A 69,305-nucleotide genomic window follows, 5' to 3' on the forward strand; every position below is an offset into this window, starting at 1 on the left:
TCTGCTCTTTATTGCTTGTCACCAGGACTGAGTGACTGCTGAAGATGAGAGGGGATGAGGAGTGTGAAGAGGGAAGCTTCTGCCTTTGGTCTGAGCCTGACGGGGAATGATGAAAAACACATGGGCTATGAAAAAGTCCAGTCCAACTTTCTGTTTACTGAGCTCCCTAGAAACGTCAACATCTGTCACCAAGTTACCCCTAAAAGGGGCACCCCCTTGCTACAGGACCCCGATGGCAGGTCCCATCCCTCTTCCTCCAGCACGGACTGGAGCGGAGGGGTGTTGACAGAGGGAAAGGGAGGTTATCCGGGATTTGGTGATGGCTGTATTAATAGACAAAGGACATCACAAGCGATATCCCCGGCTCAGCGCTGCGGTGCCACCTCAGGCTCGGCCAGCCGGCCCGCAGAGATGGGGTGGGCGCCGGGGCACCCCTCGGGTGAGCCTGACTTTTGCCGTCCCCGCAGGCGGAGGGACCCGCTCCCGAGGGAGGGACCCGCTGAGCTGGGTGCGGAGGAGCGTGGCCGCCGCGTACCGCGCCCCCGCCTCCCCCGCGCCGGGCACCCAGCGGAGCGGCCCGGCGGTCGCAGCCCCACTCCGTTGTTATTCCAATCCACACAACGAATTTTCATCGTATTAGTAAATTCACGAAGATCAAATACAAAGACAGCTGCGAATGAAATCGATCCCTACAAAATGCGTTAGCGAAGTGTTCAGTCTAAGCAGATATATCCTTGTTCCTTTTTTTTTTTCTTTAATTTATAATAATCGATAGCATATTGCTATTTTATTTCTTTTATTTTATTTCTCTTTTTTTCTTTCCTGGCGGAGAGTTACAACCGTGCATGGAATAGAATTAGAACATGCATAAGTACCTTGGCAAAGCCAAGCTTATCGGATGCAAACAGGAACCGCTGCGCAGCGCCGAGATGCCGGGCGGGGCATCCAGACAGGCACCGGGGCAGGGTGCGCTCGTCCCCTGCCTCTCCACCTCTCGGACACTATCTACAACTCTAGCGAGCAAAACGCACCATGAGTCACTGTATATTCCTAATCCCTCCGCCTGCCGCTGGCTGCACCACATCTGAGACCCGATGTGAACACAGGCACGAGAGTTCGTGATTGAGATTGGCTTCGCTGTCCCCCTTGTATTTGGGGTTATTTGATTTTTTTTTTTTCTTTTTGCTATTTTTACTTTCTTGATAGGAGAAGTTTTGAAATATGCTGATTTTGTGTTTATAAAATGGGCACTCGGAGAAGTCATCAGCTGGCTACCGGTTTTGTCATAGTCCAGGCTGATCATTATTCGACCACATTTTTATCAGAATCAGTAGTTCTGATTTAACTGAGATATACACTTTCAAGGAAAATATATTGGAAAGCCAAAATAACGGTAAATGTAATAGTTGAAACATTCTCCGTGTGGAACAAACACGGTGTCACTGCCCTATAAAAAGTAGCACAGAAGCATTCTCCAGATCCATTCCTGCTCGTATTAGTGAAATGTGTAATCCTGTCGAAGTTGCATGGCAAATAGGACTCCTTGCATGAGCACAATCAACAGTTTGCTCCCAAATGCCCAGGCACAAAAGACTTTTCTTTTCCCCTAGAACGCCCATTGATTTCATTGGTCTTTCCGCGCTTGAAACAGAGTAAACTGTGACCTTAATATTTTATGACACATAAACCATAAAAGAATAATGTTAACAATGAGAGTCGGCCAAGCAGTGTGCCTGAGGGAGAAAAGGAAATGTTTGTCTTGGAAAAGGAGAAAGGAAAAAGGGGAAAGAGAAAGAGGGAGAGAAAGAGGAAAAAGAGGTTGGACACTGCTGGGAAATTGCTGCTGACAGTGGGGGTTTTAGGAAATACTGGTTTGTATAAGGGCTGGAAAGGGAGAATTGCAGATGGATTTGTCATTAATCAGTGGAAGTAGCTTCTGAAATGGAAGGAAGGAAGGAAGGAAGGAAGGAAGGAAGGGAAAGGAAGGAAGGAAGGAAGGAAGGAAGGAAGGAAGGAAGGAAGGAAGGAAGGAAGGAAGGAAGGAAGGAAGAAGGAAGGAAGGAAGGAAGGAAGGAAGGAAGGAAGGAAGGAAGGAAGGAAGGAAGGAGGAAGGAAGGAAGAAGGAAGGAAGGAAGGAAGGAAGGAAGGAAGGAAGGAAGGAAGGAAGGAAGGAAGGAAGGAAGGAAGGAAGGAAGGAAGGAAGGAAGGAAGGAAGGAAGGAAGGAAGGAAGGAAGGAAGGAAGGAAGGAAGGAAGGAAGGAAGGAAAGGAAGGAAGGAAGGAAGGAAGGAAGGAAGGAAGGAAGGAAGGAAGGAAGGAAAGGAAGGAAGGAAGGAAGGAAGGAAGGAAGGAAGGAAGGAAGGAAGGAAGGAAGGAAGGAAGGAAGGAAGGAAGGAAGGAAGGAAGGAGGAAGGAAGGAAGGAAGGAAGGAAGGAAGGAAGGAAGGAAGGAAGGAAGGAAGGAAGGAAGGAAGGAAGGAAGGAAGGAAGGAAGGAAGGAAGGAAGGAAGGAAGGAAGGAAGGAAGGAAGGAAGGAAGGAGGAAGGAAGGAAGGAAGGAAGGAAGGAAGAAGGAAGGAAGAAGAAAGAAGAAAGAAAAGAAAGAAAGAAAGAAAGAAGAAAGAAAGAAAGAAAGAAAGAAAGAAAGAAAGAAAGAAAGAAAAGAAAGAAAGAAAGATTCCTCAAAATACATTACATATCTGTTTATTCATATATTATTAATTTCATTATTTATGTAATGGGTTTTTGTGGTTACAAATTTACTGTGATCTCACATAGCTAATTACTGAAGAAAAACAAACAGGAGATCTTGCTCCTAAGCTGACACGCAAAACATTCCTAAACTACTCTTCCCCCCCCTTCAAAAAAATTGCCAGCCCCGTGTTCCGGCCGGGTCCAGGGCCCGGCCGTGCCGCGGGCGGGAACAGTTTCCCCCGGGGCCGTCCCCAGCGCGGCGCTGCCGCCCGGGCTCTCCGCGGGCGGCCCCGGGCTCCGGCCTCGTTCGGAGCATCCCCGGGGCCTGGCCGGGAAGCCCATCGTCCTTACGTGCCCAGGGTTCCCCCGACAATTCCGGGGTGGGAGGGGCATCGCTCCGGAAAAGCAGTTTGCCGGTAAAAAGCCGCTCGAGTCTATAGCCGAACGTGAGCTGCCATTAGAGAGTTACTAATAAATCCCTATTAAGCATGCATTTATGCAGTGATTGTGTGAACTTTGGCCTTTGCAGAGTCCCAGCAATTAACGGCGACGTCCATCGCGTTTTGCTCAGATTTCTACTCTTTTTTCCATACAGGATGAAGAGGGGAGCGCGGCTCCACCAGCGCCTCCAGCTGCCGGGTGCCTCTCCAGCCATCCCTTTCCTCATCACTGCTGAGGAAAAAAAACCCAAGCACCCCTCCCTTTGTCCCCGGACCCCCGCTTGAAAATGCTGGGTCCTTTGCGAGATTTTTTTTTTTTTTTCCTCACTCCGGTACCTCTCGCCGAGGATACCCGCCTGAGTGTCGGGTGCAGCGCGGGGAAGATGCCGAGTTTTTGCTGCCTCCGCAAAACAGCGGAAAGATGTTAAAATTTAGTAAAAATTGCTGGGCAAAAGTGAGAGGAAAGTTGCCGCTGCTGGGGAGACGTAGAGAGAGAGAGAGGGAGAGGGATGACTCTGTAATTGTTGCCTTTATCAAGGCTGTGAGATTAACTACTGGGATTTATTCTAAAGTGACCCATCACCGAATTCATTTCTGCTTGAACTTCGGTGAACCTGAGAATTAAAGAGGGGAGAGCAGCTAAGCAGTTTGTTGTTAGCTGCCTTTTCAACAGCCCTTTCAGACTGAGTAAATATTGATCGGTTTCAATCTGATTGCCCCAGAGGAAAACACCAAAGCATCTCAATAGCCTCCAAAAGTAAACTTTAAAGGTGAACAGCAGAAATGGCCTTAAGTGTGATAGGAAGATGCTAAACTCCGTTTGACATTTGAATGCGACTTGTGTTGACGGTGTTTTGATGAGATGCGGGCTTTTTTCTTCATTTTTCACTCTGAGATTTCTAGAGAGAATTTTTTTTTTATTTTAAAACCTGTAAAAAATCTCTACAACCTGAAGAGTGAATTAGTGTCTTCATTAAAAGCACTTGGGGGGGGGGCGGGGAAGGGGGGGTTTAGCGACATTTTTGTGGTAGAAACTATAAGCTAGACATTTTCATTTCTCTTCGCCGCACCCCTGAACCCGAAGGTTGATGGTATCGAAATAGTATTAACGCTAACAAAATGAGGCAGGATCGGGAGGTTTGGAGCGTCTTTGCTTGAAAAATATTATGACCGGGGCGGGGGGAGGGGGGCAGGGGGGTGGGAATATATATATATATAGGGTTTGGGCTTGGAAGTAGATGGGATTCTTTGCCCGCGAATCGCAGATTGACGCACTGACAAGTGTCTTTTCTCTCGAATTTAGGCTGTAATTTATGGCCGCTCTTTCTAACACATTAAGTCAACACCGGTGGAATCGAGTTGTAGATCGGATTCCAGCAATGTTTAGATCCAGATTTCGATATTGAAATGCCCTTATTGGCATGTAAATGCCACTTTAACACATCCAAGACTCTGGAAGAAGGCCATCTGTTTTGCTTTGTGGCTTTACACTAATAAACAAAAGGTAAAGTATATGGCAGGCGGGAAAATGAAAGAAATAGAGGCATCGGCGGGAGCCTTTGGAGACAGCCCTGCTCCCTTGCAGATAGCTCGGCTCTTGATATGGCCGCCGCGCCTTGCAAATCAGGGCTTGTCTCTTTTGACACCGAAGTGAAGAAAATTTCGTTGACTCTCTGTGGACCCCGCAAAGCGAAGCCTGCGTGGCAGACCAGCTCCAGGAGAAGCCCGGGTAGCACTTCCCGCAGCTGGGCCCGGGTGAAGGAGATGTTAGGCGTGTTTGCGTTGTAATTCAAGAGGCATCAGTGACTTGAGACATCCCCCGTCCAGCTGAGCATGCCTCTGCTGTGGTCCTGCCCACCCAGGATCTCCCCACAGAGGCTCTTCTCCTTACCCACCTGCTGTTCACTTGACATTTCTTGGAATAGTTATTATATTTACCTGCAAGAGCTTTCTCTTGTACACGGGGGGGGGGGGGGGGGGGGGGGAGCGCGGTGCGTCGTGGCGCGGAGGAAAGAGGGGAAGGGACGGTGGAACGGACTGGGGTTAACGCCAAAAACACACTGGGAGCCATCCCCTACTTTGGCCACCCATCAAGCGCTGGGAATAGCAGCTTGGGATGGGAGAGAGAAGCCGGACAAGCTTAGTGCCCAGGCTAATTAAATGTGCAGTCCTTGGAGAGGGTCCTGCAGTGTGAGGAAAGACTGGCTGAAGAGAGTTTTTGCTTTTGAAGGGTGCTCTGTTTATTTAAGTGTCAGCATCCATCTTGAGGTGAAAAGGTTAGCACTTGACCCAGGAAGTTCTCCTGTTTGTGCTTCAGAACTAGATTGGGATCATAAATTCCTCCCAGTTACAAAGAATGGAGAGAAAGGCCTTATATTTCTAAAAATAATATTATATGAGCATAGGAGAAGGAAGTTTTGTGTAGGAAGTCAGATTGAGCAGCCAGAGCTCTGACTCTGACAAAACAACACAGGAGGGGTTGTGAGACTCTTCCTCCCTTTCCCCTTTGGAAAGACCCCAGTAGAAGAAAGAAGAGAAACAAAAGCGCTGAGCCCAGCCTGTGACTCAGCGCTGACGTCACACAGAGTAGGCAGACAAGGGCTACCTGAAAGTGGAATATATTTATTACAGACATTATAAGGACCCGTAAATCCTGCCCTGGATTCCACTGCTGGTGGAATCACAGAGCCTTTCATGATTGTACAGAAAAATCAGGAGGACATTTTGCTCACACACGACAACTGATAGAACTCAGTGTACCCGCAGTACAGCAAAGCACGGTGCGTCATGCAAAGGTCTGGACACCAACCACAGAAATTATACATTCATTTGGCCATTTGTCACATTCACGAGTAGTTTGAAAAGACATCGAGTTTAAAGGAAGGTTAATATGAAAATAGGAAGAGGCAAGGTCTTTTGGATGGTTGTGCCCTTCAGCTGCACATAATCCAACACAGCATTTGGGGCAGGGGGAGGAAAGGAGAGGGAGCAAGCACACTGGGCAAGGTTTAAAAAACCTAGTGCAATTGAAGCCTTGTTTGTCACATTTAAGGAAATAGCGCTACTTTTTTGAGGTATCTGCTTGAGCTTAAGACGTTTGCTTGATACGGTCGTCTACTTTACCAATATAAAAATGGATCCAGTTTGGCGAATGCACTCATCCTGCTTAACCTGATAATCGAAACATCATTCTAGAAAAATCTGTAAAAAGATAAATCTCTCGGACAAAGTATTTACAAGCAACAAACTAATTGACACGAACAAAGAATACATTAAATTAAGGGGATGAAAGTCCTATAAGTCGTGTAAACACTTGCAATAGTGCATCTCTTTGTGAGGTTATGTACCCTAAATAACCTGTCTTTCACTCAAGGAAACTCGGTGGAGCGTCCTTGCAGTGGAGGAGGGAGACCCTTACGCGGATGCCAACACAGCTCCACCGTTAACAGAAAAGGAAGGGGGGGCCAGGAAGAAAATTCCCCTGGCACCAAGGCGCCGGGACCCGGCGGAGCCGGCACCCCCGGGGCCGGACAGCGGCGGAGGCAGCGGGGGAGGGAGCGGCAGCTCGCCGGGACCTCTCGGGGATACCGACCGACCGAGGGACCGACGTAACAGCGGCGGACGGACGCGTGCCGCTCTGGCGGGCGCGTCGCGCCGGGCGGCCGTCGGGCGCAGCCGGTCTCAGTTAGAGGCAGCGAGCGTGTCCGAGGCGGAGGAGGCGGGCGAGGCGCTGCAGGGCGAGGAGCAGGACTTCTCCGACGAGTCCTCCGCCTTCTCCTCGCAGCCCGTGGGGGTGGTGGGGGAGATGGGCAGCAGCCCCTCTTTCTCCCGTTTTTTTTGCTTCATCCGCCGGTTCTGGAACCAGATCTTCACCTGCGTCTCGTTGAGCTGAAGAGAGGCGGCGATCTCCACCCGCCTGGCCCTGGTCAGGTATTTGTTGAAATGAAACTCCTTCTCCAGCTCGGTGAGTTGCTTGGTAGTGAAGTTAGTTCTGACGGTGTTGGGCTGCCCCACGAAGCCGTACTCGCCAGCCTTGCCTGTGAGGGGACATACAGCGGTAAGTAAGTGAGCGCAAATGATTTATAGGCGATGTAATCAATATGTCCACACCGGCTAAGCGATAGGGAGCAAGAACTTCTTAGGATAAGAGGGAAACCCCGGCAGAGTGAGTGATGGAGTGCGAGGTGCTAAACCGGAGTCAGCCTCTAGTGTCAGAGCAAACTTGATAAGTGGTTTATGAATTACCAGAAATATGACCACGGGAGAAGAGGAGAAGGGGGAGTCAGGAATAAGTGAGGAATAAGTGGCGCTGGCTTTCAGCTGCGCGGGCAGGCAGCCGCGACTGCTCCCAGAGGTGCGGGCCGACCTACCTGCCCAGAGCCCCGCGGGATACCGCGCCTCTTTCCCCGCTCCCGCGGCGGAGAGAGAGAGGAGCGGCCCCCGCCCCCGCCCTCCCGCCGGCCACTGACCTGTTTTGGGTGGGTTTCTTTTCACTTTCATCCAGTCGAAGGTTTGCGCCGGCGGCGAGGTCTCGGTGGAGGGGGAGCGGGCGTTTTCCCGGTGGCCAGCGTGGAGGGGAGACAGGGCATGGTTGTAGGTGCCCAGGGGCAGGCTCTGCTGCTCCTGCCCGTAAGGGGGAGGCACGTACTGAGCGGAGGCCCCCGCGTAGCCCTGGTGCGGGAGCGGGTGCTGCGCAGCGGCAGAGGAGGAGATGCTCCCCGAGTACACGGCGGGGGCACAGGGAGGGAAGCCGCCGCCCAGCTCCGCGTCCTGCCCCAGGGGGTAGGGGCCGTACGCCGGTCCGAAGCCCGGCGCGCTGTAGGTCGGGCCGCAGCCGGGGTGCGCGTAGGACACCCCCAGCCCGCCGTGGTGCTGGTAGGCGGCGGGCTGGGCCGGGGTGTGGTGATGGTGGCGGTGGGGGCTGATGGGCACCCCGCGGCCCGCCAGGAAGCGGTCCTCTCCGCTGCAGCTGCCGGCGCTGACGGCGCAGGGCTGGAAAGTTGTAATCCCGTGGTCGGGGGTGGTAGGCGCGGGCGGCGCAGCCTCCCGCCTCGCCGCCGAGGACGGGGTACTCGAGGAAGGAGCTCATCCTCACCGCGTCCCTCTGTCACGCCGCCACCGGGTCTTCAGCGTCCGGCGGGGCCGCGCCAACTTTCCCACTTCCTCCATGGGGCCGGCAGGAAAATGACACGAAGGCGCCGGCAGCGGGCAGGCACGTGGGGGACGGCAGCCAATGGCTGCGGCGCCCGCGGGGCTTCCCCGGCTCCTGTCGCTGATACAGCGCCGCATCGGGGGCATTTAAACGCCGAGCGCTCCGACCGAGCGGCACCGCGGGGCAGGGAGGCGGTGGCCGTGGCCCCCAGGGGGTGGGGGGCGGGCCGGGCCGGGCAGGGCTGTACACACACACTCCCGCCGCGGCAGCCCCCTGGGTCTCGTCCGCCAGCTGAGAGAAGAAGGCAGGAGAGACCTGGAGGCTGCGCCCGGCCCGCGGAACCCACCGGCCGTCCCCTCCAGGGTGAGTGCTGCTGCCAGTGTGCCCCAGCATCACCCTGCTGTCGGCGCTGTCAAGCTTGCACCGGGCACCTCTGCTGCCCACCAACCCCCGGCCAGGGCAGCGGCGGGGGTGGGGGGAGGGGGGTGGCTAGGGGAGGCGATTGGATCCACGGCACGGGCGAGGGATGGGGCGGAGAGAGGCAGAGACAGTGCTGAGAGCATCAGCCCTTGGAACGGGAATGAGAATGGGACCGTCGATGCGGTTGGGGACTTCTACCGGGATGGGAATTGAGATAAGGACAGGAATGAAGGTAAGGATAAGGTACAGAATAGGCATGGGACCGAGGATACGAATGTGGATGGGATGCGGGTGGAGGTGGAGACGGTAACAGTGCCGGTGCCGAGGGGTCTCGCTGGTCCAGCCCCGCCGCAGTCCCAACGCGACGCCACGCCAAGAGTTAAAGGGGCTTGTCCAGTCACATCACCAGGCGGCCGCGGACATTAGCATGGAAATTAGGCGCTTTTGGGACTGACGGCCATTGTGCTCTCCCAGGCTCACCGGCCACCCTCTGGCCCTCATCCCTGCTCCCCCCGCGCCTCCGCCGGGCTCACCCTTGCCAGCTTACGGAAGGAGGAGCCGGGGCAGGAGGACGAATGATTGGACGGGGGCCCGGGGGCTCCGCAGCCCATCTGCTGTGCTCCCGCAGCGCCGCTGCCGCCCGTCCGCCCTGGGACAGGGTGAGGGGACGGCTGTCCGGGGTGTCGCGGGTCGCAGTCCGAGAAGACGACCCGGGACAGGGGCAGAGGAGCGGAGGGAGGCGCAGAGCCCGCCGCCCCGGCCCCTTTGTCCCTGCGTTCCGCCACCGGGGTCGGCGGTAGGGAGAGATGGCAGATGGCCAGTGGCAGAGGCGGCCCCAGGACCCTCGGGAACCGCTCTGAGCATCGACTCCACCCAACACCGTGGGGAGGTGGGTCAAAAAATGGGTCCGTGGCCAGAGAAGGAGGGATGGCGGTGAGATGTAGGTTACGGCCTCATATGCGTTTTACGTATGCGGAAAGGGAAAGGGGAGGTAAAGGCCGGGCATTCGTCTGTCCCAGCGCACCCAACCGTCTGCAGGCAGAAAGGACGAGACCAAAAGTCTTCAAAAGAAGTTCTGCGAAACGTCAGCCTCGGAGAAAGATGGATGGAAAGTCATGTCCCCTGACACTAGCCCCAGGAGGGGCTACCTCCTCTATTTCTGCAGGTGCCAGTCTTACGTCCCTCTGTTCTCACGCTCGATCCTTGCTTGTTTTGAAATCCAAAAGGCTCTTCCACCCCGCCACCACTTCCCGCTCACGAATACACACGCACACACCCACATACACACCCTCAAGCTCCTCCCTCCCACACAAACTACAACACAACAACACTAGGTGCAAAGCTCTCCTTCCTACTGCTATTAGGTCAGCCCTTATCCGACGGCATCTGCACCGCCGCTCTACTGTCAGCCAAAACCGACGGTCGCCTCTCTCTACCACGCATCTATCCCGGTGCCCTCAGTACGTCTATTTGTTCTGATTTACGACAGAGGCAGGGATGGTTAAGGGCCCTCTGGAAAGGTTCAGTTTCTTAAACTGCAGGGGGGCGGAGTGGAGGACAAGAGCAACAACACTCTAGAGGCATTTATGATATTATACTGCGCCAATTTTGGTTATAGTTGCAGCTGTAAACACATTTATTTCATTCTTGTAAACCAGTTGTGATAAATACTTCATAAAGCAGAGAAAAAAAAGACAGTGATTAGGACTGCTTACTAATAAAAGGGCTGACATCCTCTCAATGCTTTTTCCTTCAGCCAAGAAAAAAATATTTTACTACAAGTAGATCCGTTTTACCCGTAAATTCCGATCAATCACTATTCTTACAGTCTCCAGCATCCCGAAATCCTTTTTTCTCTGCCTTTTTGGTGCCATTGTCTCTTGTTGCATTGTCTCTCTGGCGAGGCTCTCGGGTTTTGCTGCCCGCACTAAGCATGGGGGCAACATCATGAGAAGGGACGGAGCAGAGGAGGAACACACACCACACCCTCCCTCCTCCGCGGCCAGGCGAGGGGGAGTTACTGCCCCTTCCCTTCAGGCCATCTCGGCCCCTCCGCGGCTTCGCTCCGCGTTTCCTGCCATGGAACTGAGGCTGAGGGGGCGATCCCGGCTGTTTAGGCTTTTCCGTGGGAGTGTGCCCCCGCTGTGGCCCCAGAGTTCACCCAGAGCCTCGGAGGCGGCTCCTGCTTGCCGAATTCCCCCATTTATTTAAATTGAGTTTGTGAGAAGTTTAAACCTTGTAGAACGTTTCCTTTACCTTTTTCCCTTTTTTTATTTTTTTTTTTTTTACGTCCCTGGGTTTTGTTTTTTGGGGTTTTTTTTGGTTTTTTTTTTGTTTTGGTTTGGTTTTTTTTTTGTTTTTTTTTTTTGTTTTTTTTTTTTTTGTTTTTTTTAGTTAGTTTTGCTTTGGTTTTCTTTAAGTGTAGTCAGCATCCGGAAATCTGGGTACAAAAGAAACCCCAACCCTTACATGAACGTTGCGGTCCAATTTAACCCAGTGGCAGAGGAGTGAAAATGCCGGTGAGGCTGCTCGCTTTCCGCAGGGACATGGCTGGAGCAGAGGGAAGGAGGAGAACTGAGGCCGAGGTTTCACCGCGCCCGCAGCCCAGCCAAGCTGTTGTTTTAAAAGAGCAATAAAAGTGAATTATGACTAAACGCCTTCTCACTTAATGGTTTTAGACGGGGATCCCCAGCCTCGGCAAATACGTAAGAGGATTTTTATTTGTGAATGTGTTCCTGCAATTGATCTCTTTGATGACATTCTCATTCATAGAAGGAGTTTGATTTATGACTTTAGGAAGAATTGCGTTCAGCCCTTCCAGCTATAACCCACGCATCCCAGCTCCACAACGTGTTACAGGGCTGGGAGACAACACTGCTCTCATGGACGGACAGCAGAGCCCCGTTCACAAACCCCCACCCAAGCCCCACTCGCACTCACACGCACGCAAGGAGCCGCGAACGTCCCCGCCCGGGATCCCCTGGCCCCGGAGCGGCAGAGCCCCGCTGGCATCTGTTGCTCTGTTTTAGCCCGAAGGACGGGGCTCACCCTCCGCTTTGGGGTTCAGTAACACCGGGTGGCAGGCATTTTGGTGGAGATTTCTGAAAGCCCGTCTAACCGCCTCCAGCAGAAGAGCAGTGAGCCCGAGAAAATTGTAACTTTAAAGTCAGAGTTTCCCCTTTTCGTTTTCAGTCTCTCACCTCTAGAGAAGGCTTACACAGAAAAATATCTTCGGGTCTGCCCGAGAAGGATGGAGTGGAGAGGCCGGTTCCTCCCTAAATATTTTTTTCTTCCCCCTGCGTTTCTGCCACCCTTTTGATTTCACAGGCACTAACTTCTCTATTTCCTCTCCTCCTAGGGCTGATTTCTTGGATTACTCAGCACGTGAGAAGTAACCAACCACATTCTTTGTGAGCTCTGATATTTTTAAAGATACGTTTTCTGAAATATCTTGCTGGCTGCTAAGCACTACTTTCTAGAAAACCAGGATTAATTAAAAAAAAAAAAAATTAAAAGCATCTTTCCTTTCATTCATGTAACAGGCTGGTTTCTGCAGGAGACGCTTATCCTACTGAGTCTCTCTTATGTTCTGCCTGTAGCAGAGAAAGTCCTCGTTCATGCTTTTGTTACAGCTCAGGATTTCCAAGCTTTGTATCCTCACAGAGATAAGATGCCATATTTATACATTAAAAGGAACAAATCTCCATCAAATCTGTGAACGGTTTTAATTTCTTTAGTTTGTTTTTCCTTCCCTTATGAGAATCCTTAAAATAAAGAAAATGAACGATTTTTTTTCCTCTCTAATGAAATTGCCAAAAGGGAAGAGCTCGTTGTCAGAACGTTGGATTTTTATTATTAGTAAATTAATAGTGGAAGGGATGGGGAGAGATACCCGTCATGTTATCCATCTTGAAAGCAGAGAAAAAGAGAGGAGAAAGAGAAAGAAAAAAGAGAAAGCTCCTTGTAGCAAACAAGAATTTATTCTACCAAAAATACTTATGACAACGCATCCTAATGTAATACAAAAATAAAAAGAAAGTGAAGATACATTCCTATATGATCACTTTCTCACAGACCTCATATATTGCTTTCATAGAAGGACCTAGAATGTGGCTAGGTTAAAATTGAACACAACTAAAACTTCATAAGGAACGGCAAAATGGCATATCAGAGGGAAGGAACAAACAGAAAATAGTGAAGAGGGAAAGGGAGGGGAAACATAAAATTAATTCACTGGGGAAAAAATTTAGAAAAAATAAGGAGGAGAAAGCAGGACCCTTGGAGAGGACTTCTTTAATTTCTTAGTAATTCAGATGCTGCAAGTCAATTGTGGTGAGTGTGTCTGTAAAAAAGTCAAAACTGTCAGCAGAGATATCTACGGGACTGTCCAGAGATCCTGGCAAACTGGGGGAAACTGCATCTGAAAGCTGTAGGCAGGAATCTGTGGAAAAAACGTTAAAGTCCTGTAAAGAAGGGACATCTAGGGCCTCAGGACTGTCATTGTTCAGGCCAGCTGCACAGTTCTGGGCCATTGTTGAGAGGCAGTTTTGAACAGTGGGTGACTGATGCTGAAAATGTTTCAGATTTTTCTCATTGCTCGTTAAAGGCGAAACGGGGAAAGTTTGGGATTCGCCATTGTGCGCATTCTGCGCCTGCTGCTGGGAGAGGGCATTCTGCTGGAAAGCGTAGCCTTCCCGCTCCAGGAGAGCGCCGGAGACGTTGCTGAGGGCTTGCTCGAAGAGGGATTTCTCCTCCTCCTCCTCTTCTTCCTCGTCCACTGCTTTTTCGGGGTCCTCTAGGTTCTTAAATTTCCCCTCGCTGTTTTGATTCTCCTTGCACTGGGTCTGTCTCTTGTGCTTCATCCTCCTATTCTGGAACCAGACTTTGACTTGTCTCTCAGTCAGATCCAGCAAGGCTGCAATCTCAACCCTCCTTGGTCTACAGAGATACTTGTTGAAATGAAATTCTTTCTCTAGCTCCAAAAGCTGGGTGTTGGTGTAAGCCGTCCTCAGGCGCCTAGATCCACCGCTACCGCTATCGGGGATTTCAAGGGGGTCTGTTAAAAAAGAAAGAAAACAAAAAAAAGAAAAACACCACCACCACACGCACCCCAAAGCATCACCGCCCGAACAGCGAAAGCAAAGGCACACGGACACACATACAAAGCAGATTAATGCACGGATTGAATTTCAGCACCCCAGCTCATCGCATCCCGGGGGGGTGGGGGGAGTGCTCTCTCTGCATGTATGTGTCTATATCTATATGTCCATATAGCATAAAATAGCAACTGCAACAAAATGGCCGCCTTTGGATGCAGTAAACCCATTGTGTTGCACTGCTGAGCGTCCGGTGCTGCGTGTCCCTCGGCCACCTCCGCCAAATCGCTGCCTCCAGCTCCCCAACCTCCCCACACCAGAGCAAACTTTATATTAGCCATACCGCAATTTATAATTAATGCATCAGCTGCTTAGCTGAGCAGGAGCAATCTATCACTCTTCATTACTGTCAAATATCCTAACTCTAGGACGGCGAGACAAGAGAGGTCAGCTCCAACTCAAATAAATCATCCCGCATTAGGCAAGTTTGGGGAAAGTTTGGGTTTCCATCGAGCCCCGCCAGCTCGGTCCTTCCCGCCCCGCCCGCCCTCCGCCTCGTCCCCCCGCGAAGCCGGGGGGATGCGGGGAGCCAAAATAGCGGCCCGGCAGGGCTGGCGGCACGTCTTTGGACTGACCTTTGTGGCTGAGGCAGGCAGGTCCAGCGGCTGAGGCGGAGGCCGAAGCGGGCGGGCAGCGCGGATCGCTTGGACGCCTTTTTCTCTTTCATCCAGGGGTACTCCGGGGGCGGCGGGGCGCCGGCGGGGCCCGGACTGCCGCTGCGGCCGCGGGGGCTCGCCTTGGGGCGACCGCCGCCGCTGTGGCGAGGGTGGCTGCCGGGGTTCAGGCTGGGGATGGTCTGCTCGAAAGGAGGAGGAATCAGTGTCGAGTGTGAAAGCGTCGAGTTCTTGATTGATGAACTTTGAAATGTATCACCGACAGGGGGAAAAGATGTCAGGCACTCAGCAAGCGATGGCTGGCTATTGATAAAACCGATCTCTCGCTCAAATGCGAAATTCATGGCCTTCAACTGGCAGCCCCCGCGGAGAAAAAGTTCCCTCGGATTCAGGGGCCTCGGGGGGAGGGGAAGGCCCAGGAAAAAGGAGAGAGAGGAGAAAAAAAATATAGCATAGAAGATCGCTGGTGGGGTGTTTTTTTTCTAATTCACTGATTACAGCCGTATGGGGACCGTGCTACTATTAAACTATTGAATTCATGGAGACAAGGTTGAAATTGGACCGAATTGGCTGTCACATGATTGCCTCTGCCCAATGACAATTTGGGCTTTAATCAAAAGAAGCCACTGTCTGTTTGATTGATCCAAAAAAGTCGGGAAGGAACGCCTCATTGGGGGCCAGAAAGGCTTTATTTACACTTTTTTTTTAAAAGGGGAAATGATATCTCGAGTATCTATCCCCTTGGCGTCCTAATCTGAAATGATCGGGGATGGGGAGGAGGGTGCGTGTGCGTGGATATGTTTGTGAGAGAGGCTGTGAGAGAGAGAGAGAGAGTGTGTGTGTGTGTGTGTGTGTGTGTGTGTGTGGCTGCTCGTCCTGCAGCCTGCTGCCTTCCTCGCATCCACCCGCACACTCTTCTCTCATTGTTTCGGACTGTCAGGAAAACGCTTTGCACCTCACAAATCATTTAAGCACCTCAGTCTGACGCCTTGAGTCATTAACAAAGTAATCCATTAATCTTCAAAGTTTTGACACCGTCAGGCCCCCGCATAAGAAGTTGCACCCAGGCAGGAGTCTGAAGCAGAGGGTCTTGATTTTTCCTAGGAATAGCACTTTCTCCAAAACTAGTTCCTCCTTCCCGACTCAGCCTCAATGGGCTCCTTTGTATTTTTTGTTTGTTTGCTTGTTTGTTTGGCTTTGTGTTCTTGTTTGATTTTTTCTTTTTTATTTTGTCCTCTTTTCCTCTTTTGTTGTTTTGTTGTTGTTTGTTTTTTTTGGGGGGGGGGGGTTTGGGGTTTTTTTTGTGTCTTCTTTTTTGGTGGCTATCGGGTGTACAGTATGAAGAACAATCGGTCGCCGGTGCTGAGCCATTGTTTATCAGGATATTCCTCAGCAACCCTACTTCGAGGGGAAGAGTCACATAGGCAGCAGCCCTGGCGCTTCATGACTTCCCTCTCCAGTTGGCGTTCCGGGATTGGACCGTAACACATAACCCTAGGAGAACCTCTCTGGGCGAGCCAAATCGCGAGGCTGCAAACGCGTCTGGCTGTTGCCTCTTAAAAAAAAGTATATATCCCGTGCCTTAGCTTGCAAACGATACTCCCGTCTGCTGGCATAATTTGCTTAATAACCGTAGTAGGCTGGGTCTGGTGAGTATTTTCGATTACCAGGAAATATATGGGCTGGTAGCGGGTTTGTTTTCAAGGGGCCAGACAGAGCGAAAATGCTGCGGGGTTCTGACTTGAGAGACGGCACTCGCCTCCGATGCTTGGCTCTTGCCGCCGCCTCCTCCAGTCACCCCTGCCAGGTCGAGGCAAGTCCCGAATTTGGATGCTTTTGGCATAATTTTCCAGCCATACTGAGGCGACAGGGAGTGTGATGACAATGATGGCCACAATCACCAACCCGATGAATCCTATGGTCACAGCCGCCCTAGACAGCCCGGACGGGGCTTGCTTGCCCGCGGAGCCCGGGGTGCACGACGGGGTGGGGTGCGCCGGGGGCCGGGGGAAGGTGCTTCCGAGCCGCTCTCCGCGTCCTCCAGGAGCCAGAAACCATCGCCAGCGGGATGAGGTGCCGTCTCGCTTTATTTTCGGAGTTGCCAAACAGGGGTCGGCAACCGTCTTCGTTATTATATTAAAAAAAAAAAAAAAAAAAAAAAAAAGGGGGGGGGGGAGGGAGGGGAAACAGAAAACAAGACCCAAAGCACTCAGTGGATCAGTCTGCGTCCAGTCTCCACGAAGTGCATTTTAAAAATCAGTTTTAAGTTAATGCATCCACAAGATATAGCATATCTGCGAAGGCATTGGAGAGAGGGGGAGGGGAGGGGCCGAGAGGCTTTAAATGGGCTTTTTGGTGGTTGCTTGTTTAAATAAAATATAGAACGAGACTTGTCATTTAATCCCTCAAAAGGGATGCCTTACAAATATCGATGCTGTTGGAAAATGCAAGGGGTTTAATTTTCTTGCTTTTAGTCCAAACAAAGCTCTGGTGGTGTCTGCCCGCGATCAATCTTGGCCGCCAAAAGGTTTGACAGCTACTGGCCCTTAAGAACACATTTAAAGCTTCTTGCTCTTTCCAAGATCAAATGTGGCCGTGAAAAGAGGCAGAGCAAGAAACGCAAGTAAACAAGGAAAAAAGCTGCTTTTAAAATATGTTGGCAGAGGACTGGGCTACTTGTGGGAAAAGTCCAGTTTTATTTTGCTCCTTGATGACTACGTTTTCTTTTATTTTCTCTGATTTTTTTTTTCCCCCTTTGGAAAATATTTGGATTAAGAGCAGGATGACAAATAATAAAGAGAGAGGTCTGGACTTTAACCAGGCTTTGTGAGTAAAACCTGTGTGGGTGTCTCTATTCTGCACATTTGTTTCTTGTGGTCAGTCTAATACAAAAACCACCTGGAACAAAACCTTTGCAGAGAGGACGCGAAATTCTTGGGAGAAACAATTACTTCTGCCTCCAGGGGCATCTTTTAATCGGACGAATCTTAAATGCAAAATTACAAATTCTTATTTGCAACCTACAGTCTCTGAAGAGAGGATTGAATACGGTTTATGGAAAGAAGGGGGGGAAATCGCCTGTATTTTTCTTTCTTCGGGGTGGGAGGGAAGTGAAACGCCGACTTCCTTCTATTTGAACATTTTCCTAAATGCAATTCGTGGTGCTAAAGGAACCACGCAGTAAGTATTGTGACTGTACCGTTACCTTTTGTTGTATCTAACCTAACTGATCCGAGAGCTGGGGGGGGTGGGGGGGGGGCTGGAATTTTATATGGGCGCTCCTTTGAAACGAGCATTGTCTTATAATGTTGCAAAAATGCTTCCTTCGCCTACAAAAGTAATAATCAGTCGCTGGTCTGTATTGGGTAATAATCAGGTTTCAGTGAAAAATATTAGCCTACATAACCTTTCCTTCCACGGTTACATGTCTATATATACAATAAACAGCACGGTATAAATCTATTTGCTATCCTTTTCTTTGACTGGGCAAGCTTTATCTATTTATGCAGAAAAGCTCTATATAGATTCACGGATGCATGACAATGTTTCAGCATCAGGCAAGAATGGTTCTGGGAACAAGGTAAAGCCCAAAGATTAATAATATTTCAGCATGAGACCAAAATGGCGACATTTTTTTTCTGTGCTCTAAAAGATACAGATGGTGAACAGCGTGCGTTATTATCTACACAGCATAGGAATATGTCTTTATAAACGTGCAGAGGTATATTTTACCTAGTCTATTAGGGTCCGTTTTGATTTATCTTTCGAGTTTCAATCTAAAAATTACGGACATTTTGCCTGAAAGGAAGAAAAATCAGATTTAAGCACAAGCTTGCTTAAATCTCCATTCTACCTCGAGCCGATTCGGTACGGGGACCCCTCCGGGTGCCCGTTTGGGGCCGGGACCGTCGCCCTTCTACAGCGTCCCCCTCCCCCGACAAAAACACACACCGGCACACACATCCACACCCGCCCGCGGGAAGAAACGGAACACAACGCTCCCCTCCCCCACACCTTCAAGCTGCCGTGAGAGGAAAGGCGGCTCAGCAAAAATGAAATCAGCCTCAATAAAATATTTTTTAAAATTCGAGGAAAAAAAATAGAGAAAGGAAACGGTAAAATCCACTTCTTAAAGGAAAAGGGGAAAACGGCGGGGTTAGCGAATGGAAGGATGCACACACCCACCCCCAGCGCATTCGCGGTTCGGCCAGACCCTGCTCTCCCACCCTGGTCCCCAGTGCTGGCGGGGCTCCGCAGCCTTCACCGCCCGGCTCAGTCCAGCGACATGGAGGCCCCTCCGCGTCCGCATTCACGCGGGGCTTTATCCTGAGCACCGGTGCCTGTGCTTCCCACACACGCTTGTACACCCACACCCACACCCCCGGCTGTCTTCCCGGCGCTGCTCAGCGGCCGATCCCCCACTGGACCCCGCGGAGAGGGGGCGATCCGCGCCCGCCGGGCACCGCGCAGCGGGGTGCGGGAGGAGGCGGCGGCCGCGGGCCCTGAAACCCTGCTGGAAGAAAGGAAAAAAAAAAAAAAGAGAGAGAGAGAGAGAGAGAGAAAGAGAGAGAGAGAGAGAAGGGAAAAGGAAAATCTTTCTCCCTGCCTATGAAATGCTGAAAAGGCATCGCGGGGCCCTTCGGGTGAGCAGACCCTCGTGTAAGTTTACAGACGAGTTTCCTAGCTCCCCACGTCATGAAGGGCTCTCCATTCCCCTGCGTTGCGAAGAACATGTTCTTAACTCTTTATTATTCAGAATAAAAACTTTATTTTTTTTTTTCCAGGACGTGAGCAGCAAGGAATGTAAAACTTTCAAAACAAATCTAGCCTTTTCAGCTTCACACACTTTTTGCCTAGCTGGATGTTACAAACATAAAATATTCAAACCGTGATCTTTTTTCCCAGATTTTATTGCATCGTCATCATCATTATTATCACTATTTTCAATAAAAGGAGTTAATAGTTTCCTTTCAAATGATATTTCTAACACGTGCCGATATGCCATCTAATATATGGCCTCCTGAATATTCAGGGTACAGATTTTATATATATATATAAATATGAACAAATGGGGATAAATAAAATTTTAAACACTTAGATTATTCAATGTTTGCGAAAAAAAAATATAAATAAATCTGAATGTTCACCAGCATACACACATTGAAAGACTTACACGTATCAATAATTGTCCAGGAAGTCCCTGTCCAAGCGCTTTTGATGTCTTTCTTGCTATTTAAAAGAAGTGCAATAAAAAAAATTGCTTCCCCGTGGGATCAATCATGTACGAACAAATTCACATTTAAGAATTCCTTTTATAGAAAATTTGTTCATATACCCTGTTTTGATAAAAGTGTAGAAGGTAAAGTATAAAGCCTCTGCATACTCCCAAAGTGAGACACAAGGCTACAGTTCAAGAAGATAAATATCCACTAGTGAAACTATAGAGCAATTCAAGCAACAAATATTGCTACGTCACATAAACTAGAAAACGCTTTTACGAAAGGAAACAAAACAAACCAAAACGAACAAAAGAAACGAGAAGGGAAGGGGAGGGCACATGTTGGGGGGAGGAGAGAGAAGGGAAGGGATGAGTACTTTCCAAAACTTGGGGGCTTGCTGTTCCTCTTAGTGACTCCCGTCTCTTACAGATGAGTGAGTTTGGGCGCTTCCTGAATTCTTCCCTGAGAAGGATGGTGAGCAGTAAGGTCTGTGTACGTTGGATGTGGATCACAAGGTCCATGGTGGTGATTGTTGGCCATTGGCCCAGCCCCGCTGTAGTCCATGTTGGCAGAGGGAGGATGAGGGAGATGAGTTAGACCAAAGATGGAAGGCCCAGAATTGGTCATGGTCTCCACGTAGTTGCCCCCTACGTAGACGGGGCTTCCCTGTATATGTGGATTCCCATAACCGTTGCCTTGAAGAGGATGAGTATCATATTCAGGTGTCACAGCTGCTGTCCCCGTGTATCTCTTTTGAGGAGGTGGGCAATTATTAAGAGGAGCAGTATACGATGCAGGGATGCCATAGGTATTTTGATGAGGCTTGTTAAATGGTGGAGGCGACTGGGGCTCGTAGGGGACACTGTTTACTAAAGAATGCATAGAGTTTAGATATCCCCCAGCAGCTGGAGGGACAGGGCTTCTGCTTGGGGACTGTCCTCCTGAAGAGGTCATCATACCCTTTCCCTTTTGATCCTTTTTGTATTTCATTCTGCGGTTTTGAAACCAGATTTTGATCTGTCTTTCTGTGAGATTGAGCAAATTAGCCATTTCTACCCTTCTTGGCCTGCAAAGGTACCTATTGAAGTGGAACTCCTTTTCCAGTTCTACCAGCTGGGCACTTGTGTAAGCTGTACGGGCTCGCTTAGAGGAGGCTTGCCCTGGAGGGCTTTTATCACCAGCACAACTCTCACCTATGTAAATCATACAAAGAACACAATCAGCATGGCAAACCTATACACGGCAACATGAGAAAATGGCCAACAACACCAGCACGTGGAGACTTCAGCTCCCAAAGGCAAGATGGATGCCCATGCGTGCAACGAGTACTCCCCCAAGGAATGAGCTCAGTTGCACCAAGCTCCAAACCTCAAAAGAGTTCCTTCACCTCATTAGTGTCACTGTGTGACTACACTTGCTTCCCCTAAGAATGACAGCATCCAACGTATTTTGAGCTTGGTAAAGAGGAGCAAGGAAGGTTCAGGGAAACACAGTGAGGTTTAGAAATGCTAAAACTCAACCTGTGGCTCTGCTGACATAGTGGGATCAGAGTCTTCAAGAGATAGCTGTTCTCCATATATATATATGTATATTTATATATATATACATCAGCTACAAATACCTGAAAGCTAGATATCTACAATACAAAATTTTTACATATAAATATACAATTGTCAGTATAGTGGATTTTTTTATCATGTCTGATATATAGCATAAATATATGGTAGTGGTTGGGAAGTATAATATATACAAAGAAGAACAAACAGTAACTAGGCTTGCATATAGGCATTGAGATATATCTAAATCTTGCTGCTTTTTAATAAAATAAATACATTATGTGGAAGGTTGAAAACAGCAGTTACCACAGCTTTAAAAAGCAGACAGGCAAAACATTTGCTAAAGTTTTGAACTCTATTTACAAGGCACATTTAAGCAAAAAAGAGGAAGAAATCAGAATAAGCCTGACTTCTGGGCTTTGGAGCTAGCGCTGGTGTTATCAGTTTGGGTTTCCTTGAGTAATAAAAGTGTTGATATACACTTCCATCCCTCAAATAATGTTTTATGGGCTGAAGTTTATAGCACTCCTGAATGATTTTTGTTTACCAGGCTTGTAACTTTGCCAATCAGCTTATTAAACTAGGAAGAGGTTCTGACTGCATGCAGGGCATTGATCCTGCCTGCACATGATTATGAGCTATTTTATTCCCGTTACACTTCAGCAGAGATAGGTCACTGTCTTATTAATCTAACAGCACCATGCCAACAAAGTACTCGGGACAAGCCTCTGGCTTAAGGCCTGGGCTGCTCCACACTGACATGATTTACTGAAGGGAGGATTACCTAAGAAATGTGATAGATGCTGGAGGGCACAAGTGGTTCTGCCACTAGGAAGCACAGTCAGTTCAGATCCATTCTGCAAGGCTGGGAAAGTTTTGTATGGGGTGGTTTTTTCACTGCGTTCCCCTCAGTGAATAAGCTGAGTGATGGCAAGACCTTTCCAAAAGTTTCATGGGGTCAACTCAGAGGGTGAAAAAGCCCCCACCCTCCCCTCCCTGAAGTGAAGGTGGGTAAGACAGCCCTCCTCCCCACCGGATACATAGTCAGCCCAGGAATACCGAGGGAGAGGGGAAGCATGTTTCGTACCTGAACTGGAACTGCTGTTTTTCTGCTTTGTGTTTTGCCGAGACTCTTTCATCCATGGAAATATCTGTTTGGACACGGTGGGTGAGTTAAGAGCTGGGCTCTTGGTGGAGTTGGCCGGGGCAGGGTTGCTGCTGGCATTTTGAGATGGTGAAGTGGAGGTCGGAGGTGGAGGTTGTGCCTGCTGGGCTGGAGGCGGCTGCGGTGGAGCCTGTGGGTCAGCGAGGCTGGGGGGCTGGAGAGTCTGACTGGGGAGGGTCCTCATGCAACTCTCACTGATGTCATTGGCCTTGTGGTGGGACACAGAGCTGCCAGGGGACTGGAGGGAGCACGCGGGGCGGTGGTACTCAGTTTCCACAAGTGATGAAGATGGAGGATATTGCTGCTGACTCGCATTATAAGTGAAACCATTTGCTCCTTGGTAGGGGTAGGCACCATAGATTGCAGAGCTGTCGTAGTAGGTCGCTTTTTGCATTTCGTTGTTTCCCAATATTTATTTCGCAAACTGACAGGGTCTTGACACCCTTGGAGAATAACATTGGCACCCCTCTGTCACGTGGCGCTCTTCCTCCAATGGCCTCTCCGGGCAGACCTGGGGTGTGGGGAGAGCAGAGCAGGGTGAAGAAATGGTACAAATCCATCTTACTTTCAATAGCTAAGTGACATGAAAGCCATAAAAGAAAAAGTGGTCAGCAATATTTAGCAGCATGACTTGGCCTCAGGCGTGGAGCATTTCGATATAAAAGCTGCCTGGATTTACTGGCAGCTACAAATATGTGCTTTGCTGCACCGGGATAGAGGCTTTCTGGTTTGTTTTTTTATTATTATTTCTTTCTTCTTAAGGAACAGAGCAAGTGGGTTGATCGTTTATCACCAAGAGGCTGTTTTAATACCGGTCTCTGAGATAAGGGTGATCGAGGAATCAGTAATGCAAAGGGGCTGGGCTATTACTTCAGCCCAACTCTAAGATCAAACCTCTCCTTTAACCAGCGTCGTTTTATTTTTAACCTTTCTCTCTTGGTTACGGCTCTTCATACAACTTCAAAGAAATATATGAGATGGTTCCTGTCTACGTGTAGCAGGGGGCAGGAGCAGGATGGAAAGGTTTCCTAGGCAGGGATATTTAAACACCCCGATCCCAAGTGATGGATTTTGGCTTGTCTATTAAATGCTCGATAGGAAAATAAACGAAGCCAGCACCTTCTCCCCTCCGTGCCCGCACACCACCCCGAGCCGCCCAGGTCACGCACCCTGGCAGCAGTGGTTTCTGCCCGGGCGAACCCCGCCCGCCGCCCGCAGCGCTCCCTCTCGGTCCTGGAGCGCGGCTTGGGCCGTTCCACGGAGCCCTCGAGCCTGCCTCCCACTCGCGAGTGGGTCCGGCCTCAACTGCGCCCGGCGCCTCTCCAAACCCCTCTAGAGAGGCCAGCAGGGGCGGTCGTTGGTTTGTTTTTTTCAGCAGTTATTTTCAAGACACTAACTTTTCGTGGAATCAGCCAGATCCTACCTGTTAAAACATGATGGATTGGGGGAAAAAAACACACCAGAAACCTGAAAAACCAGCGTTCATCTCCATGACCACGGCTTGAACTTTCCTTCCAACTTAGCGATAATAGGTTCTGTCTTGGAAACTGCTATGTAATTTGATGTATGAGGGTCACTTGGCTGGGGAGAGGGTGGACACAAACTCAGAGAATGCTTCTCCTGCCCAAGCAAATCCCTTCCCCCCCCCCCCCCCTTTTTTTTTTTTTTTTTTTTTTTGGTCACCTATACTCCTTTATTTCTGGGATTCCCCCCCGCCCGTCCAAATTAAAGTCTACTCGTCACCTGCCTGAAAATAACCAATTAAAGAATAGCCCGTATTAATGAGAGAGGAGACCTGTGCATAACTAGGAGGTTCTCACATTGTTCTCAGACACTGAAGTGTGTTTCTCACCGTCCCCCTAACCCCTTGCTAGCAGATAACCACGTCTTTTCAGATCAGAAGGGCCTCTTTCCTTTTACCACTTTCCCTGTACTTAAGCAGCTGGATATTTCCCCCCCCCCAAAACATCTAACGAGGACAAATGCTTAGGGGCGAAAAGCCTTACACAACACAAGCACCAAACGAGCTCATTCTACGCCTTTCAAGTTATACAAGTTCTTAGAAAACAGTATTCCCTTTGTTAGATCGTAACAAAGTGAAGGTAACACACCTACGGCAGGGCGGTTACCCTCTTATTGCACTAATCAAGCTCTTTGGATGCTATTAAGCTAATAAGCCAATGGAGATCTGAGGCGCATACACAATTTCCAGCTCCTCGCTTCTCCTTGCCTGTGCTATCGAGGCCTGGTGTGATTTTTCTCAATTCCTTTGAAAGAGAGACTATAGGAGAAGGAGGAAACAATCAGCCAGCAGCGATTTCACAAAGGCACCCGCCTTTCATGACCGCGACACCAAATATTTCACCTTCCTTCGGCCGCTGCGAAGTTTTGTGGCGCTGGCAGGACGGGCAGTGCGGAGCGAGGATGAGGGGTGCGCTGCTCCCGTAGCTGCCGGCCTGCAGACAATAGGCAACTTTACTTGGAAGGCAAAATATTATTGGAGCTTCGGCCGACTGCCAGCAATTAAAAAAAAAAAAAAAAAAAAAAAAAAAAAAAAAAAAAAAAAAAATCAGATCCCGAGTTTGGGTTCGCCAAGTTAATCACTTCCTACAAAGTTACAGAGAAGCGGGGGTAACCTGAGGAGCTCCCGGTCATTCCAGGAGAAAGTGGGAATAGCGGGATTACGAGCGACAACGATCCTTGCAGCATCCTAACGGGAAAGGGGAGAGGAGGTGGATTTACTACCCCAGCCGGTGCCTGGGATGGGAAGAGCTCTCCTCTCCCCTTCGAAGACAAAAAGGCGGGTCTTGCAAACACAAATGGACCCCCAATCTTTCCAAAGCCTGTTTGATCGTCTCCGTCTCGGTTTGAGCAATACACGGCTCTGCACTTTACCAACTTCTCTCCCTCCACCCAGACAGCCCAGAAACAGCAGATGAAAATTGCCTGGGGGGGCAAGTCCGCCTGGTTTTCCCCACTCCTCACTTCAGCTCTCTCCTACCCTCTTCTTCCCTGCACTTCCCCCCCTTCCCAAGCGCACCAGATCTTTACCGTGTACCTCCCAACCAAGCCCCAAACTCTGACTCTAGGACGAAAAACCAGGCAGCCCCCCTGAAAGATTTCCTGAAAGATAAAGACAAAGTTGAGGGAAGGTGGGGGGTGGGGGGAAGAGAGGAGAGAGAGCTGCCTGAACACGAAGTGTAAGGGTATCAGTCACTGCCTGGAAGGAAGCCCCAGCTTGTGAACTCTTCTTGAACCGACATTTAAGTCTACGGTCATAAATCACTGGGACATAAACTCCGCCATTCACGACTGATAGCAGCGTATTTGTGGCCTGCTTACCTTAACTTCTGACGACTGAGGCGGAAGCCAGCATGCTCTCTCTCTCTCTCCCTCTTTTTTTTTTTTTTTTTTTTTTTTTCGGAGGCGACACAACCCAGAGAGCAGGGGCTGTCTGCCCCAATTCGATCCCTGTGGCCGCGGGGTGGGCACCGGCTCAGCTCATCTGCACCCGGCACCCCCCGACCGAGAGGGGCGAGTCCTGCCCCGCACGGGATGGGGTCGATTGCTCCGCACACCCTCCTACCCCGCTCCCCTGACGCTTCAAGCTGCGCACCCTACCCCGAGCCGGTCCTCGGCGTACCGTGCTCCCCCCGTGCGGGGCACGGAGGACGGGATGTTTCCCAGGGCTGCTCTGGGAAGGGAAGGAGAAAGAGGGAAGGCGGGGGGGGAGTTGGAGCGGGGAAAATAGGAAAATATAAAAAAAAAAAAGGAAGGAAGAAAGAAAGGCGGCCGCCTGGGGAAGCATGGGGCAGGGTGGGGGCTGGGGAGGGAGCGCAGGAGCACGGCAGTGAAGGAGTGCGGCCCCCCCGCACCCGGGCGTCACCGAAGTCCAGGAAAATTATGCTAATGAAGACAAACGGCGCTCACAAAGGGTCGCTCTCACCAGCCTCCAGGGTGCTGCTGTGGGGGTTTGAGTTTGTCCCTCTTACCGGTGGGCTTGGGGGGCAGCTGCAGAATAGCCCCTCTGCCGCTCGCCACGGCCGAGAGCCCCGCACAGCCCCGGCTGAATACCGGGGAGGGGAGCAAAGCCCGGAGAGCCGGGGCTGGGTCCGGAGAGCCAACCGAAGCCCACCAGGATCCCCGCTCTGGGCAATGCTTTCAGAGCCACGCTGGAAATCATTAGAGTTACTAATTATTAACTCATGCATGCGTGAGCGCACACACACACAGATGTACACACAGACACCCCCCTGGCTCCCTCAAATATCCCCAGCGCCCGGGACGGGCACAGAGGCGCTCACGCACGCACATGTGCTGCACAGACGGGTCGGGGTGCCCGCAGCACCCCGTGGGGACGCGTGGGTGGGAGCCTCGCGTGGACGCTGTGGCCCGGCGCCTCACAGCTCGCCTTCGCCTTCTTTCCGCGGCGCAGCTGAGGAAGGCGCTGGCCTCTTTCCTCAGCGCCACGGGGTTTGGGGGTAGTCGTGTCCCCCCAGTTTCCTGCAACAGAAACACGGCAGCGACCGTGCAAACGAGAATTTAAACAAAGTTGCAGATCCTGCCCGTCTGGCAGACGGTAACGGGGCTCTGGGCTCCGTGCATTAAGCGGAGCCTGCGAATAAAATCTGGGTGTAAATTTGACGTTACTTCGTTAAGTAAGGCGTTATAAATATAACTAGTCCCTTTAAGCACGAGAGAAACCAGCGTCATCTTTAAACACAAACAAAGCGAGGGGGAAGCGAGAAATAAAAAGCACTATAAGGCTGGGGTGGCCTCTTACGCATACCAATGGTTTTTGTCATTTATGGCTATGCAAGATTTATGACTTCGTGCACCAAAGCTGTAAACAGAGCACTAAAACAGAAAACACTTGCTCCTTATGGCATAAGTGCGAAGGCACCACATGAAAGGGGAAGCGGCCAGCGTAGGAGGAGAGAAGAGGCAAAAATCCTTCGTATGCGTTTTGCTTCAAACAATCCTGTGAATGTTGCTTTGGAAGAGAAAAAAAAAAAAAAAAAAAAAAAAAAAAAAAAAAAGTCTTTTTAGTCAATAATCAACCCCACACTTTCTTCTGAAACTGCTGATCTTCCATTCGCCCACTTGCCCGGCCAAATACTGAGAGGCAGCGCTGCGCCCCGACGGAGTCCCCCGGACTGGCGAGGAGGATTTGGACGGGGAGAGAAAAGATGGGGACTGCCGAAACCTGCGGACACCGGGGAGCCTACTGGTTTGAGGGGCCCCGCCGAAAGCCGGGCGAGTTTTTCCTAAGAGCGCGTTTCAACTTGGAAGTCATCTCCAGCAGGATTTTCTGACTAAATGTCTGTATTTAAGAACGGGGAACGGGAAGCGGGGGGAGGTTTTTTTTAAAAAATGAAAGGATATGTAAGGACTTCAATTGTGAGAATCGAAGTGGTTCATAGGAATATGGAAGTGTTTCTTCCATTCATCTTACTGCCTGCAAAGAGTATTTTGCGAGATTTCTCCAATTAGTCCCATTTCCCCATGCCCCTCCTCTCCCCAAAGAGGTATTTTTAAACATGAGAAGATGATTATTTTTTTTTATGTCTCCTATGATGTCGGGATAAGTGTCCCAACGCACAGATCCCCGCTGCTTTTATCTGTCTTTCCCTCCCAGAGGCCGAATATTTTCTTTCTGCTCCATTCCACGGAGAGAGATAGGGCTTAGCTCGGGGAGCGACGGGCAGTGTTTGGGGCTGATTTCTGAGTCAGAAATGACCTGCCTTTTCTCCCCGAAGAGTCCCACACTGTGGCACTCCCTCCCCTTCCCCCCCCCCTTCCCCCGAATTACTATTTTCCGAATAAAATAATGCCTGTAAAGCGCCTTGTCCTTGGATGCCCCGAAATGGAAGCAGGCAGCACCATAATTCAGGGCTGCTTCTGGGGGATCTCTTAGAGATGAAATAGCAAGGCAGGGAGTTGAGGGAGAAGGGGGCCAGTCCTGGAAGCGGTGCCTGTCCAAGTCGTTAGAGAGTTAGAAGGGGGTATCAGCTGAATTAGAGAAGGAGTGGACAATCGAAGCAAGCCATGGTCAATCTAAATTGTTGTTTATATTCTAACACTAGAGTGGCAACGCACTCTTTGCTATTTGCTCAACAGACTGAAGTTATTTACACAACTCACTGAAATCCCCCTTTCCTCCAGAACTCTTCTTGCTTTCTTTTACTCTAGACTGTATTATTTATGAGTGTTTTAACTGGGTCAATATGCATCCAAACTGGGTCATAAATCAGAGGAAAGGTTGCCAAGTAATTTAGCTGCAATTAAAGCTTGGATTTTATTTTCGAGGCACATTCTGGCCCATTTCAAAATACGGCAACACTAATGTTGGGTTTTAGACACACAGATGGGAGTAAAAGAGCTCTTCTTCCATTGCTGAAGAGAGAGACATCGTGCTTCAGTGTGGCGAGAAGGGGAAATAAAATTTACTTGGGTCAGTTCTGCTTCAAGAGCCGCTTTAAAGAGCAGGGAAAGGTAAGACCATCCCAAACATCACCCTGAAGGTCTCCGCAGAATGGCCGCGAATAGCTCCGAGTGGAAATAACCTCTTTTTTTTCTGGTGCTCTCAGCGGAGTTTTTATCATCGTTCACTTTTCTCCCTCTCTCCCTCTCTTTCTAACCCCTTAGAAGACGAGCAATTACAAACAGTGCGTAACTGGACACAAAACGGCTCAACAGGAACAAGCAAGAGGCATGGAATAAACTGGAGGAAAGCGAGTCCCAGGGCTCCAACCTTTCCCAAAGCCGAGGCAGACCAGGGAAACAGGGTTTCATTTAGCATTTTGCCCTCTTTGGATAGCTAAGTAATCTTTCATTTTTGTCATTTAAAGTGCATTTATATCTATGCATTCACATTGGTAAGTATACACAAATACTTACGTATTTATGTATATGGATATATCTATATTTATGTAAGCGACGGCATGGATATTAATTTAGAGCTAATATATGTTCTCCCAGAAGATACTTTCCACTCCTCTCCTTTTAATTTTCTCTTTCCAAACATCCATTCAGAGAGGCAGAATAAACCCCCACATTTTCGAGGCTGATTTACTGTTAGAAGCTGTGGCTTGGTTCAGCTTCTTCTCACCGCGGAGAAATAAAGAGGAGCGCCTTGGCTCATTTGGGAAGGGGAAGCTTTGCCATAGAGCTGAGCACTCATGCAGCGCTCTTCGCACAATAAACAAAGTACCACTAAAGCATCATAAATAAAATGGCAGCACGATCGCACAGTCATCGATTTACGGAGCGGCAGCGGCCGAACAAACACCCATAAAACAACAACCGCCGCCGCACACTCGAGCACGACCCCGACAGAGGAGCATCACACACCCCCCACATCGTTTTCTCCGACTTGCCCAAATACATAAATAAATAAACACACAAACACGCAAATAAAATAATAGAATAAAATTAAGGGGAGAACTATTCAAACACGACAATAAAAGAGGCTTCGTATCTCCAGCCGGTCATAAATAATGGTAAAATGGCAATCGAGGGGCTGTAGCGGAGGCAGCTGGCCATCAACAGCAGTGTGGGATCTCTATGGAGAAAAATAAATAAAGAAGCAAACTCTGCCTGCTCTGCTCGCTGCAAGGGTAGAGTTGAATATTTACCACAGCAAATTGAAACAAAGGGGGAAGCAGCCTGGCTCCGGGTGCACACACACACCCGCACGCACACACACGCACTCACTCCAGCCTCTGCTACTGACCTTTGCCTCGAACAGCAATAACTCACCACATAAATGAACAATCAACGGAAATACCTTAAAATAAAATCCATCCTTTCTAACGAAGCATTTCGTCCTCTCGACTCGACAATAACCTTTCCATAAGGAACGAAAGCTGTCAGCGAAATGGCCAGCTCTTGTGGGGACGGTGATGGGGGCAGGAGAAAAAAAAAATAATAGAAAGCAGTGCTTGCTCAGAACAGAAACTGGAAAAGCGTAATCGCAGACGGAGCCAGACCGGGTCTCCACTCCAAATGCCACAATAATGCGCTGTATTATGTGCTCACGTGGTCATACGTCAACTTAAATCCTTTTATTTGAAATAGGGAATCACTGAAGGAACAGGGTTTCTTAGCGCAAGCCTTCGCTTTTAAAAGCCTTAACCCAATATGTTAAAGAAGAGTTTTAAGGGAGGGGAAAAAAAATCTAAGAGATGGAGATGACTATGGTGGGAGATTGGTCTGATTCTCTTTCCTCCCACACCAATATTTCTTTACACAAAACCCATTGGAAGGTAAGAGGAATTCTTATAACGCCGCACTTTGATACTTAGCCTAATTAACTGGCATTTGCTCCCGAGGCCCGCCACTCTGCTCTACGTCGCATGTCCTCTGCAAGCCCCGAAGAAAGCCCAAATCTTAATGCTAGTATTTCCAGCCCCCTTCTAAACGGGACGATTACCAGCCTTCCCCCCACCCCCAGCTCCCTTTACCCTGCCATTGTACAGGGCTTGCTCAACTCCCACACGCTACATCAGGGCTCCTGTAAAAACTAAAAAGACCTATAATTACCTGACAAAGGCAAAAAAGAGTCTCTTCTAAGAGGCTAGTTGATTTTTGTCCTCGTAACACTCTATGAAGAATACACCTTCCTTCACTGGCGTGCCTCTGAATTTTGCAAAATCTTTTGGGACCTTGCTGTTAAACCTGTGCTTACGCATTTCCTATACAGCTAGTTTGAGTGATGCACAAAATTATAGGTTTCTAGCGTTGGAAAAGGAAAAAAAAAATTGGGGAGGGGGAGTTCTTTGCCTAAGGGGAAAAAATTAACAAAAAAAGAAAAAAGCAAAGTTGTATGTGGCCCCTTAGTCAGGCAGCTTCGCCTGTGTGTGAACCCATCACATCTTCCCTGTAAGATTGTTTAACTTGTGCTATTGACACAATAAGCTAAACAAACAAAAGAAACTCTCCACTCACACAACTTTTCTGGAAGGAGTCAAAGTAAATCAGATAGCTCACGCTTTTACTGTGCTCCTGGTTCAGTTCTGTGGCTCCAGCATTGTGCATCTTCATGTGTACACCCTTGCCCAAATCTTTCCACCATCTCCCATGAGCTCAAAGGAGCTAACTGCATATCCCCTCTTACTGTTTCACTTACACTTCATTGAACAGAATGGAAGGAGATTTCTTTTTAAAGATGACTTTTAGTGTTATGGACAAGCCTTATTATACTCTCACCCGAATTGTAAAAGTGGGCCACTGGAATGTAAACCCATTCATAACAGTGTACAGTAGTGGCATTGCAGCAAAGTCAGCATGACGTTACAGCAGGAGAAAACTTCGCAATTTTTCATATGGAAGTGACTAAGCTAGTACCAGGGTATACATATATTATCCCTCACTAAGAATTGGAATAAAAACTACAGACTTTAAAAAAAAAGAGAGCATTAGGCACACTCGACATGCCCGAGTCTGTAACTATCAGCTTGCCTGGTAACTCCACAGCTCTCACACTTATTGTAAACCAAGGCCGATATTTGCTTGAGATGGATTCCCGGCTCTTTTAAATTTGGTGGGTTTGTATCCCATAGAGGAAATACACAGAGAAGTTCTTCTGCAACAATGAAACTGAAATTAATGGGGAATGGAGCAGATGTTGAAAAAAGCAAAGCAAGTCTTTCTTGGGGCTGTTGTAAAAAGTTATCGACTGCTTTGCGTCAAAAGTAGAAAGATGGCTTTAGAAGTTACACTCTTGAGCAAATAGAAACTACAAAAGCAATAAATCACAATCATAAGTCATCTGAAATGCCTTAGCGCTAGCTACGGCTATTGGCTTCAAAACCTTGTTTCTGTGAACATCTTTATTGGTATTAATGGTCAAGTTAATCCTAAAACTACTGTTTAACAATTAACTTGGTGTATATAGCGGGAAAACTAACTAATTCTTAAGAAAAGTAACTTCTTGACGTGCGAATACCTTTCTCAGAGTGTGCTTTGGGAAGGCAGAAGGGGGACTCTGCCTAACTTTGTGCTGTCCTGAATTGCAGCTGAAAATTATTTTTTTCCGCCGAATTTGGAGAAAGTTTTCTTTGCTCTAGTAGCGTGATTAGGAGGTTTCTCATGCAAATTCAAATGATGCTGCGAATCGCAGGCGCTAGACTTCCCTCGTCACCCCATTTCTTGCTTTGTTCCTGTTCCTGGACACTCAACGTTGTTTACCTTGATGATTTGGAGACCCAAAAGTCTGTTTCTAGTAGAAAAAAATGTGGAGTTTATCAGTAGGCGTACTACTGAGTCTTCTGTGCTTTATACACATGCCTTGGAGCTGAGTTTAAATTCCAGCCTCAGTAACAACAAACAGATCTGAGTTCATAATGTGCCTTCATTAAGGGAGACCCTTTGTGCCCGTGCTGGCATTAAAAGCCAATCTTAGCATTAATGCTATTTGAAGTTACATTCAGTATAATTAGAGTTAGAATTTTTACTGTGCTTCAAGTTTACTTTTATGCCAGTCGGTAAGAGCTGTGCCTGTCACTCCCATGTGGAGCCGAAATGGGAATCACCCGTACGATATAAGGACTTATTTCCTCGCTACCTCGAAAGATTTGCAATCTGCTGGGGTGCAGAGCTGTTTACCTACATCCGTGCGCCAGATAAAGTTGGTCTTTGATCATTCCCAAGTAGATAAAAAGAGCAGCGTTATCGACTGTGCCCTTGTGAGAGAAGTTCTGCTCAGAGTCAGCTGAGTCTGCTGGTGTTGGGTCCGTTAAGGAATCCCAAATATCTCTGCCCGCAATGCTGTGGGTACATGCCACCGGAGGAAGGTTCCTTCGTACCGTGTTTTCGCTTTCAATTTCCGAACGCAAGCGTGAATAGACATTTGCAGCGCCTTTTTGTAGTTAAGATTTAAGCAGCTCATTAAGCCAACACAAAGAGCCCTTGTAGTCCTGTAATTTATGGCCGCTTTTAAAAGGTAGTAAAGTACACTAATTGTACATCAACATCCAAAAAGGAGCAGGTAAATCTAGCAGGAATTTGAGCTAATTCTATGTAATCCTCCCCTCTCGATGGCCGGCATAAAAAAATTTTGTCACTATGGAAAGCATTTCTTTTCTCCTGCCAGAGGACCAAGCACATCAAGGACTACATCAGCTCCGAACCACCAGACACTGACCTCCACTCAGTGCAAAGCAGGCCAGGACGGACAAATACCAGAAATTTATTCGCGAACCATTCTGTTGTATGCACGCAGACAAAAATCAGGTTTTCTAACATCCCCACATGCACTTCTCGTTTGCAGGACTGGCTGCGGAGCTCCTCGAGGAGGAGGCGAACAGACAAGCCGCGATAAGCAGCCATTCAATACCGAACTGGCTCCAACCCTCTCTCCCTTGCCTGATGCCTTTGATTTCGGAAGGAACTAAGAACGGACAAAGAAATTCTCTAACTCTTTCGCTCTTCAGATGACTTTGCATCCTTCCTGTCCCCAATGCCTTTATAAGGATGGCGATCACTCAGGTCCCGTACACTTCTTTGTCTGCCCAGACACGCGCATTCACCACCCACGGAAGATGAATAGAGCCAATCCAGAAAAAAAAATCCAGCTAGGTTAAATATTTATCGCAACAACAACAAAATCTCATTCCAGCAGTCTTGTTCTTCATGCAGGTACCAGGCAAATCGCATTCTTACAGCTGCCACCGGCGCAAAAGCAGCGGCCGCTGCCCGGCTCTTACCTCCTCCAGCTGCGCAGGGTTGGGCAGAGGCGCTCCCAGCTTCTTCCACCGCCCTGGCCGAGCGGCTTCGTTTCGGGGCTCCCTGTAAACAAGCAACAAACAGTGCCTTACCGGGGAGTGCAGGGGGAGGTATTTTGCTCCTTCATTGGCAATACATGGTTTGCCGGGTGTGCTGGGAGAGCCTGGAGAGGGGCGGGCGGGGATGGAGCGGGCTCGGGCTCCCGCGAGGAGCGTGGATTCCCACCCGGGTGAAGAGCACGGGGAGCTGAGAAATAAAAGCGTGCGGTTGTTTTGGTTGGGTTTTTTTCCTTATTTTTTTTTTCCCTGTAGACAGCTATGCCTTCTGTCTCCAAGTGTTTGGAAATATTGTCATTCCTAACTCTTGTTACATGAATGTCTGCTTTATTTTCCTCTGGGAAACCTTTGTTTAGGATCATTTAATCAAGAACAGACATTAAACACAAGTCGTGGTGTTCATCTCTGCTGAATAAAACTCGGAAAGGGTTCCAGTTTAAACGCGGGGCGTATTGTGGTTGGGCTTTTATTCAAACGGTTAGCCGGGGCCCAATCCTGCCACCACAAGCTCACTAAGAGACTAACAATTGACCTCAGCGAAGCGGGATCAGGCCCAAATGCGTAAAAAAAAAAAAAAAAAAAAAAAAAAAATTCCACCAACACAACACACACACACACAAAAAAAAACCAAAAAAAAAACCAAAAAAAAAAAAAAAAACCAGCAACGAAAAAGCCGACATCCATGAAAGCCATTGATGGAGGGGAAAGAATTGGGCTACTTCTTTTCCCCTAAAATAAACAGTATTGCTGGTCCAAAAAGACAATAGTCAGGTTATTTGCATGCCACTTACTGAATCACTTTTACATATGAATTTGTCAGATATAATAATATACCCCTGTATTCAGTCTTGCTAATAAAACCCATCTAATGCATCTTACAATCATCAGTAAATGTAAATGCTAATAATTAAATAACACCATTCTTGCTGAAGGGTGTTATCTGAGCCCTGGAAATATTAAGTCTGTCTTGGGACAACTTTTCAAGCAGATTCTTTGCTTTGGTAATTTAGTAGTTCCATAATTACACTAATAATTTTAAATTTGGTGTTGAACTCCAGTCTACATAAAATCATGCAATAATAGCCTACTAAACTGTTTATTGCTGTCTCATAAATTTGCAAGCGCTGACTGTTAAAATCTACTGGCAAACACAAAAGAAAATGGAAAGTTCGAACTGCAATCAGAGAGCCCGGGCGCTGCTTCCTGGGGTTATCCTTAGCTCTACCTCTCCTTCCATTCGGCTGCAGCACCGGGGGAACCCCCTGGCATTTTAGGCTCAAAGTCGTACCTTAGCCGTTTTGATCCCTAATCAATAATCATGTTACAAACAGCAATAATCATCGATCAAGCGTGTCGTGACTGGGTTGTCCCACTCGTGTTAAATATGGAGCGTGTATCTGAAAATGGTGCCAGCGACTTTCTGTTATTTATTTTGGAGCTATTAGGTCACGCTACCATATTTTACATTGCCACGGTCCTTTAAAGTACGCTATTTCTTGAAAGAGTTGCTAAGTAGCAATAAAGCACTTTACAAAAACTATGACTTTTTTTTTTTTTTAATTTGTTGTTATCCCAAGCTCTAATATTCATTGCGGCACTCTAAGTTCGTACATAAATCGTTCAGACTAATGAGTCATAGAGAAATTCGCCCATGACTTTTCCTTTGCAATGCTCACTGCCTTTCCATTGCTTTTTTGGCCATGTATTAAGAGACGGTGATTTATTAACGCCAGGAAAATTGAACAAAGCAGGTCCTCCTGCACTGTGGCACCCAGCCTTCCACAGTGTGAATTAGAACATTATCAAGTGTGTTTGCCTCCGTAACACTTAATCACCAAAAGCCATAATGTGACCACAAGGCAGCTAAAACAAAGATTTAACATTTCTAAATATTAAACTTGTTAAGCAAATGCTCAGCAGACAAAGCAAGCACAAACAATTAAAGTCATCAAGCTAGAAATACACACTACCTACTTACCAACACAGACCCTATTGCTTGCTTAAGAAGTTTAGAATCTTTCAAGATAAATCAGGTGGGGTTTTTTAAAAGGGGAAAAAAAAAAAAAAAAGGAAAGAAAAACAAACTCCAGTAACAAGGAGTTGAGTTTCACTTCTGAGAGAATCACTCCTAGTGAGGACTGACGGCCACAGATCCATTCCTGACTATATGCATTAATTATTTAATGAGTCACGTGACCCTAAAGATTAAAATTTCAATATCTCCCCCAGAACAGGAGCAACACCTTTATCTGCGAGCGCAGGGATGCTCGTACTTGGGTCCCCTAATCTCTACTGCCTTTGACAGCTCCTCAGTTTCCAGGGAGAGCTCTGGGGCATTATTAACAAGGGTTTGTCCCGTTCTGCACAGCGAGCCGGGGCAGCTTTACACCCTCCGCCCTCCCCAACTCCAAATGAATCAGTTGAACCCAAATCATCATTGTCTGCAGCGGGGAGGGGGCTCTGCGCTGCTGGCAGGGGGACGGGAGAGCATCAGGGCGGCATTGCACGGGCCGTCTTCCACGGATGAGTGCTGCCTGTCCGCGGGCCCGGGCGGAGCCAGTAAGGCTGCCCGGGGCCGGAGGGAGGCGGCCGCGGAGCTCCCCCTGCCCACGCAGGGAGCTCCGACCCCGCCGGGACCCGCGTGGGCCGGGCTTGGGCGCCCGCGCAGCAGGGAACAGCCCTGGAGCGACACCCCGGGGTCCCACCCCGCCGCGGCCCGGCCAGGCCGTGAGGCTGTGGACATGGCCAGAGCCTCCGCCTCCTCGGGGACGTAACGTGCGGGGTCCCGCGGCCGCGCCGCTCGCCTGGCTCGGGCGGAGGTGCGGGAACGGCGGGCGAGCCCGGGCTGCCCGAATGCGGCCTCGACGCGAGGCGGGTGGGCCGGGAGAGCTGGAGTTTCACTGCAAGCCTGTCAGGATCTCCGCCTGTGTGAGGGTTCCCCCCACCCTTTCCTCGTTTACAAACACAGGACGAGAAGACCTGGGACTGCAAGCACCCTGGAAAAAAAAAAAAAAAAAAAAAAAAAAAAAAAAAAAAAAAAAAGAACAAAAATCCTAGCATTGCGTAATCCCCCGATGCAGGATGGCCCTGGTTATTAAATACCACAAGGAGCTTGTCACAGTTCAGCTCCTCCTGTAATGAAACACCAGGTATAGCAAGAGCTTGCAGGAGAAACGAGAATGGGGATCTCGGAAGAGGAGTATTTTTCTTGGTGGGTGGAGGGGAGGTGGGTGCCGGGGTTAACCGAGTGGCGTTCCCTGCTGACAGCAAATTGACTCCGGGGTGATTTGGTCTTTCTTTGAAATATTGACACACTTCCACTTCCAGCGTTTTGAGCTGCGCTCGCCTTTGTGGCCAGAGCAGATAAATCCGTGTGTGAGAGACACCGGGAGAGCGAGAGAGAGGGAGGGGGGAAGAGACATTTAGGTCCAAGTGCCGGATTAAAAAGAATACTGTCTTTAAAGGTCAAGGGTTTGAAGGGTCAGTCTGCTCCTCTAAAAAAAACAATTAATGGGATAGAAAATTTGTCCTCTCGGTGAACTCCTGGTTGCCTTAGCAAAGGGAGTACAATGCGAGAATTTAAACAGGACGATGTAATTTTTGAGGTTATTGTAAAGATGGGAGGTATTGGACAGGGAGCAGAGGGCTCCCAGCCCGGGAGCAGCATTCTGCTCCCAACACAAGCAGAAGGGGAAAAGAAAGAAGGAGAATTTACCTTAAACGATGATAATCGGCCATGGGGTATTTTGCAGTCCGCAGTTCAATCTCCAGCAAGAGAATGTACATTTTTTTAGGAGACAGCCAAGATGCTGTGTCTTTACACATGACCACTTTTTTTTTTTTTTTTTTTTCCCAGGAAAATCCTTTGCGTCTTCACAGACTTTTCCAAGAGAATGCCTTTCAGAACCGCTGTTGAATTACAAAGAAGTATTTATTGTAGGAGGTGATTAATGATTCTCGCTAAAATTGCTATTTGCAGCGTGATTTCATTTCTCTTTACAATGGGAGCAAACCAGGTTTATACGCATAGGCTGCACACTAAAGAAATCCTGCACTGCCAGTTAATATGTTTCAGCTGGAATTTTGCTCAGTTGTGGTAATTTTGGCTCTAAATACATTGAGGGATTCTCAAGCAATAAACCAAATGAAGAGTTACACATTTGCAGATAGTAGTTACCTGACATACAGCTATATTTTTTTTCCCCCTTTATAAGGAGATAACTGGTGACTCAGGATTTAGTAAACAGTAATATGTGAGCAGAAGTGTGCTTTTCAGGCCTGCTCCTTGGTCAGGTATGGGGACAGCCGTATTTGCTGAGGGTGTTTACAGCTGCTGCCTCCCTGATGCTGAACGTGTTCTGCCAGTGGCACGTTACATTTATCTCTGGGATGGTACATATTCTATGGCTAGGCAGGGATGCTGGCACAAACTTTGAAGCCCGGTGCTACCTCAACCAGGGATGATGATGCCCCCTGGTTCTGGCAGCCTCGCTTAGGTGAAGACAAGCACTGATTCCAAGAATCCATCTTGTATGTATTCGAGTGAGTAAATAAATAACTATTGGCCTTCGAGTCTTCCCTGGAAGATTTAGTAGCACTTGAGCTCCTTTCCAAGACTTTTCCTATCCAGCTCAGTGCTACACCGTGTTGTGAAAGCCCCAAGCAGGGCTCTCCGTTAGCAGCTCTGCTTTGCCTGAACTCCTTAGCTGCCTGGAAGCAGGAAGATGCACAGCCTGAGGTGGAACCAGCTGAATCCCATTTTGCCACAGTAGTTGTGACAATCTCGGTCAAAAAAAGCCTCATGAGCTGTATCCAAATTCATGTGTCTACCAAGGCTTTCTCAGCACATTTTGAAATAATCTTAAAACAAAAACAAAAACAAAGAGGAAATACACACAGAAAAGGCAGCTTGAAAAGAAATTTTAGGTTACCGTTCAAGTATTCCCCTTAAACAGTGCTAGCCAGCTAAGAAATAATAATCAGGCGAAAATGAATGAATAAACCACGACTGACTAAAGATTTAAAGTGTTATCACGGCATGGGAGCTTATTGGCTCCCAGAAGAAGCACAGTTTCTCTTGTCAGGCAGCTGAAAACAGTCACACGGCCAGCAGTGGAGTCAGAGTCATTCTGTCTAAGTCAGCTAAAGAGAGGACCACTCACCTATACAATGAAGCAAGACCTTTCCTCGTCCTGCAACACAATTTTTCCCTGCCAGGCAAGTAGGAGTCAGGAGGTTTTTCACCACACTTAAAATAACCATTACCTTATTGACAAGATGAATCCAAGTCAAACCAATGCATTAAACTTTTGTTTTCCATTCCTGATGCCAACATCAGCCAAGCACAAGGTGGATGAAACAGCACGTAGTGGACTTGTGTTTCAAGCGTTTAATTCTTTTGTACAGAATAATCTTTATTACTAGCATTTGGCACTGTTATACATTACACCAAAAATCCACAAATTGTACATGGACCCAAACTATTTAGACGGTGCCAAATATGAAGACAGCAACAGCCTTTATAGCAATATTTCTTTAAATAAATGCAATAGGGAATGTGGAGAAAAACTAATAGATCACAGCTACTGAGGGGGCTACACTTAAAACCAGTTAAGTTACCTTTGATACATAAAACATTTTCCTTTAGACAGCGTAAGGGGACTTTTTCGTAAGTCTTTAACCTCTTGTGGACGTGTTCGTTCTCCCATGTTGGTCTGTGTGTGTATACGTGCCTGTGCACCATCACACACACAAGCACACACTGAGAAATCCATGAACACACCACAAAACAGCGCTATTCAAGTCAATGCCTTACACAAGTGTCTCACGAGCTCTTTGCTTTGTTTTAAATGTTTTTTATTTTTAACGTGTTCCCTAAAAAAAAAAAAAAAAAAAAAAAAAAAAAAAAAAAAAAAGAGTCCGTCTTAGGTACAGAGAATTCGTCCATGACAGCATCCATCCCTCTCTTACACCGAGGGCAAGAGAGCGTTTCCATAAATAGAAAAAAATGATGGGCATGGAACCATTATCTATATACAATGTAGACAATCGTCCAGGTTTTGGTTTAAACATGTGCCCGTTCTTGGACACGTCTCATCTTCCTTTTCTGCTCCTGTTTTGTTTTACACAGTTTGGTCCAAAAGGCCAGCCTCCACCTCGAGGCAGCTTGAAAACCCCAATAGATAGGTAAATATATATATATATTAAAAAAACCACAACAACAACAACGACCAAAAAAAAAAAGCCAACCAAACAAAAAAGACCAAAAAGACTCAAACCAAAAACTGTATTTATAGCGCAGCTGCATTGGGTGTAGCCCCATCGAGCGGATGGGGATGGCCCTGTGTCTGTGCTTTGGACTGCTGGCTCAGTGTGGACTGGTTTGAGGAACGCATCTTTGTGTTAGGCAGTTTATGGTCTTTCTTCCACTTCATGCGCCTGTTCTGGAACCAGATTTTGACCTGGCGCTCGGAGAGGCAGAGGGTGTGCGCGATCTCGATGCGTCGCCTTCTGGTCAGGTAGCGGTTGAAGTGAAACTCCTTCTCCAGCTCCAGGACCTGCTGTCTGGTGTAAGCAGTGCGAGACCTCTTGGGCTCCCCTCCGTTGTAATTGGGATTGACTGAAACGTGCACACACAGGCACACACATACACACGCGGAGAGAAAAGAAGGAGAGGGGAAGGGATAGAACATAATCATTATATAATAACTTGACACCGGGTTCACATAAGATACATAAACGGCAAGAAAAATTGTTTCCCAGCCTATCGACAGTGGGGACAATCGAGGAGCAATAAAAAATGGTGATGGGCATTTGGGTTAGAAGAAAAGCTTCAAAGACACATGGCCCAGAGCCACTGCAGGGCAATTAAATTTATGGGGGCTATAATTACTGCCCTAACAGTTTGGCGTCTCGTAAATCTTTTGATAAAGGACCCCGGATACAAAAGGTTTCTCACTTTTTCTTTTCTTTTTTTTTTTCTTTCTTTTTTTTTTCTTTTTTTTTTCCTTTTTTTTTCTTTACTATTAGAAAACGCGGAGGGAAAGGAGGGAAGAAAAAAAAGCCACACACGCAACGACCCATCCCGGTCCCGGGAGCACCCTCCCCCCTTCCCTCCTCTGCAGGCGCATCCCCACCTCCCCCTGGCAAGGGCAACTCACCCGTGCTCACATGGATCTTCTTCATCCAGGGGTAGACCACCGGCTCTTTCCCCTTCAACCCGGGCAGGCTCTTGTCGGGCAGCAGCGAACAGGCGGGCCCGGTGCCGGCCCCGGCGGCGGGGGCTGCTTCGCAGCGGCGCTGCAGGGCATGGCCTGGGAGCAGGGGCTGGGGCGGGCCGGGGTGGCCCTTGGCGGGCGGCGGCGGCGAGGCGCCCGGGGGTGGCTGCTCGGGGCCCGGGGCGGCGCTGCCGGCGCTGCTGTAGCTGTAGGGCGCCTGGGGGTAGGAGGGTGCCTGCGCGGGGTAGAGCGCCTCGGGAGGCGGCCCCGGCGGCCCCGGCGGCGCCGCGGGAGCCTGGTAGCCCGGTTCCCGGCGCGGCCGCGGGAAGTACTCGGGCAGCGCCGGGCCCGGGTGCGCGGCGTGCAGGTGCGGCGGCGGCGGCGGCGGCGGCGGCGGCGGGGCGTGCGGGTGCGAGTGGTGAGGGTGGTAGCTGGCGGAGCTGCCGGCGCTGCCGCTGTGCTGCGTGTATTCCTCGCAGGGAGGGAATTTGGGCTCGATGTAGTTGGAGTTTATCAAAAACGAACTCATGGTCATTAATTTGTGAAGTGCAAAAATACTAATTTTTCTCGCGTTGTCGTTTTTCTGGGCTCGGCGAGGCCCCTCCCCTTCCCCCCCCCCTTCCCTCCCTTCCCTCCCTCTCCCCCTCCCGCTGCTGTCAAGTGCTGCCGCTGCCAAAGTTTGGGCCTCCAGCCCTTCCCCCCCCCCTTCCCCGCTGCACTCCCCTCCCTTCCTCTCTTCCCACCCCTGGAGCGCCTACAACACACACAAACACACACCCGCGCACACACACACCCGCACCCCCCGCCGCCCCGCCACCACCTGACCGCCACCGCCAATTACCGCGCGGGGCCGCGGACCCCGGATCAGGAAATGGAAGAGGGACGAGCGGCCGCAGGGCAGCTCCGCGCCCGCGGACCCTTCGCGGGGACCGCGCCTCCCCCTCGGGCGGCGGCTGGCTGGCGAGGGAGCGCCCCGCATCCGCTCCTCACCAGCATCCCCGGCTCCTCCTGCCCGCCGACCCGGGCCGCGTCCAGCAGTCGCGGTGTCAAGCGAGATAAAACTAATCCGGCTTTGACAGTCTCCCACCCACCCCGCCCGCCCCAGCACTTTTTGTGTCTTCGTTCTCCCGTGGGAGAGTGTAGGAAGTAGGGCGAGGAAGCGGAGCGCAGCCCAGCTGCGTGATCCAGAGGGAGGCAGGCATTGCACAAGGCGTTGCACAATCCTTTTAAACAAGCCCATCTCCAAATGCCGGGGCTGCGCGCAGGCAGAGGGCGGCAGCGGCTGTCGGGCACAGGACACCGGCCGCCCTCCAGGGTCTGTCCCCAGCGCCCCGCCGCTGCGGACCGCGGGCGGCCGCGAGCTCCAGGGACAGCCTTTTGCCCCTTTGGAGCTGGACTAATTGGAGGAATAGACGCAAAAGTTAGAACGAAGGTCGCGGGCAGGCCGAAGAGAGTCCTCGAGGGGCTTGTGGGGTGTGAGGCATAAAGCGAGCCTGAAAATAACGGGGAACACAGCGGGAAGGGAGAGGGGAAGACGGACACGATGGTATCAAACACTTCCTACCGGCGATTACAGGGCTCACTGTGAGCATCCCTCTCCACGGAGCAGAGCTTTCTGAACTACGAATTTAAGTCCGTTGGTTTGGTGTGCCTCGTCTGGGGTTTATTTTTTAATTTTCACTTCCGTAAGAAATCGCTAGTGCCTTCGCAGCAGTAGCTCGCAAACCCTGGTGTAGGAGGGAGAGGGCACTCGGGCACTTCTACGTTGCTAAAACTGAGACTGTTAACGGTATTTGCAGCTCAGGGGGAAACAAGGCAGCCGCCCTGACCTTAGGTAATTGAAATTTGATGGTTAAACTAATTACGCTCTTATTCTAAGGGGAAAAAAACACTTATTGAACGTCAGCTAGTCTACCACATTTGGAGTAGGCGCGAACTTTTTCAGATTATTTTTTTCATCTGTACAGGAAAGAATATAAACAGATAGAAATATTTACCACACCCTTAGAGAATATAATTGCTGAGTGGCTAAGTCTCATTACTGGTATGGGAAAATACTTCTAATATATCAAGTGTAAATATGATACAGTTTAGATCTTGCGTTCCTAAAGATATTACACTAACAGTTACCCTGGTTTAAATTCAGATTATTGTCTTTTGCAGTTTAATAGATAATGGATACATGCAATAAAATTCTATTTGAATATATATTCTATCTAACAAGACACACAGCGTATCGATTTATATTTTATCCACAGACACGTAGGCACGCACATTGCATGCGGCTTGTAATATGTTAGAACATTTCCAGCACTTGGGTATACTGGGGTACTTATCTAAACAATCACTCATTTCCTCCTACTATCGAATGTCTAATTTGTAAAGAGAGTTAAAACACATTTACTCACTCATTTCCAACAGCACATCTATGGAACTCTTAACTGGCATAATAGATAAGTTTCTCTATTTACTCTGCATGGAAAGGAAATGCGGTTACACACACGCGGTTACACACAGAGACAGCCGCAACTGCTCAACAGCACACATTTGCTGGAAAAAGTGAGATTGTTTTATTTATATTCCAAACAACAAAACAACAGCAACCCATTTCCTAAAAGAAAAAAAAAAAAAAACTCCCATCTGCATGTGTTAAAGGTAAAAGATCGCCGAAGTCCACCACGACAGCTTTTTCCCGGTTTAAAGAGATACATGCACACATAGAGACGCATACATACAAATACCTGCCGCCTAGCACCAGATGAATTACACTGGGGTATCGTAAATATTATCCTCGGCATAAGTCCTGAGGCTCTACGGCCGGAGCACTACAGCAGGCTACCGTGTTCCCACGCCACAGTAAAACACAACGAGAAGTGTTGTCTCGGTTTGTAAGATCAGCGCTATATTGGGAGAGTTGACCGGGCTCTGTTTCATATAATTTACTGTGATTAGATCTCAAAGTTTCACCGTGCCCTTTTCTACAGTAGGGCTCTGGCGCTTGGTTACAGAGAGAAGGACTCAATTTTGTATAGAGTGTAAATCTGCAAGGTGACCTGAACTGCCCAGCTCAGGTCTGTTTTTTTCATGTGGTTCTCTTAGTCTGTGAAGATGTGCTGAGGCAGGATCTCCAAAAGGCCTGTTCCGTGTCTTTCTGGTTTTGTTATCATAAACAAGAACCCAGCCAAGACCACCAAGTGTTATCTTGCACACGGCCATTTCGACATTTTACTACAAGATTTATGGCTGTAATAAACAATCTCAAACCCTTTTCCCCCCCAGTACTTCCCTTTAACAAACTTGTACCATCACCCTAAATTCTCAAAGAAAGAAAAGGATAGGATAAAATAGGCCAGCTCCCTTATTTTTCCAGAAGGACTAAAGGCTCGATTTCACTGGAGAAGGAGACTTCAAATAATTAATAAAGAAGCGAGAGTTTCCTGACCGAGGCTGGCCGAGAATGGGATGAGGACAGCACTGGAATTAAGTTGAGAGAGAGTAAATTTTCATGCACCAAGAAGAAGCAACTCAATACATACCGAAAGAGGGGGGAAAAGGGGATCCCTCTTTTTCCTGTGAAACAGACAAGCATTCCTGTTACCCTCCACATACGCAGTTAAAACATAATTACCACGAAAGAGAAAATAATAATAATAATAATAATAATAATAATAATAATAATAATTCAAGTCAACCTCTTGCCGTGCCGGGCATCCTCCACCGAGAGCGGTAGGAGGAGGAAGAATCACACTAGCAGTCTGGTTTGACTTTGATTTGAACCATTTTGAATATATTTAGTCCCAGCTTTCCCCTCTTGAATGCGAGGCTGTCCCAAGTTTCAAAGTGACCGAAAAGTGACACCGTGTGCATTTTGTTTCTTATTAATCTTACACATTGACAGTCTTTGTTAAATAACAAGGCGTGCCCTTCACCAGGCGACATTTTCATATTTGTTAGACGCGGTGACCTGAAGTTCACCTCGGCCTTGGACTTAGTTTTTCTAAAAGGTCTATAACAGTGTCTTTTAGATAGCAGGGTGCTTTGCCCAGGTCACTTCTTCTAAGGGAAAAATAAGAAAAAAATCGAGGGAAAATGTAAACGTTATGGAATGTATCGACTGTATTCCTTTCTTTGTTCCTGGGAATGATACAGCCCCGAGGCTGCTCCTGCCTCCGCGGATGAGAGCGTCCTTCACGATGGGCGCTGCCGGCGGAACATGCCCATGTTGGCATTTTTGCCCCAAGTTCAGCATTTGATAAAAGCGGTACTGAGGCTCCTCTTAACAATGGGATGGTTGGCGGGGTTTGCTCACTCTGTCCTGGTGCGCTTAAATAAACACACGTAAGATGTGATTTGTGCTCGGATTTTAAATGAATGGCCTTTTGAGCAGACCTTCCACACCAGAGAGCAGCGTGCTGAATGCAGAGAGTAAAAGGACAGAAAGAGTTCGTCTCAAATTATTAACTGTTCTGTTCTAGCCCGTTGGATTTTTTTTTTTTAAAGGGAAACAATTTAAATAATAATTGAAAATAGTAAATATTTGTGTAAGTCGCGGTTTCAACTTCTTTGAAATTATTCTTATTGATATTTTTATTCTAAACCAGATTTAAAATACGAAATCCGGACCACTAATTGTTTTAGTGAGGAAGTAAATGGATTTCTGTCACCTACTCTTGAGTAAGCCGATTATAGTAACAGCTTTCATTCTGGGTATATCAAAGACGCATTGTTATTCTTGGAAACAATCCGCCTGCTATTCTCTAACAAAATAGATATTTGGCTACGGTTTTTAGCTTGTTATCAGGCTTCGGTCTTACACCAAATAAATAGTCTGGATGTGAAAGGTTATATACTATCTCCAGAGCGGGCAGGCTCCCTAAACGTGCAGTGCCAGGGCTCGCTACAAGTGAGCAGCAGCAACAACTTGTGAACAGCGTCTACACGCCGAGCAAACACTTGCATTACACACTTTCCAGGCTTCAGCAGGTACTTTAGGCACAATCTCCGATAATCACTTTGGCTAATCTGATATCTAACCTCTCGCATACTTGTTCCCAAGATACAGTGCTCGCCTGCCACGATCCAGCTGTGTCTCTGGCAAATAATTCACGCGTACCAGTTACACAGAGACCGGTGTAGGCTGCTGCCTTGGTGGTGGAAAGGCAGCAATGCGTGGTTGAGGGTGAGGTGCGCTTTTCCTTGGATTTCCTTGTCGCACTGTCCCCTCCTCCACACCTTTCAGGTCTGATTATGGCTATATTCAAATATCCTTTCCCTCTTCCACCGACCCCTCAGCCTTAAAATTTCAAGCTGAATCCCGTCTGCGATTATGTCCTCCAAAATGAAGTTGCTTGAGCAATATTGGTTAGTTCTCCCTGCAGACACGTCTAACCAAGAAACTAAAGCTTTTACTCAGAGGTGGCACTGTGAAAAAAAAAAAAAATCCCAGCAATGTGGGAATCTCTCCGCGCTAAGAAATTCCACTAAACTTTTTATTGGAAGGGTGAAGAGGGGTGGGTGGCGGGAGGAAAAACAACGCGTCCTACTCCCAATTTCGCTGGGAACTGCCGCCTCGGGTAATTCCAGAAGCTTGTGAGAACCCTCCAAATCACAGAGGCGCAGGGAGCCAGCTTGTCCGTAATATTTTCCATGGGTATCGCAACACGGCTCTACCGCTCCGCATTTTAAACGAGCTCCTTCGGACCAAACATATAGCCCGTATTATCTCCGGCATGTCCTGTTTAAGCACAGTTTAGCGGTCGCTACAGAAATGAGAGCAAAAACAAAGACGCGGCTAGGATCGATACACGCGTTAATAGCTTCGCTCCTATCTTATCTTCCTGCCATTTTGCAAAGTGAGAAGGCTTAACATTAAACCTCTTAGAGCAGGTTATTATATAATAAACAAGGGTGAGGCATTTTGCTACCTGACTTTTGGAGGAGGCAACATCAGTGGCTTCTGCGGGGGTAACACGCGTGTTTACCTGCCGCGGCTGAACTCGAGCTATTCAGACACAAATGTGGCTGATAATTCAAGATGAAATACAACGTGTATTACTCTTGAAAAGAGGAATTTTCTATCCTTTCCTTGGTAATTGAGGTCATTCAGCCAGTAGGGTTCACCTGGAGTCCATACTGTGATACACACGTAACTCAAAGCTATTTTATCTTTTGTGCTGATAGTCAAGATCTCGGCTATAACATTGACATCAAACTCTGTCTGGGCGAATGACTAAGAGTGGTGCAAAACGTAAACTTTTGACCCTCAACTTTTTGACCTGCAGTTGTAACGCCCTTAACCACAAAGATATACAAAAGCTATGCAGCTTCTTTTAGGAGTAAGAGACTCGCACTGTTTGTTTCAATACTTCTGCTTGTTTCCCCCAGCTTTCTAAGGGCGCTCTTTTTTGTTGTTGCTTTTTTTTTTTTCTTCTTGCTGCTGAGAAATCGGATACTTTTGCATTTTTAATTGTTTTTTTCTTTTCCTTAATCTCTCAGCTTTGTAAAATGCTGTTAGATCAGTTTGCACAGCCTTTCGGCAGCGTTGGAGGGAAGCCTGTTACTCAAAGGCGCTATATGGTTACAATTGCAGGTGAAATGCTGGGTAAGTTCTGGGCGTGAGGTTGGAAGGAATGGAGCGACGAGCGTTGGGGGAAAAGCTGCAGCTCTCTGCTGAAGGGTTTTAGTCATTTCTCCTTGATTTAAACATAAAGAAACAAGTCTAATTGTTTGCGAAGCCTTGTCTAGGCAAACGAGTTGACTGTGAACTTGGTCTAAAGCGAGCTCTGCTGGTGATTCCTAGGGTGTGCAGATTTATCTTTTCTGCATTTACTTAACCTGGCAGTGAACTGCACGGGCTGCCATTTATTATCCGGAGACAGACTTCACCTCAAGCAAGGACTGTTCCACAAAATTGCAATAATTACCCAATAACCTTCATAGCAAATATTATTATTGAAAAGACATTTTTTGGGGGGGAGGGGATATAGAAAAGATTCATTTTGCATGTTATAAGGCAAAATCCATGCAAATTTTACACGATCTCTGTGTCAGATTTGAAATTGTTTGTGCGCATAGCTACAGGAACATGTGACCGGGGTGGTCCATGAGTATTTGCCTTACAGAGAGACATTAGTGAAGATGCTTTAATTTGAAAGGGATAATATTTTCAAAGATGACCAGAAGATTGTGGGAACTGTGTTTTTTTGCTCTAGCTAGCAACCGTAGCCTCAAATCGGGGAGATTTTGAGGGCAGAAGGAGAAAGGACTAAGAAAGCCAACGACATCTCAACTTGGTCAGGATATTTACTTGTGTCTGCATTAAATGCATCGAATCTGTATTTATGGTGAGGGAAAACGCATTGCTCCCGTATTCAGCGTTAGAAATCGAAAACTCCTAATCCCCTCCGCCCATGATCAGTTCTATTCAATTTCCCATGGAGCAAATTGAAAACTCCTCTATTGTCACCTTTCTACAGATACACACATATTGAATGTAAGGAAATGGTAGAATAATAATTTCCCTGTTCTGAAATTAGGGCATTTGCATGATTTAGACAAGGCTGCAGAGCTGTAATTTACGGATGACTTTCCATTGGATTGTTACACTCCTGGTTTAGAGAAAGTTAAGTCTTGCAAAGTCACCAGTTCCACACATTAAGAGAGCTGCCTGATCTTTAACTGGTTTTCACTTAGACATGAAACACTGCATGCAAGTATTTCTTTCAAAGGATTAAGTAAACTGTATTTCAAAATGCAGAACGGAATTTGCCATTCGTAAAATAGAAAAAACTTGCACTTACTAATTCCACAAACTCATCAGAAAAATAACGTATGCTGATAAAACCTCTCTCCTGGTTCCCAGGGACAATTTCCCATGACATTTTCCCTCAGAAAACAATTCGGACCTGCGACTATTTTCGCAGAGTTCGGCAGTCTGGGCTCGTTTGAATTTCAAATTTCAAAGCGTATTAGGAAATCTTAATGCATTTCTGTGTTTGAATGGTTTCAACTGTGATGCTTAAGACAGGACAGGGCCAGAAACAGGGTGAAGTTGTCATTTCTAGCTAACTTTCTTTTGTTTTTAGTGTTTCTTGCAGTACAGGCGGGTTTATATGCTTCTGGACTTAGGGATATTTTTTCTTTCCCGTAGCTCTTGAACGACTGTACATTGTTTTGTGTGGGATATGGTCCAGAAGCCACATACAAAAATGTGGAAAATACACAGTAGCAAATATTTTCACTCTAGGCAATGAAAAAATACAATCCAGGATGATATCCAGGATCCTAAAATATTAGTCCAACGAGTGTCCGTGCGTGCTTGTATATTAGCCAGTTAATTCAAATAGCGCAGTGTTGTTAAATACTGAGTAATCATGAGCTGTTTGTGCTGTTTGTGTCTAGTACAATTCCTGTCTACGAGCAAAGGATTTTCCTTGGAAAAGGACCTATATATAAATGAAGACCAAACTTTTAAGGGTTTTTCATGCTGTGCCTCAAACTATAACATTTTATGGCATATAGTATAATATAATACACGCCTATCATATACAACTTTCTGATATTCCTATTGACGAAAATCTGTCAACTAGAGCACTATAAAATCTGCAGCTGTTTATAAGGAAATGATTTTCAAATGTGCATTTGGATATGCTCTTTTAAAGCCTTTCTCATTTTTTTTAAATATGAAATATATGCAGATGTGTTTGTTTAGTGCTGATAGGAAGGATGGACAGACACAAAGGCATCAGACTCTATTTATCTTCTGCAAGGGTTGACTTTAAATATTAAATATTCTTTAAGCTGAGCTCTTTGGGAAGAACCTACCTTGGATACTACCATTTCTTTAAAGACAAATAAATCAAAAATAAGAATCAGTCAGCAATATGCATACCTTGCAGAGGTACACAACAACCTCAGCCTCCTAAAACCCCGCGCCTTTCTCCCATTTTTGCTCACAGTAGCCAAACCAGCCTAAACCACAACATTCAAATGGCATAGCACTGGCAAAATAAAACAAAGCCCATCTCTGACATTAAACCATTCCATTCTTTTATAAACCCGGCTTCATGACTCGTAAAAGAAAACAATGCAATCTGCTGAATCAATGTTACTCCAAACCTGTGCAGAGAAAGAGATATCCACAGCTAGTTTGGAAAGATAGATAGATAGATAGATAGATAGATAGATAGATAGATAGATAATAGGCAATTCTCAGAATTCTACTGTAGCCCCTGACTAGTCTGTTTATACCCCCCGAGATCACTCGCCAAAGTAACAGCTCTGAGGATAAGGATCAGGCCTTAATGTTACCCAGAGAAAGATAGAGTTCCTTTCACCCTTTCATTCAAGTCCTGGAAATTCAAAGACTGAAGTTAAATCCGGCCATAAAGTTTATTGCTGAGTAATCACACTCTAGTGAGAACAGTCCACTTAAATAAAAAGAATGTTGAAGTAAACACGCAGCTGGGGCCTACCCCACAATGGCAGCCAGCAATATAAGGCAGAAAGGGAGAGAGCAGAGCTAGGGGGATATTTACAATCTTCAATAAACCAAGCCCGTATTTCATAATTTGCAGCACTCTAATGACCTGTAGTCTCTTGTATTAATGCTACAAGTTACAGTCAATTGGTTCGCTTAAAAAAAAAAAAAAAAGGAAGTCACAGGAACATATATATGTGTACACACGTACACACCCTTTGTGTCCATGAATACACCGATATTAGACACATATATGCATCTGCACGGCTTTACACAGAAGTACAAACTAATTTGTACATGCAGGCACACATGCATATAATTTAAATACATTTATATTTATGCAGTTACTTATAGAATCAGGAAACAGCTATAGCAACGTTATAAATGCACATCCCAAAAGACACTATGCTCTCGCAGATGTACATATACACATAGCTAAAGCTTTCTGCACAACCCAATGCAGAAAACATGTATCTAAGCACTTCAGTACAGTCTGTGCCATTTTAATACTGGCTCTGATGTGCAACATATTTCACCAATCCAAAGATTATTACCATATCATCACGCCTCCAACTCTATCATGCCTACATAAGATACTGCCCAGATAATATCAAGCGCAATCTATTTTGTTTCCCCCTTTTTTTAATCGCCTGCAGTAACTACTCTTTGCTAAACAAAACCTCTCCAAACTTGGAGAGTCTATTGGAGCAAAGGAAGTAATTATCTTCTGCGGTAGTCAAAGTGATTAAAGCTAGGCCCCAAAATCCATCTCTGCCAAAGTAGCTTATTGTGGTTTACTTTGATTTGATCGTTAAAATAGAGAACTAGCTGCTGCGAGTGAAGGGATAGGGGGGAGGTATTTGCAGCGCAACCTGGATCATTAGTGCTTGATCCTGCCTCTCGGGCTCGGTGGGACCGTCCTGAAAACCTCCAGGCGGAGAGGAAGGGAAAGAGAAAGAGAAAGAAAGAGAGAGCCGAGAGGCAGCGAGAGCGAGCAGGAGCCTCGGCTTCCCCACTGTACAAATAAACTTTAAGGAACTTGTGCACAAAACTTACCTTTGACTTGCAAGGAGCCATTTTTCACATTGTACTGAGAACTTGTGGTTTGGATACTTCTGTCCCTAAACCTGACAATTTGAATGGCCAGGAGGCACACGTAGCCTGCAAAAGAGTCAAATGAAGTCCAGCGTCAGTGAGATTATATGTTATGTGGTATATAATGTTGGATGTCAACTCCCCAAAACCATAAAACTTACTTTAATGGCACCACGTGACTTTTTATAGCCAGTGAGCCTATCTGTCTGTGCTATGGATGATTTTACGATCTAATTCATAGACAAAACCCTATTCATTTGGCACCCAAATGTCATATAGCCGGAACTGGGGCTTATAAAGTTTACTGTTTTATAACTTTTAAGGGAAGGCATCAATGTAACCAGTCAGTAAATGTGCAAATCTTTAGTTGCTCTTAGAAGCTCAGAAGAGTTAACCATTCAAGCTCTGATGGGGTAAGTAACATTGCGTTTATAGCAAACTAATTCTAGCGAAGAAAACCAAAAATCTTTAAAGGGTGAAGAGTGGGAATGTGGCTAGAGAGGCTTACTAATAGGAGCAGAGGGCTTGGACATGGTTGTCCTAAAATACACTTAATGAAACCACAGGAGAAATTCTAGAGTGATGCAAACACACCCTGGAGTTCGTAATGTATTTGAACAAAGCACATGTTTTGGGGTTTGGGTTGTGGGGTTTTTTTTTTTGTTGGTTTTTTTTTTTTTTTTGGTTGGTTTTTTTTTTTTTTTGTTTTGTTTTCTTTTCTTTTCTTTTGTTTTGTTTTTCGAATTTTAACCATCAGCAAACAGTTAACAGTTGATCCAGCCACAAAGGGTGTTGATTGTGGTCCTGCGATGCAGCTTTCCACCTAGCGAGAAACAAGTAAGGAAGAACTTATGGTCAAACTTTTAATTAAAAATACTGGTAGCGGACAATTGCAGCATCCACAATACGCAACGTGCAGCAGGAGCCAGGTAAAATAACAAACTCTGCACGGGCTAATTTTTTTTTTTTTCTTTTTCAGAGGCAAATCAGGAAGCACAACTTCTTGCTTTGCACAAATCAGATCACAAAAACTTTACAATAGAAAGTTTATTTTTTTGTTGATTTCCAGTCAGTTTTTTTTAAAAACAAATAATAATAATAATAATTAAAAAAAAAAGCTGATCACAGTTTGCTCAAACAGCCAGACTTTGACTATATTTGTAACTTTGTTCACAAAAAACATACATCACAGAAGCTGCGCTTAATAAGAGCCACTTCTAAGAGTTCGTGCAAAGAGTCATATACAAAGGCACAGCAAGGACATACTGCTTGGAATCACAGTTTTCGTCACAGATTCACTATTCACTACACGTAGGACAAGTTCAGTTGATTTCATCATTTCACCTCTACAACAGCATTAATTACACAGGAATTATATAGGTAGTTTGAATAAAAATATTTTTAACAGCTTGGAGCTATACAGACATTAACACTTGACCACACATGCACAGTTAAGCAGGTTGAGTGCAACACATAACATTTGTACTATCCGGGGGAGGGTTTCCTTTCTCTCTCTCCTTTTTTTTAAGCTTCTATTTTTTTTTCTTTTTGTTCTTTTTTGTTTAGTTTTGTTTTGTTTTAACAGTTACTTCAAGTAACACAGCTCGCTTCATATAAATAAGTTAAAACATCTATTATTTTTTTTCAAGACAAAGCCATTCAAGACAAAGAAATGTACGATAAAAGCAGATCTACTTATACACGCGAGAGAATGGTAATAAACAGGCTCATGATTAAAAGATGAATAAGGGCGACAAGAACAGGGTTTCTTCACAGAAGTAACACAAGGAAGTTTTAGAAAGTCAACTTAGTACTGACATGAGACGACGCAGGGTCAGCTAATACTGCTCAGTACTTTTAATTGATCAAACGCTTAGGGACGGAATGCCCCTCCTGCAGCTGCCATGCTCATACTTTTCAGCTTATTATCCTTTTTCCATTTCATTCTCCTGTTTTGGAACCAGATCTTTATTTGTCTCTCTGAGAGGCAAAGAGCATGTGCTATTTCAATCCTTCTTCTGCGGGTCAGGTATCTATTGAAGTGAAATTCCTTTTCGAGCTCCAGGGTCTGATAGCGGGTGTAAGCAGTCCGAGCCCTTTTCCCTTCTGGTCCCCCTATGTTGTCTGGAAAAGAAAAGTACATTATTTAGATTCTCAGCAGCCTCTGGGAGCCTTCGTGTCTCATTGCAGCTACCAGCAACCAGGACCGTTATTCTCAGTCCTGCTTGGTTTTGTTTCTGGTTTGGATAAACGCTCAACAAGTTTCCCCCTCCAGCCCCTCTTAGGAAAGGCTTGGGGGAGGGGGATTTGGTAGTCTCGGTAAGTTTTCGCTTGGATTTGCGATTCGATTTTTTCTAATTTAATTTTTTTCAGTTTTTTTCTTTTTTTTTTTTTTTTTTACAAGGTTAGTTCTCCCCCATGCCTCCCCCAGATAAGCTGATTTGGAGGATGTCTCTGCTCATAGCTGGGTTTCAGAGCTGAGAGAGCAAAGCTGAAGCGTGCAGCCCTTTCCCACGGCTGAGCTGGGGAAGGGTCTGGGAGGCAGCGAGCCTCCGGCCGCTCTCCCAGCAGCGAGGGCAGGGCAGGTACCCGGGGCCGAAAGTTGCTTTGCTCCCCCGCACCCTTCAAGCCCTCTACCCCGAGTCTGGGGCGACTCGCCCTCCCCCCCTCCCCCACGGCTTCCCAGCAGTGAAAACTGCCCTTCTCGCCCTTTCCTATTCTCTTTTTAATATGTCTAAGCAAAATAAATGGGGTCAGCCGCGCCGTTCCCACTGGAAGATCCCCCATTCAGAGGAGAGCCGGGAGCAGCCTCTGATCCCGATCTCCCTTCGGCAAGGCTCCTTCTACTCCCCCCGCCGGCGCTGGGAGCCAGGCGGGCGGTGTTTTCGGGGCCGAGAGGTTTTTTTTCCTTTCGGGGGGGACTCGCCCAGAGAAGGGAGCGTGCTTCCCTGCGAGCAGAGTTGTGGTGTGCGCGGAGACTGCCCGCTCTCACGCCCTCCTCTCCCCCTCTCCCCGACCTTGCTCGGCGCAGCCACCCGGTTTACATTACATCCTCCTTTTCATCCAGAGAAATAAAGAAAGAACAGGGTATTTGCTTTACCATGACTTATGTGCAGTTTTCGCATCCAGGGGTAGATCTGGGGCTGTGAAGGCTGGGCTGTGCTTTGGTCGGTCGGGGCACTTGCCTGCTCGCTGCTTGCTGGAGTGTCTTCCTCAGTCCCAGACGAGGTGCCAACCCCGTCTCTGCTGATGTGCGTGTTGCTGCTGGAATTGGACGAAGTGCTGGTGGAGTTGGCGAGGGAGTTTTTCACCCCGTGGTGACTCTCGCTGACAGGCGAACCGGCCACGGCAGTGCAGGGCAGAGGGTCAGGGGGAGGCGAGTGGGAAGACGTCGCGGGCTGGTTGTACCTGGGCTCTGTCGAGGCAGAGGTGGTGTTGGCCGGGTAACTGCGGGGTCTCTCATTGGCACCAAAGTGAGTGGAAGCAGAGCGCCCGACGCTGAGGTCCATGCCATTGTAGCCGTATCCGTACCTGCCGGAGTGCATGCTGGCGGAGTCCCTGTATTGCTCGCTCACCGAGCTGTGATCTCCATAATTATGTAACTGGTAGTCCGGGCCATTTGGATAGCGACCGCAAAATGAGTTTACAAAATAAGAGCTCATTTGTTTTTTGATATGTGTGCTTGATTTGTGGCTCTTGGTCGTTTTGTGCGTCTATAGCACCCTTGCACAATTTATGATGAATTATGGAAATGACTGGGACATGTACTTGGTTCCCTCCTACGTAGGCACCCAAATATGGGGTACGGCTTCACATCACGTGCTTTTGTTGTCCAGTCGTAAATCCTGCCTGATGACCTCTAGAGGTAAACTCGTGCACTGGTGGGGGAGCTGGGAGGGCGCGGGCGGCCCGGGGCGCGCCTCCCGTGCGCGCCGCCGCCGCCGCCGCCCGCCCGTCCGCCGGCCTCCAGCGCCACCCGCTGGCGGCGCGGGGGATGGCGGTGGCTCCGCGGGGTCGGCCCGGGGTGACGGCCCCCGACGGCGGCGCGGAGCGGCGCGGAGAGGCGCGGAGCGAAGCGGGGCTCGCCGCCACCGGCACCGGCACCGGCGGCGAGGCTGCGGGGCTGGCGGGCATTGCACCTCCGAGCCGGTCGCCGGGGAGCTGGGTGTGCAGAGAGCGCTCCGCTTTGTGCCTGCCTTCTCCTCCGTGCGAGGCTTTTTTACACCAGTTCACAAATCCTATACGATCCGTTCTCGGGTGCTGGCAAGGCTTATGTCCCTTCTATATATATATGTGTGTATATAATTTCCCCCACACCTATTCCCGTGCTGGAGCTTTCGAGAGGCAGCCGGGTCCTGACGATGTGAAATGGCAGATATCTACTAAAGATAAATATCTGCAGCGTTTTTTCTAACTAGGGGGTCAGATTCCAGGCGACTTTACGGCTGCCGTTATTTCATAGCCTCTCGGAGAGAAAAAAATCCTCTAAATGCGGTGGTAGCCATTTTGCATTATATTCTCCAGATTTGGCTTTTAAAACATTTAGAGTGGTAGCCCAAATTGTGCTGCCTTCCAAACAAAAGAGCCTCGATGCGTATACAAGTGCATTTGTACACAGCTTCACATGCATACTCATGCACACACAATATAATATAGATATAGATATAGATATTAATCAATATTTTTCTGCGCTAATTTTACTTTTACAAATCTTGAAGTGGAAGCATTTTATGGCAGCTATTTTTCTTCAAAGTATCCATTTATTTTTTCCAGTGCTAAGTAATGCAAATGTGAATTAAGATACCGCAGAAGCAGGAAAGAAAATCCCCAAGTTAATAAGATCTTTTCTTCAAATAAGAAAGAGAGGAAGGAAGGAAGGAAGGAAGGAAGAAAGAAAGAGAGATAAAAGGAAAAAAAGATCGATCTAAGCTCACGAAGCCCCAAGAAATGTAGTCCATAATTCAAAGCCCCTTCAGTGCAGAGCTGAGCTCACCAAAACCTTAGCGTAAGCTCAACGGGAACCACAGAAAATTGCCCACTTCAAAACCTTTTCCCCTGAAGTTTAACGCCGAGTTTTTACTTCAATACTATAGTGCAGACTGAGCAGTTTAGCGGCATTAAAAAAAAATCTCCCTGCAGTTCATCTTCGCTCTAACTGAAAGTTTATACACAGGGATTTATACAACGTTTTTTAAAATAAATTTTCTTCCTTTTGCTATTTAAATACCTTATACATAACTAAAACTTTTTTCTCCCCTGTGGATCATAAACTCCCAAATACAGAATACCGAAGTGGCCCGCCATAACGGGAGCTAGCAAAAACACAAACCAAATATTTTCTAAAATCTCTTGTCTTTCTACAACATAAGCATTTCTAATTAAAGAAAAAAAAAAAAGATAAAAAATAATTTGCTTTTCTCAGACAAGCATACCAGGGACACCCACCCACTTACCCATTTGGGATGCTAATCTCAAACATTTAAAATTCTGGGCCAATTCTCTAATGCTTTAACCGACGCCATATACGCTTTAGGAAGGTGGTTACATACATACATGCCTGTAGCTGGAAAGCTGGGGCTTCCACATATATTAGAGTAAGTCACAGATGATTGCAAATATACATCTTTTAACCAAGCCTTTGGGGATTAATAGACTGTGACAAACCTATAGGATTTCAGTAGCAGAAGGAACACAAGGTAAATAATAATAGTAGTAGTAGTAAACACTAAGGAAAGGCCTGGTAGCGTTTATTAAACGTGGTTCTACTCCCCTGACTTTTCCTCTGTTTCTTCGCTGCTGGGCTGTGTGGAATTTATGAATTTGTTTTCCTTTTTCCATTTCATCCGCCTGTTTTGAAACCATATTTTAATCTGGCGTTCAGTAAGGCAGAGAGCGTTTGCAATCTCAATACGTCGTCTTCGGGTTAAGTATCTGTTAAAATGAAATTCCTTCTCTAACTCTAGCGTTTGGTATCTGGTGTAAGTTTGCCTCCCTCGTCTCCCATGTGTTCCATATACTGTACCTGTAGAAGTAAAGACAAAACGATCGCATTGGACAGGGCCCAGTGATTTCAGACCAGAAAGAGCGATTAGTATATTCTGCCTCCTTTTGCAGGCACAATCACGGGGAGTGGGGGAAGCTGCTCTGGTTTCCTGGAGGCTTTTAATTCTCTCTTTTCCTTTTCTCCTGCCTGACGAGCTGTAAATGCAGATGTGCAGTGTGCTTACGGTGGCGGGGTAAGTGGGATACAAAGAGGCTTTAAGGTGGACCTAGGAAAGGTGCAGGAGGTAGCACGGTGCGAGTCGCTGAGCAGAGGCTGCTCTGTGCGCGCTGGGAGTCTGTGCTCACACACAGGCACAGGCACACGTGTGCTATCCGGGAAGCCTCACGCATGTGTCTGTGCGTGTGTGTATGCACGCACATGTGGCTGTGTTGACACAAACACACAGCCATTGCCATGGCTGGGACTACAGAAATATAATTATAGACATGAGCTAAAGATCATAGAAGAGCGTTTTGCCATTTGCTCCGGAATTTATTGCTCTTGAATGCAAAGCAGCATCGGAATGGTCTTGCTAAAAGTTTAATTTTCAAAAAAAGGAGTGAGACCTACCCTGCAGCAAACATAAACTCGGGAGGATGGGAGAGAAGGCGAGTCATTAGCAGACACTTGAAGTAAACGTTTAAATTTGGGATTATAAAAATAAATGTCACCCCAGTACAACCCTCCCACTCCACCCCCACCCTCCATTCCCCCAGCACCAGTCCTGTACAGAATACTTCAATTATGTGAAGTTCACTCCTAAGTCTGAAAAAATTCGCGATGCCATGGAAGTGCGCCCACGGCCCCAGAAACGTGCTCTCAATATCCAATACTCACAGGCTAATGAGCTGGGGGAGGGGGGCGAGTTGGAATGTACCACAAATGCTTTGGATCCTCAGTACAGAGGGCATATTCCATGCATCGCTCTTTGACAATGAAGAAGCAGAGCAGAGGCTTTGGGATGGCTTTAAGAGAGTGATAAAAGTGCTTTTTTCCTTTTTATTTTTTCCCCCCTACTTTCCAAGGATTCCCCTGTAACTTTCACCAGTAAACCTACATACTGGGATCTTGGCCACCATGCCCTGGGTGCCAACGTGCCAGGTCTAAACCTGCGAAGGTTTCATGTTACATATTATATTGCCCTGCAGGAACCGTGTTTCTCCAGCACTCTAGACTTTATCTAGAAAAAAAAAAAAAAAAAAAAAAAAAAAAAAAAAAAAAAAAAAAAGGAAAGAAAAGAAAAGAAAAAAGGAGAAAAAAAAAAAAGAAAAAAAAAAAAAACTTTTCCTTTTCCTCCCCTCTCCGCCCTTGACTGGACCGAGATGCCTTACCAGCGCAGGAGTTCATCCGCTGCATCCAGGGGTAAACAGGGCTCGTGTACTTCCGGTCGGTGCCTTCGTCATTTATAATTTTGGCTTGGCCGCCGCTGGTTTTGTACTGCTGATCGGGAGAAAAGTGCAGGTAGTCCCCGGGCCCTCTCTGTTTGCCACTGCCGGAAGGAGAGGCGCTACTAATGTCCTTGTCCGAATAAAAACAAGAGGCTCCGTACTCATAGGAAGCCCGACTGCAAGCAATGACGGTGTTGGACTGTTGGTAGAAACAAGGTGAGGTGTAAGTCTTGTCCTGCAGGCTGCTTGCCCCGTACGAAGCCGGAAAATGCCTGAGAGCATCATAGCCCGCCGGGTACAGGGGGATCTGCCCGAGGAAGGAGTCCTGGCCCCCGGGCAGGCTTCCCGGGAAAGTGGGATTCACAAAATAGGAACTCATTTGCTCTCCCCCTCTCCCGGACCGTGATTTGTTGTGTATTAGTACATCTGGCGATAACTATTAGGAGTCATCGAAGTGGTTTGTTTCTGGATGGCCGAGCGCCAAAAGCGACAGCAGAAAATAGGAGCAGCTGACGGCGGGGCGGCCAATGGGAGCGCGCGCGGCGCCCGCTCCCCCGGGGCCGCCGCCACCGCGCCGCCAACTTACCGGCAGCCCCGGCCCCGCCGCGCCGCCCCGCGCCCCCCGCACCGCGCCGCGCAGCCCGCGGGACCGACCGCGCCCCCGCCGCGGCACCGCCCCTACGCGGGAAAATAATCCAATAATAATAACAACAGTAACAGCGATAATTCCCGGCAGCGCGGGCGGTGCGAGAGCGGCTAACGGGGACACCCCCGCGGCTGCTAGAGGTGTCTGTAGGGGGGCGTCCTTAAAAGTTGGAGGCCCCACGACAAGGGAGTCGCGCAACCCCGTGGGAAGTGTGGGCGAACCGCCCCCGGCTCTCCGGCGGAGGGAAGGAGGAGGGAGGGAAGGACACGGCGGTGGAGGATGCTGCGAAGGGAAACTTTGGAGCGGAGGGAGCACGTGAAAGGGGGAGCGGAGCGCCGCGCAGCGTGGGGGGCGAGGGGGGGCCCGGCCTCTCTCCATTTTGCCTTCGCGATGCCACAACTGCATCCAAGAATTTTTAAGCTATTCTAAAACGTATTTTTTTATCCATTCAGTCGAAAATTGCCCCTCCACTAAGGCTTCCCTTCGCAGCTCAAGGGAGACCGCCCCAGCGCCGAATCCAGCTTTTGTGAGAGAGGCTAACGCGTTCTGCAATGGAAGAGGTTTCATATCTTAATGAACATCCTCATAATTAGGAGGTTGGGGCGGTGGCCTTCTGGGGAGTGGGATTTTTGATTTGCACCAAGTGCCCGAGGAGGCCTCGGGAAGAGCAGCATGGGCTCCCGACGCCCCCGGCAGCCCAGATTAAATTCCATATGTCTCTTCTCCCCAAGTCTACTCTCCTCCCGCCAGAGCAGAGTCGAGAGAATCAAACCTTCAAATTCAAAAACGAGCCAGTAGGACTATTCCTAATTAATACAACCCCTCTAATGAGTCAGCAGAAGCCAATCGATTTCGTTGTTGCTCCGAATAATTTGATTAAACATGGATTTGTATCTTTAAGAGGGGAAGAACAATACGCAAAACAAACATTTCCACCTTAATTTTTCAATATGGCAGTTACCCCATAGCGGAAATATAATTCTTGGCCCAGGGCTCGGACAGTAACTGTTCTGATGAAATTCGCTGATGCGGGTTTAATTCAGCGATAACCCTGCAGTTCCTGCAGATAACATGAGGTTGTTCATTCCAATACGTGTTTACTCATAATCCGTGCCCATTACAACATATTGAATAGACTAATTTTAAACGCGCTCTGTCACGTAAAGTGACATTCGTACGAGCACCGTTTCCTAAAGCAGCTTTCAAAGAAGAGTTTTGTTGTTGTTGGGAGACTATTTGTCTCATTTCCGGGGGCAGATTACGATACCTATAAAACAGTAGTGAGTTAAAACATCGCTCCACAATAGTTTGTATTGTTTGCAGTCTCAGCTGGACTTTCACATTCAGATGTTGATTGCCTTCGGGTTTTTTTTCAACTTCCTTAACCTCTTCAGCCCAGCTAATCAACAAACACACCTGGTAGAATTACAGCTCACTAGCTGCATGCTTTGAGAGGTCATTTCAAAAACATGTATTTCCTGAAAAGCAGATTTCTCCGGGAAAATAAGGGGTTTTCTACTCAGTGAGAATAGAGTTTAAAAAGGAGGAAACACCAGCAAGCAAGCACTCGTACACAGCATGCTAAATGCGAAAAGGCTTTTAAAATAGCATATTTTCGCCAGTTTAAGTCAGAACGAAAACGTACCATGAAAAAAAGGATACTCGGGACAAACAAACCCCACCGGCCTTACTTCCAAAAAGTTGTGGGCAGACAGTCTTTTGTTTGTATCCATCACACAAAGGCCAAAACAAAATTTAAAATAAAAATTGCTCCAGGGTTAGTTATATTTACATTTTGTAGCATGGGTTACAGTCTGATTTTTCCCCCCTCCATTTCTTCTTGTTTCTTTCCCGCTTTACAAGTTACTGTTTGCGTCCAAACCAAGTTGTGAAAGCCTGACCACAGGCAGCGAAAATATTTATTTGCCGATCCCATAATACGAAAAGGAATGAAATCTGCACGTTTGCCTGACTGGGTCGCGTTCGAGTAGTTACAGTGACAGCCAAGCAATCTGCACCGCAATCTCTGCTTCAGTCACATTCAGGCGTCCTTTCCGCTCCTCCCCCTACCCCAGAAAACCCCGAATCACAACAAACTACTGCCCCCCAAGTCTGCCGAGGAAATGTCCGGCCTGGACACATTTCACAGCAGTTTTCCTTCACCATTCCCACCCCCACTCTGAAAAGCAGAAAGCAAGCCAGTCGCTGCATTTTGCCACCGCAACAAAGTCACACTTCACGATACCTGTGTATTTCATACCCTGTTTATTTGTTTTCGTAATTCCACGCACCCCAGCACCTCCTCCACAGAACATTTCGCCTTCCTCCTGCCGCCGAAAACGCGTCCGCGACCCCAGCCACTTTCGGATACAGGTGCGGGAGTAGTTACCCTCTTAAGCTTAAAAGCCTCCTTCTCTTCGTATATAAAACCACTTTCAAATCATTATCGTGCTCGCCAGCGTCATCAAAAGCAACCTTTAACTAATCGCTCCTAATCCAAACAATTTGGGCAAGGCGGACCGTTGTTTAGACTGGCGGGGTACAGAGAGCCTGGCTGGGGGGACGCAGGCGGGTCCTCCCCAGCCGGCTCCCACCGTGGTAACTTGCAGTTGACACACACCGAGGTAGAATCGGAGGGGAAGGGGAGTGGGTCCTGCCGGAATATTTTGCCCGGGGGCGAGCATCGATACTCCCACAGAAAAAAAGTAGGCCGCTTTTTTTTTTTTTTTTTTTTTTTTTTTTCCTCTTGGTCTTTTATTTGGGCTCCCCCGAGCAGCGCAGGCTGCCAGCGCTGCTCTTCCAGGGACTGCGGGGGCCGCTCCACTCCGCGCCCGCCTCCGCCATCCCGCCACGCCGTGGCAGCACTGAGCACCCGCGACCCGCAATAAATAATACGGCGCTCACTGCAGCTCCAGTCCGGCGGATACCGCAGTGCAATGCAAATGCAGTGCTTTATCAGCCCGGCGGCACAGGCAGAGCCGGGGCCGCCGTTTAAAACCTTCCGAGCGGCTCTTTCGCCGTGAGGAGGCGGGAGCGGAGCCGGGCGGCAGCGGCGGGGGGTCCCGGGGGCGCCGTCCCCGGGTCCTCGCTGCCCCCCGCCGGCACACACCGCGGGGCACCGGCCCGCCGGCCGCCGCTCCCCCGCCCCAGCGCCGCACCGTAACAGTCACAACAAGGAGAGAAAGGGGGGGGAAAGCTCCGTCTCCGGCGCTGAAATGGGTTTAGCCGCCACGAAGCCCGCTCCGAGCACCCGAGGCGCGCAAGCCGCCCACGCCGCGAACCGCCGGCAGCAGACCCACGGCGGGGCAAGGGATTTATGCAGGCAGCGCTTGATCCGATAAAGAAAATCTGAAACATTCGCGTCGTTTCCCCCTGTCTAGAAATAACCTTCCTCCCGGACACGGCAGAGACATTGCGCTGTTTGTTTTTTTTTTTTTGGTTTTTTTTTTTTTTTTTTTTTTTTTGGGTGTTTTGTTTTTTACTTTTTAATGAAATAGTAAAAAATAAATCATATCTGAATTTCGTCAACTGCAAATATAATTTAAGCTAATGAGTTAATGCTGCGAATTAGTATTTTAAAATGTTTGTTTACGGATATCACTTTTTTTCCCTCATTCTGGGAAAAAAAAATCCCCTCCACTGATGCTGTAAAACTGAATTATTAGAAAATAACCTGAACGTCACAACATACCCCTGGCTAATGCAAAAAGAAATCATCTTCGTGAAAAAAAAAAAAAAATCCACCGCTTCCTTGCTAAATCACAGAAAATAAACATTTTATTTAAGCATATTTTTGCATGCACTGCTTAAGTTAAAATCAACTGAGCTGCAGCCATCTCTATTTTTTGCCGGTAACATTTCCATTTGGTTTAATTGCACATGTCTAATATTTAAACGTATTAAGCCATTTTTCCCTGCTTACAGTAGTGTCATATACATTTCTCACCTTTTAGGTTCTGGCTCACAGGAGCCCCTGCGACTTTGACAGCTGTCGCTTTGGCTGCACAGGAGACGAATCGCCCTCCTTTTGGTGCCAGAAGAAGCAGGAAATTAGCCAGGTTGCAAGTTGAAAATCTGCCACGCCAGTGCTTTGAATCCAATATGCCACACCTTCCAGCGGGGGAACTGGAAATTGCCATCCCGGATCTGTGTTCTAGGCGGCTGCTTATGCCGAACCTCAGCACACTTTGTTCACTATTGCCTTACAAAGAACAAATGAAATGGGGATTGAAAGCCAGAGAGATCCGAAGCAGGACAGAGCTCAGCAAAAGAATGCGGCTCTATTCTCGCAAGGGAAATTATAAAAAAGTTCATGTTCACGGTTACCATCCACATGACCGACAACGACCAATGGAAAAACCGAACAACTCATAAAGTTGTATTGCAAAGTTGTAAATTTTCATAAACAACAACGGATTTATGGCCTTTTCCTCATCACTAAGAAGAGGCAGGTCTTAGAGAGGCGCCATCTTACCACAGAGGCAGCCCTGGAGTTTTTTAAAAGACCTGGACTTTGTACTAATTTCATTAAAATTACAATTAGTGTGTTGACTAGGAACGGAGTGTAGTAGAAAAAAGGGAACTTCAGCTCAAATAATGCTCCAGGTCTTACCTATATTTATCCGGTCGAATAAAAGGACTTTTCAGGTTCGATTTTTTTTTTCTTTTAATTAGAAAAAAAAAAAAAAGAAAGAAAGAAAATGGGGGAATATTAGATCTCATTGACATTATGTGGTACCTGGCAAAAATAAGACGTTTTCTAAAGCGGGGCAGTTTTCCCCCATTTTCGTGCTATCGTGATGCCCCCTGGCCCCCAAAAGCCGCACACACAAACCACACATGTACCCGATCAGATCATTTACACTTGGAAGTTTCGTCTTTCACTTTCTGTTCATTACAAAATATTCTTTCACTGCATGCGATTTCGACTTGATCGCCGATCGTCTGGACTGGGGTTATGACTGCAAGAGGACACGGGAACACGGTGAAAGAAGCCATAAAGAAGGCTTTCCGCTTTATTAATCAACAACGCTAGGGAAAAAAAATCACGAAGTCGAGATAGAGATATTGACTGATCCCTATCAATTCATCACCTTTTTTTTTTTTTTTTCCCTTTCTGATTACCGAAAAAAAATGTTTAGATGCTCTAATTTCTTTATTCGTCTATGTAATATATTTTTTGTTGCTTCCCTCGAACTGGTTCCTTAATAAAGAAACACAATTCATTGTCAACAAGCATATTTATTTTCTGTGTAACATAAAACACATTTATCGTGGGAGATAGTTGAACACGGTATCACTTCCAAAGAGAGTTCACAGACATTTTTTTCCCACTTCCAATACTTACACGGCATATCCAAATGTTCACAACGAACACACCGAAACACATTGTAACATACAATTTGTGAATAAACTTTAGCCAAACCTTCAAGACGGATTTATACAGAGTTCTTAACAATACATCATGCTACAAAGTTTCCAAATTAATTACATACTTCCCAATTTATGACATGATCTTACAAATGAGGTTCAAGACGAATATAAATGACAAAAAAATTACAATATCTTCTATTGTAGGAAAATTCATGGTATTACATATTAACACGTTCAGATAATCAGGACAAACAGTTTGTGGATTTTTTTTTTTTTAAGGTGGTTACATGATCATTTAAATTCACTTTTCAAAGAACACTTTCCGCTATATTAAGTAAGATCAACGTAGAATAAGAAAACGGCCTTTAGCAGAAGCAGCTGAAGGTAGAAGCCAACGGGAGATATTAACCGCTTTGTACAATATTGGCGTGTGTTTGCTTCCTCTCTCGGAATAGCAAAGAATCGAGAACAAAGATATATTGCAGCATATGGTTTTCATTTATAATTGCTTTGGAATAAATATATTATTTTAAATTTAAATATATTCAGACTTTTCGGTACCAAATTCTATACCAAAGCGATTGATGCGTGCTTTACAAACGACTACACTTACATGTCTAAAAGCATTTTGCGATTCACATTAGTAATCTTGTAACATCCTTTTGACTACTAAAATACAGTATACTTTCGAAGATAGGTAGGCAGAGCAAGATATATAGGTAGGTAGTCTGGAAAATAGGTAGTACAAATAATTGCTGTAGATCGTAGTGGTTTGTGGAACATTTTTTCCCCCTTACTTGCTGTTTAACCTTTTGTTAGTGTAGCTGTTACTTATGATACTTTTCTAACAACAATTAAAAAAAAAAGAAAACAAAAAGAGAAGTGCAGAGCTACTTATTCAAAATTAGGTAGTTTTTCTTAATGTGAGCCTAATGCACTTTTCCCCTTACACATGATTGGGACTATGGAGTCAGGTAGTTACTTCGGAAGGTCATGGTTTACTATCTGTGCAAGCAGCAGTTCTCCCACTGAAATGTCCCCTGAAGAAACCCACCCGGGTTTGGGTTAATGGAGATTAAAAAAACCAAGCTGATTGTAAGATGCTCTTAGGAGATATTACCGAAAGGTTCAGCATAGGGCAGGTTTGGGGAGTATGGGAGAGTGGAGAGAAGGCTGGAAAACCAACCCCAGAAATGTTTTCATGTTTGCAAACGCTTGCTTTCAAGATGATTATTAAAGGGAACTAATTTAATTTTTAATAAAAACAGTCTCTTTTTTTTTTTTTCTTTTCTCCTTTAAAGAGAGCTTTTCCAACTGTCATGTGCACACACTATTCTAAGAGATCACTTCCTCGAGTGGGACTCCTTAGTCCTCCTCCTCTTCGTCTTCTTCCACTTTCTCGACAGAGGCTGCTGCTGACGTGGGCTCGTTGGGAGCCGGGGTGCTGGAGCTCTCCTCCTTGTGCTCCTTCTTCCACTTCATCCTCCGGTTTTGGAACCAGATTTTGATCTGCCTCTCCGTCAGGCAGAGGGCATGGGCGATCTCTATCCTTCGCCGCCGAGTCAGATAACGATTGAAGTGGAATTCCTTCTCCAGTTCCAGAGTCTGGTAGCGGGTGTAGGTCTGGCGCCCTCGCTTCCTATCTGGACCTGAAAACAGGCGTACACACGGCCAGCAGTTAGACAAGAAGAGAAGTGGAAAGTTTTCTCTTTTTATTTTTCTTATTGATGCTGTTAATAAATAAATAAATAAATAAATATACAAACAAAAAAGTGGCCGAGCCAGAGTGAACGATCCCCTTCTTCGACTTCCACCCGCCCCCCCACTTTACCCTAACAAAGACATTTCAGCCACACGACCTGCCCTGCTCAGGCAGGGCAAAAATTAAGTTGCTCGAGACCTAGAAAAAGTGAAGAGAAAGCGTTCAGGAGAGGAGGTGGGGGAGGAAATTGCTTTTGGGAGGAGGAACTTTTCCCCCAGGCGATGTATTTCCCTAAAACCTTCCAGACTTTCACGTTTCGCAAGGGGAAATAAAAAGCTGGAAGGCTGGGCTGTATTTATTTTATTTTAATGTCGTGGGCTCCCCCCACCCATCTCGCCTGGATCGTAAACAATACATAGCATTTAGCTCCAGAAGAGAGCTCTCCTTTTTCACACACACTCTCGTGCCCCAGTTCCCCCCTCCCCCCCTCTCCGTTTTCCTGTTTAGTACATTTCTATAGATTCTTATCTCCGTGGAAAGGGCAGGGGGGGCGAGAGTGGCACGTCTCGGCAACGCGAGCTGGCAAAGTCCACAACACGCCGTCCCTCGCTCCTAAACGCCTCTGTCCCCTCCGCCTCACCCAGCGAGCGGGATTTTTTTTCCCAACTTCGACAAGAGGGCAGGGGAGACGCTTATCCGTGGGGGCTCTGGGAGCCCGCAGCCAACTCTCCGCTTTTTCATAGCAAACAGCGCAAATCAACTCAATGCTAAAATTCCATAGCAAATGGAGTTAAATAAATTTACGAGGCTAGAACCCATTAATTGGGCAATAAAAAGTTTTATGATACTCATTTACATACAATGCCACGGGCTTTCTACGCAATGGCGCCTCGGCTATAATTAAAACCATAAAGGCTGTGCTGACAGTAATCCTGGCGACACGCTTTGCCTGGCTGCCACGGCTCCGAGCCCTCTCCGCTCGCCCCTACCTGAAGACCTCATCCAGGGGTATATCCGGAAATTAGGCTCAGCCTGGTTGTGCAGGTTGCTTTCCTCCGCTTTCTCACAGCTGGGTTTGGTTAGCTCATTGCAGAGGACGGGAATGTTCTGATCAAAAGAGGAACAATGCAGGTTGTAGGCATCAGAGCCCAGGCTGTATCCGGAAGAGAACGGGCTTTGATATATGGTACTGTTCACATTGTACAAGCCGGGCATGGAGGAGGCGAAGGCACCCGCGCCTGGTCCATAGCCGCTTCTCTGGGAGTTGCTTGCAAAGGAGCAAGAAGTAGGCTCCGCATTTTGGAAAAGAGAAGCCCCCGCCGTATATTTGCTAAAAAGCGCATTCACATAATACGAAGAGCTCATAATTTTGACCTGTGATTTGTTGTCCGGCAGGCTTCAGTGTCGGTTTTACGAGGTAGCGTGATATATGATAACATTACACCCCCAGATTTACACCAAACCCCATTTTCTTTTGGACTGAGCTGCCCGGAGCACGTGACCGGTCATGTGACGCCGCCCGCCAATCCCCGCCCGCCTCACAGGTGGTGCCGGCCGGGGCCCGACGGTGCCCGGCCATGGACGGGCTGGGGCCGCGGCCGCCGCCGCGCCCGGCAGCGCCCTCCAGCCGCCGCCAAGGCCGCCCGCTCGGCCCCGGGGACACCGCACCCCGCCTGCTCGCTGACGGGCCGGCGGCCGTTGGGAGAAATCACATTTTAAAGCTTTCAATATGTACATGTATAGTTATCCGTATGCGTCAGGTTTAAGGGAGGTGGCTCGTCGTCCGTCCCCGTCCACCCACCCCCACCCCCACCCCACCCCCCCCCCCCCGCGTTGTTTTCGCGTAATGGCAAGAAGCAGGCGGCAACCCTGCAACAGGGTTTGCGAGGGCACCCCCTCCGGTCCCGAGGGGCTGCCGAGCCTTGGAAATCAAGGCGCTTCCCAGCAGTCAGCCCCCGAGGCGGGGAAAAATCACAGTCGCCCTCCCCGGCAAAGGAAAGGAGGAAAAACCGAAAAAACACCCCAAAAAAACCAAACCCCCAAACAAACAACGACATCCAACTAAACAAAAAACTCCCACCCAACAGCAGAACACACAAAACACCCCTACCACCCACCACAAATAATGGCAAAAAAAATAAAAAAAGAAAAAAAAAATTAAAAAAAG

At 47.5% G+C, this 69,305-nt stretch overlaps 7 protein-coding genes across 7 annotated transcripts; all 7 read right to left on the minus strand.

Annotated features, from left to right (window-relative positions):
- Window positions 1-5,733: 5,733 nt before the first annotated feature.
- Window positions 5,734-8,220, minus strand: HOXA1 (homeobox A1). The gene is given in 3 exon segments (XM_053978486.1): window positions 5,734-7,168; window positions 7,601-8,153; window positions 8,155-8,220. Coding segments are annotated over 3 exon segments (975 nt in total). The 3' UTR covers window positions 5,734-6,812.
- A 4,360-nt stretch (window positions 8,221-12,580) lies between these two features.
- Window positions 12,581-14,817, minus strand: HOXA2 (homeobox A2). Its single transcript, XM_053970100.1, is given in 3 exon segments — window positions 12,581-13,759; window positions 14,435-14,484; window positions 14,486-14,817. Coding segments are annotated over 3 exon segments (1,137 nt in total). The 3' UTR covers window positions 12,581-13,004.
- Window positions 14,818-19,261: 4,444 nt separating this feature from the next.
- On the minus strand, window positions 19,262-30,267 carry HOXA3 (homeobox A3). The gene is made up of 3 exons (XM_053970087.1): window positions 30,203-30,267; window positions 22,336-22,924; window positions 19,262-20,885 (listed from the first exon to the last, which is right to left on the minus strand). The coding sequence occupies exons 2-3, from the start codon at window positions 22,805-22,807 to the stop codon at window positions 20,116-20,118; spliced, it is 1,242 nt and encodes a 413-aa protein (XP_053826062.1). The 5' UTR covers window positions 22,808-22,924; window positions 30,203-30,267; the 3' UTR covers window positions 19,262-20,115.
- Window positions 30,268-40,468: 10,201 nt separating this feature from the next.
- On the minus strand, window positions 40,469-41,990 carry HOXA4 (homeobox A4). The gene is made up of 2 exons (XM_053970112.1): window positions 41,357-41,990; window positions 40,469-40,815 (listed from the first exon to the last, which is right to left on the minus strand). Exons 1-2 carry the CDS (start codon window positions 41,946-41,948, stop codon window positions 40,487-40,489), a joined length of 921 nt encoding a protein of 306 aa, XP_053826087.1. The 5' UTR covers window positions 41,949-41,990; the 3' UTR covers window positions 40,469-40,486.
- An 11,057-nt stretch (window positions 41,991-53,047) lies between these two features.
- Window positions 53,048-55,697, minus strand: HOXA5 (homeobox A5). Its single transcript, XM_053970124.1, has 2 exons — window positions 55,087-55,697; window positions 53,048-54,110 (listed from the first exon to the last, which is right to left on the minus strand). Exons 1-2 carry the CDS (start codon window positions 55,646-55,648, stop codon window positions 53,860-53,862), a joined length of 813 nt encoding a protein of 270 aa, XP_053826099.1. The 5' UTR covers window positions 55,649-55,697; the 3' UTR covers window positions 53,048-53,859.
- A 2,051-nt stretch (window positions 55,698-57,748) lies between these two features.
- On the minus strand, window positions 57,749-59,796 carry HOXA6 (homeobox A6). The gene is made up of 2 exons (XM_053970138.1): window positions 59,361-59,796; window positions 57,749-58,008 (listed from the first exon to the last, which is right to left on the minus strand). The coding sequence occupies exons 1-2, from the start codon at window positions 59,794-59,796 to the stop codon at window positions 57,749-57,751; spliced, it is 696 nt and encodes a 231-aa protein (XP_053826113.1).
- Window positions 59,797-65,308: 5,512 nt separating this feature from the next.
- HOXA7 (homeobox A7) lies at window positions 65,309-68,566 on the minus strand. The gene is made up of 2 exons (XM_053996085.1): window positions 68,128-68,566; window positions 65,309-67,085 (listed from the first exon to the last, which is right to left on the minus strand). Exons 1-2 carry the CDS (start codon window positions 68,501-68,503, stop codon window positions 66,802-66,804), a joined length of 660 nt encoding a protein of 219 aa, XP_053852060.1. The 5' UTR covers window positions 68,504-68,566; the 3' UTR covers window positions 65,309-66,801.
- Window positions 68,567-69,305: the final 739 nt, after the last annotated feature.

Source organism: Vidua macroura, chromosome 1 (genome assembly GCF_024509145.1).
Source record: "Vidua macroura isolate BioBank_ID:100142 chromosome 1, ASM2450914v1, whole genome shotgun sequence".
In the NCBI taxonomy this organism is placed as follows: Eukaryota; Metazoa; Chordata; class Aves; order Passeriformes; family Viduidae; genus Vidua; species Vidua macroura.

Coding starts and splice junctions, on each gene's coding strand:
- HOXA3 (XM_053970087.1), bottom strand. CDS start 22,807: ATGCAAAAAGCGACCTACTACGACAGCTCTGCAATCTATGGTGCCTAC. Junction 20,886..22,335: donor AAACAGCAGTTCCAGTTCAG/GTACGAAACATG, acceptor TGATTTACATAG/GTGAGAGTTGTGCTGGTGAT.
- HOXA4 (XM_053970112.1), bottom strand. CDS start 41,948: ATGACCATGAGTTCGTTTTTGATAAACTCCAACTACATCGAGCCCAAA. Junction 40,816..41,356: donor GAAGATCCATGTGAGCACGG/GTGAGTTGCCCT, acceptor TGCACGTTTCAG/TCAATCCCAATTACAACGGA.
- HOXA5 (XM_053970124.1), bottom strand. CDS start 55,648: ATGAGCTCTTATTTTGTAAACTCATTTTGCGGTCGCTATCCAAATGGC. Junction 54,111..55,086: donor AAAACTGCACATAAGTCATG/GTAAAGCAAATA, acceptor TTTCTTTTCCAG/ACAACATAGGGGGACCAGAA.
- HOXA6 (XM_053970138.1), bottom strand. CDS start 59,796: ATGAGTTCCTATTTTGTGAATCCCACTTTCCCGGGAAGCCTGCCCGGG. Junction 58,009..59,360: donor GCGGATGAACTCCTGCGCTG/GTAAGGCATCTC, acceptor TTACTTCTACAG/GTACAGTATATGGAACACAT.
- HOXA7 (XM_053996085.1), bottom strand. CDS start 68,503: ATGAGCTCTTCGTATTATGTGAATGCGCTTTTTAGCAAATATACGGCG. Junction 67,086..68,127: donor CCCCTGGATGAGGTCTTCAG/GTAGGGGCGAGC, acceptor GCCTGTTTTCAG/GTCCAGATAGGAAGCGAGGG.